Genomic DNA, 69518 nt, shown 5'->3' with positions numbered 1-69518 from the left:
TGGCTCAGTCTGACGGCGTCCGTTTGCAAAGAGAGCCATCAGCCGGTCCTTAGTTTCTGCTTGGTAAAGGCAAGTCAGTGGGGTCCATCCATCAGAAAAAGAGTCCCAGGACTTCTTGCTGGGCGCCAGGGTCCAAAATCGGCGCATTCCATCCTGGAAAGGGCTGTGTTTGGAATGTCCCTCCAGTGCGCGTTGAAGGGAAGAATCTGCGTGCCTGGGAAGCTGCGTCCCGCCAGAGACGCTTGAGAAGCCAAAGGGGCCGTGGGTGAGTTTGTGATGAGGTGAGTGTGAAGTGTGGAAGGGGGAGGGTGGCAAGAGGAGGTTTTGAGAGGAAAAAAGGTGCTGCTGAGCTGGTAGGTGAGGGCAAGGTCCCAGGCGGGTGTTGTGTGAGGAGCTGTGTAGGCCCGAAAAGGCGTCCTGCTGGGCAAGGGCAGGTGAGGAGGGCCAGGGTTTTTCCCAGGGCTGTTGCTGCGGCCAAAGCCTTTGGGAAGCAGAAGAGGGCCAGGGGTGCTGTTGCCTGCTGGGGCCCATGCGACGGTGTAGGTGTACGCTGACCATAGCTGGTCTGTGGGAGCTGGGGCCGCTCCCCGTGCCCCTTTCCTCGTTAGTATAGTGGTGAGTATCCCCGCCTGTCACGCGGGAGACTGGGGTTCGATTCCCCGACGGGGAGGGTGACCCCTTTTGAAGGGGGGAACAAAGAAATCCCTGGCCTGCCCACCCCATGCCTTCCATTCTCCTTCTACGGCCACTTCCCTTCACACCCCGCACTGATGACTTTCACCTCCAGAGAGACAATTACCTCGCAAGGACATGCTGGCCCTAGCCAAAGCCTCTCCCTGGCCTTCCGCCCCCGGGCCCAGCTTCGGGGCCTGCACGTGTGGCACGTTTCAGAGCGGCAAAGGGAAATAGGCTGGCCAGGGCCATGAGGAAAATGGCCCAGACAAACGGGGAGGGACCTGGTCCAGGGCTGGAGGAAGACAGAAAAAGGGACAGGCATGGGATTGGCTTCCTGTCTTTTTTCCTTTGCTCAGCATTTGACCTGTGACTGTAATGGGGAGACTTGAGAAAGACCTGTGGCCGCCGACGAGGTAGGTGGCCGTCCCGAGAGCACAGAGCTGAGCATTTTCCAGTGTGCTGCTTCCTGTACCCCCAGTGCCTGGCCGTGATCGTATAGTGGTTAGTACTCTGCGCCGTGGCCGCAGCAACCTCGGTTCGAATCCGGGTCACGGCATTGCTTTTTGGTGGGGAGGGGCTATCCTGCAACGCGCCTCGTGGTTTTTCCATCCTGGTGTTACAGAGATAGTGTACTTTCTTTCTTTCCTTTAATAAAATCCTTTTCTTTTTAGAACCTGATTGATTTCTTCCCTTGTTTGGATTTTCAGGGGAAGAGGAGGGGGAAAAGTGAATCCCTCTTTGTTTGATTCAAGGAGTTTGAATCAAGGTATCTTTCCCAACAAGTAGGAGAGGGGGAAGAAGGTGGGGGAATGGTTTATTTCCCTTAGGGTTACGAGTCAAGGAGTTTGGATCTGTGTTCCCCAGGGAAGGTTTGGGGGAACAGGGCGTGGGCTAGACACTGGAACTTCTAGAGGGTGGCAGCTTTACCAGATCTAAACTAGTATTTAAGTTGAGAGGGGCCCATGCAGGTCCCCATCTTGTGGATGCTAAAGTTCGAAGTGGGAAATAAACATATGACGGGGCGATGCCCGCATTCTCCCAGCCTGTCGACTAAGGGCTCCTGATGAGCGTGGTGGACGGGAAATTCGGCCATCTGACTTTTGGCCTTGCTGCCTGTAGCGGTCAGGCCGAAAAATCAAAAGCCATCCTCCCCAGGCCCACAGCCACCCAGGGGCTCCTCTGCACCATCTGGCCTCCACGAGTGCCGCACTCTGACCAGCTGAACCAGGCAAGCCACGGGAAACTTCTCAAGGTCTTCCCCTGGTGTGGGCTTGGATGCGAAAAGCACCTGGCCGTTCATCAGCTGTTGCAAGAAGTGTGCAGAGTAGGAGTAGCGATGGGGCTGTAGCTTTCCACAGCATCTCAATTTGGGCAGCTTTCCATTCCCCTTTTCTGTGTAATGTCCCTCCCACGGGTTTCACTTGCGGAGCTGTACGACTCTGGCAGGGTGGCCATTTAGAAATCTTTTCCTTGCTTTTCTTTTTCGCCTGGCCCCAGCGTTAGGACCGTTTGGGTGTTTCAGTGGGTGTGTTTTCCCATTTGGAGGCATTTGGAAGTTTGGAAGGGGAGCCGAAAGAGGAGTCTTTTTCACAAGCAAGTTGGCTTTCTGCACAGGTAGGGCCCTTGGCCGTAAAGCTTAGCTCCGTCAGTGCGTCTGTATGGGGTTCCTCCAGTGCCTCAAGAGCCCGTGCTAAACTCTCGGTGTGGGGCGTTTGGCTTGCGCCAGTCAGAGTGCGGTGCCCTGTGTCTTCCCAGGGCTGGCTCCCGTGAGGCGCGCATAACTTGGGAGGAAAGGGGTAGAAGAGAAAGCAAGTGAAGCTGACTTCGAGTGGTGGTGCCCCTGGGCGGAGTGGTCCTCCTGCTCCTTCCTGTCGGAGGGGTGGGCTTGGGGGGTCTGGCTGTGGGCGGTGGGAGGATGGTGTCCAGGGAAGTCCCAAAGGTCACCCTGCGCCGGCGGAGTGTGAAGCCTCTCCCCTAGGTTGGGGTGCCGAGTATTAAGCCTTCCTCTGTGGCTTGGGCTGGGGAGCGTGATCCGGCGTCGGGTACATTTGGGTGGAGCTGGCGGCCGGCAAGAATTCGGGCCATCAGGTCAAACCTCTGTGGACACTGGGGGCGAGCCGGCAGGCCTACGATTTTGGCTTCGCGGGCGGGCAGCTCAAGCCTGGCCTCCTATGAGCCTGGAAGGCAGCCGGCCGGGCTCACCCGTCTCCAACTTCCTTTCAGGGAGCAGGTGGAGCGAGGAGCCCAGAGAGGGGAGCCCAAGGAGGTGTCAGGAGCTTAGTCCTGCCCTGCGCCTGCGCCCAGCAGGGCTCTTGCCCGCTCCCAGCCCACCTGGTTTTGGCCTCTGCCACCCCTAGCAGTCAGCCAAAAGAGCAGAAGCCACCCTCTCCCTCCTGGAATGGCCAGCATGGGGCTTGAACCCATGACCTTGGCGTTATTAGCACCATGCTCTAACCAACTGAGCTAGCCAGCTGACAGCAAGCCTTGCCTTGCCTGACCCTTTTGGAAGGAGTCACTGGCTGGCGCGGGGAACGATGTGGCCTCCGTTATCGAATTGATGGATCGAGACCCCACCTACCAAGGTAGGGGAATTAGCTCAAGTGGTAGAGCGCTCGCTTTGCACGCGAGAGGCAGCGGAATCAATACCCGCATTCTCCAGCAACAAGGCAGCCCCAGGACCTTCTTTTAGAAGCCGGCTCAGCTCCTCCAGTGGCCTCCATCCCTCTCCCCGCTTGGCCTCCCAAAAAGCCAGCCCTTGCGGAGCACAAAGCTCTTCCTCCCCGGCCTTTCTCCCCCTTGCGCTGACTGGGAGGCTGGAGACAGCTGGGGGAAGTTAGCTCAAATGGAAGAGTATGGGAGAAGTAGTCAGACCCAGACACACATTCTCCAGCCTGCTCTGCTCTGCTTTGCTCTGCTGGGCTGGGCTCTAGTGGGGGACCTGCACCTTTCTTTCTGAGCTCTCACTGGAGCACAATCCCTTTCCTCCTCCCTCCCTGCTAGTCTACGCCAAGCTCATTGGCCGGGAGGGAGAGCCACTCAAATACAGAATTACTCACATCCCAGGGGTCCATGAAGGGAATGAGGAGATGGGCGGGGTGGCACGCCATACCAGCTCAGCTGAGACCGTGAGACCTCGCAGCCTTCTGATCTCAGGCAGCATGGCAGCCGTGGAGCAGAGCAGAGCATGCAGACAGCTTGGAGACAGCCAAAGCAGGGAAGGGCTGTGTTGGTCTGGAAGAGGGAGTCGGTGGCTGTCTATCCTGGCGGAGGCAGGGTCGTTTTGCTGTATGCTGGGCCGGGGGCCAGGGAGTCTGCTAGAGTTGCTGAGCTGGGCCTGCTTCTCGCTTTGCTTGGGTTAGAGGAAAGTGGTGAAGATAGGAATGGCCCTCCTGGGTGAGACCAATGGTCCATCTAGGCCACTATCCCGTCTTCTGACAGTAACCGATGCCAGGCGCTTCAGAGGCAATAGCCAGAGCAGGCAATCGTCAAGTGATCTATCCCTGCGTTGTCTTCTGAAGTTTGGTGCTTGTTTCAGGGGCTAACTCTCAGCCCAGACAAACTCCAGGGAGGGAGCGTTGGTGTTTGTGCCGAGGAGCGTGGCTGGGACTCGGACCCCCTTCCCCAGCTCTGGGTAGCGCCCCGCCCCCGTTTCAGGCTGTGTTCTGCTTAAGGCCACAGAGCCCTTGCCTTTTTTTGCCCGGTGCCTGAGAGTCAGGCCAGCTGCGGGGAATTAGCTCAAGCGGCAGAGCGCTCGCTTTGCATGCGAGAGGTAGTGGGGGACGCTGCCCGCATTCTCCGAGCCTGTCGACTAAGGGCTCCTGATGAGCGTGTTGGACGGGAGAGTCGGCCATCTGACGTTTGGCCTTGCTGCCCGTAGCAGAACCCCCGAAAAATCAAAAGCCTCCCCAGGCCCACAGCCACCCAGGGGCTCCTCTGCACCATCTTGCCTGAGCGGGTGGAAGTGGAGCCTGGAACTGAGCTGATGCGCTGAGGGTTATTTTCACTGTGCGCTTCACATGGAGGTAAAAACACGGGGCACAGAACTTTGAGCACAACCCTCGTCGTGAGGAATGGCGGGGTGGTGCATCAAGAGAGACCGGCTCTCCCTGGCGGGGCTGCAGCGGCTCTTCACAGGGGCAGTCCCACTGCCAATTGGTACCAGAGTTTTGAAAGCCTCCTTTCCTGGGCTGGCTCCCCTCTCCCTAGGGGGAACTGGTGGCCCCAAACTTCCCAGATACCATCATAGTGATGCCAACCTGAGCACAGACACCTGCTCAGCACCCCGGGGTGCAGCCCTGAACTCTGGCAATCAGCTACGCTCAGCTGCCCACCCAACAAGCGTTACACGCAGGAGCCTTCGTGCCCCGCGTGTTGAGGTCCCTCCCAGCGCCAGCTTTAAACTCCGCTGCTCAGTTCTAAGCTTTGGCCACACGGGGGCAGCCTGGAGCTCAGCCAACACCTCCCGGTGCTGGTTGCGTTTCCCGCTCCTCGTGGCAGGTTCACACCCCGCAGGCAGATCTCTGAATCGGAACCGAACCGTTCCCCAAATCCAGCGCTTTAGCAGCAGCTTTGCTAGGACAGCGCTGACGTCCCCAAGTAAAGTAAGAGCCAGAGCGCTGTGTCCAGGATCTTCTATTGGGCCCCTCACCGTGGTGTCTGTCAGGCGCAAGGAGAAACCAGGGAAATGTTTTCATGGCGTTTAAGGGCAGAAGGGGCCATTAGCTCAGCTAGTCTGACCCCCAAATAACACAGAATTACACCATGACACGTACTGATCCCACAGACCTTAGATAGATCAAAGCGTTTCAGCCCTCAGGAAGGAGGCTAAACTGGGTGCCAGAGGCAGTGAACCAGGGCCCCCCAAGGCAATGGCAGGGAACTGACGAGGTGAAATATGCCCCGATGATCCCAGCAGGCGACCCACCCCCATGCTGCAGAGGTGGGAGTCCCTGTTCCTCCTGCCCTTAAGAATCTCTGGTGGTAAGTGGGTCCCCCCAGTTCCCCAGATAAGAATCCTCCATGTGGTTTCCCTGGCTTCAGCTCCAAATAAGAACATTGTGTGGAGGGAGTGGGAGGAAGGTTGTCTGGCAGATCTGTAAAGGGGAACTGTGTCTCCCTGTCTGGCCCAGGCTCCTGGGAGGACGTGATCTCAGTGTGTCTGGCTGTCTCCATTCCTCCCACCCATAAGAATCACTGGTGTGTGGGTGCACCCTAGACCATTAAGGATCTCTGGGGGGTGGGTGTCTCTCTCCCCTAGTCAGGATCTCTGGGGCGTGCCTGTATAAAAAGAGACTTTGACTCACCCAGGCTGGGCTGCCATCATGGAACAGACCAGGTCCTTCTGTGGAGGGTTTGCGTTCCTCCAAGGACGTGATCTCAGTGTGTGTGGGTGTGTCCCTGTCCCTTCAACCCTTAACAATCCCTGGTGTGTGGGTGCGCTGGGCCCCATTACAATCCCCTCTGTCTTACTCCCCATGAGGGATCTGGTGGATGTCGGTGTTCCCCATGTTACTGGGGGTGTCTGGTGCCCCTGTCCCTCCTGGTTAATAGTGGAGTGTGTGGGTGACCCCCCGCCCGTTAAGGATCCGTGTTGTGTGGATGCCCCCGTTCTTCTCATTAAGAATGGTGCAACGGAGCATAAGGGTGTGTCCCCCACCCCATGAACTAGCTCCCGTGTGTGGTTCCCCTGACCCCATCCAGGATCTGTGGTGTGTGGGTGTCGCTGTTTCTATTTTCAAGATCTGTGTTGCAGGGGGCGTCCCTCCCCCCAAGTCAGAATCCCCATCCTGTGGGTGCTCCCATCCCCCCAGCCAGGCTCTGCGGGGTAGGGGTGTCTATGCATCCGAAGAAGTGAGCTGCAGCTCACGAAAGCTCATGCTAAAATAAATTTGTTAGTCTTTAAGGTGCCACAAGTACTCCTGTTCTTTTTGCGGATACAGACTAACATGGCTGCTACTCTGAAACCTGTAAAAAGAGACCGTGTCTCACTGTCTTGCCCAGGCTATGCTGCAGGGGCTATTCATAGGTGGAATCCCACTACTGATCAGGACAGGAGATTTGACCTGCTCCGTTTCCGACCTGGGCCGGTTCACCCCTCCTTAGGCAACCTGGGGACCCCAAGCTTCCCCGGGATCACCATATTGATGCTGAACTTAGTGCGGACACCTGATCAGCACAGCTCCTTACAGCCCAGAACTCCTGAGCTCAAGCAATCCGCCGGCCTCAGCCTCCCCAGGCGCTGGGATCACAGGCACCAGCCACAGAGCCCGGCTTGTTTTGTGGCCTGGCAGCTGGAGCTTTAAACTCTGCTTGTGAGCTCTGTGCCTTGGCCAGACGGGGACAGCCTGGGACTGGGAAATGCTCCTGCTTCCCCCGCCCCCGTCTCATGTCGAGCTGCAGGTGCCGCTGTCCTGCCAGGTAAGATCCCGGCTGTTTCGGTGCCCCCTTCCCCCACCCATGTGTCCGGGTACCTCTGCCCCCCATACAGAATCCTGGCTGTGTGGGTGTCCGTCCCTCTGCAGAGGATCCCGGAGTGTGGATGCCCTTGTCCCCCCCCACAACATCCTGGGTGTGTGGGTGCCACTCTCCCCCCCAGTAGATCTCTGGTGGGTGGGTCCCCAGGGTGTGAGTGCTCCCATCCCCCGATACAGGCTGGGGGGGGATATAACTGGCTCTCCCTGTCCTGCCCAGGCGGTGCTACAGCAGCTGTTCACAGGATCAGCAACCCCACTGTCAACCTGCAGCTTTAACCTGCTCCAGGGGTGACCTGCTTCCCCCTCCTGTGGGAGGCCGGGGACCCCGAACTGCCCAGAATCACCTGATTGATGCCGAGCTTAGCACAGACACCGGCTCAGCCTGGCAGGGAGCTGCCCTGAGCCCTGACAATCAGCTTCCCTCCGCCTCCTACCGCACAGCGAGGGTCCCACGCGAGAGGCTTTGGGTCCAGTTTGTTCAGGCGCATCCCAGGCTCCAGCTGTAAACTCTGCTGGTCAGTTCTGAACTTTGGCCACACGGGGGCGGCACTAACGGTCCCATCTAAACGCTGTTTGCGTTCGACCCTTCAGCTCGCAGATTCTAACCCGCGGGCAGATCTCTGAGTGCAGCCAAATCCCTCCCCAAACTGAACATTGAAGCAGCTGCTCCCATTGGAAAGATCAGGATTTTTGCCTTTAAAAACAAGGGAAATGTCTCCAGCGAGAGACTGAAGAAGCTCAACTGATTTCATTGACTCCATAAATGTTCCTCTGTGTCCCCCTAGGAGTCATGCCCCACATTTTGGGAACCACTGAACCCTACTTGCTAAGCAGGGGCTAGTGATGCCAAAGCCCAGGGAAAGGGAGAACAAGTGCGGGGCCCCCAGCACTGGAGCCATGTGAAGGGGCTGCAGGAGAGGGGCAATGGCTGGTGGCCCAGGGAGTTAAGGGCAAAGGGGGCACAGGAGGGGCAGGAGTTAGGGGTGAAGGAGGTGCAAGGGTTGGGAGTGCAGGAGCTAGCGGTAAAGGGGGAGTGGGGATCGTCCAGGGGCAATGGGGAAGTGCCAAAGTACAAGCTTTGCCCAGGGCACCATTTCCCCTAATGCTGGTCTGAGTGAACAATTGGAAATGGCCCTTCAGTGAGACCAGAACCATCGTGTAGAAAAGCCCCTTTGTTAAGTGGTGGTGGCTTATAGGTGGTGGCTATAACCCCTTTTTGCAAAAAAAACTTACTACATGACCCTAGAAAGATGCACCAAGCCCCTCTACACTGAGCAGAGGCAGAGGAGACAAAGCCTGAGCCCTGCCCCAGTTAGGGGAGGGCAAAACCAGAGCTTGAGGGATTCAGCCCTGGGTGGTGGGGCTCAGACTTTTGGTTTCAGCCCCAGGCACCAACAAGTCTAATGGCAGCCCTGGCGACCCCATTAAAACAGGGTCACATCCCACTTTGGGGTTCTGACTCTCAGTTTGAGAACCACTGCTCTATGCTGATGGGAAAGAGTTTTCCTGTGGGTGCAGTTAATCCACTTCCCCAAGAGGTGGCAGCGATGTCAGTGGGAGAAGCTATATCGGTGGGTGTGCAACCTGTGGTGTTTACCACATTTAAGAAGTTTAATCAAACCCCATTTTTAAAACCACCTGTGGTCTGGGAATGGCAAAGGAGCTCGATGAATCTGGGTTTGTCCTTCAAAGTCCTGGACATCACGATTCCATACTCCTGTTGTAATGGGGATATTGCTCAGTGTTACAGTGCTTGACTGCAGTTTATGTAGTCTTCAGTTTAAACCCCCATGTTCTCTTATAACCCTCTTTCTTTTTTTTAAAAAAAGGAAAACATTTTCATTTCCATTCTCCATTATGTTCAGGGGCTCCTCTATACAGGGGTGCTTGATATCAATGTAAACACTCAACATTTCACTGTCCAAATGCATAAAAACCTAGCAAAGCTGTCCATCCGCTGAAATCAGTTCCAATCCTCTAAGTGTCTAGTTTATGTTTTCATCAGTTAAACAAAGGTATCATAGGAATGTACATTTGCAGATCCCTCTTCTCCAGGAGCTGTGCTGTGCAGAAGAACAAGGGCCACATCCAGCTGCAGTTCAGGAGTCTGATGACCAAAGAACCACAAAGTGTTCTGAGGGCGGGAGAAAAATGCCTTCTAGGGAGCTATTGAACGAGCTCAACCTGTTTAGCTTATCGAAAGAAGATTGAAAGGTGACTTCATTGAAGGGTTCAAGGGCCTTAATGGAGACAAAAGATTGGGTATTAAACGGCTTTTTAATCAAGCAGAGAAAGGCATAAAAAGACCCAATGGCTGGAAGGTGAAAAGAGACAAATTCATATTAGGAATAAGACACAAATATTCAACAGCGAGGATGATTCACCACAGGAACAAGCTACCAAGGAAAATGGTGGATTCTCCATCTCCTGGTGTCATCTAATGGAGACTAGCTGCCTTTCTGGAATGTGTTTGCCCCAAAAGTAGCTCTGGTGTCATACAGGAGGCCTGTGATATGCAGGGGGTCAGATTAGATGCTCTAATGGTCTCTTCTGGCCATAAAGTCGACTAATTTCTGAAAAACTGAGTGTAGCATTGGGAGCAGCGTCTGATGTTTTCCTGTCTATCCGGCTTGTTTCCTAGAACGAACGCTCCTTGAGTGGGGTGATCCACAGGGAGAAGCTCAAACCTCCACAGTGCCTGGGCAGGGGCAGGACATTAGCACAGCAAGGGAGGGGTGTGGCAGTGACATCACAAAGGCCTTTTGCAGGACCTCAGACTATTGGTCAAAGGTGGTGGGGAGGTGGTGACCTAACAGAGAGATTCTGACATCAGGCAGGCAGGACAGGGGCGAGGGGTCAGGGAAACCTCAGAGACCCCTGTGGCTTTGCTTCAGCAAGTCTCCTTCTCCAGGTCTCTCTTTGAGGACTGAGAGAGTATTCGGGTTCACGTACGTGGGCGCCAGGAGGAACCTCTTTCGAGTTTTCTCCCTCCCTTTTAGTGAGTTTACTAGAGACCAGCCGTCCCTGTTTAGAAGGTAAGAGTCTCCTCGAGGTTTGAAACCTGTTCAGTCTGATCCATCTGGTGACCGTTGAATTCTAGGCATGGAAAACATGAGCTTAAGGAGGCAGAATTTTATTGCGCACCTGGGATTTTGTCCCTTAGAATCACTGGGGTCATTAGGGTTTGTCCTTTTGGTTTCACCTTTTCCTCCATCCGTCTCTCCCTCCTTTCTCTTTGTCTCTTGCTTCTTTTGTCCTTTCTCCTGTTCCCCTCCCAACACCAGGAGGGGTGTGCGTATGTGTCTCAGGTGAGTGCTCTGCAGCTCCCACTGTGGGATGTCCACCCAAAAATGTGGGGCTGAAATAGTGCTCAGGCAGTGATCCCCACCGGTGACCTGGGCCATCCTTTGGGCGAGAGCCCTCAGCCTGCCGTCCTCAGTCTCTACCCTGATTGGCTGAGCAGGGGGTTATTGACAGGGAGGAGACTCAGGTCCTTGTTGTTCTCTTTTAAGCCCAAGGAAATAAGTCAGAACCTGTTATATGTTTGATGAATATTGCTGCTCCTCTGCATTAATGGTCTCTGAGCAGTTCATGATTCTCTCTAACATTGCAGTTCTCCTCAAATACTTGCTGAATATTTATTGTGCACTGTTGTTGGTCTGGAGCTCATCTGAGAGCACTTGGTTCAGGTCATTCAGTGTCTGAAATTCAAGATCCGATGGTTAGTTTAAAAATCAGGGCTCTTGGGTCCTATTCCCAACCCTGCCACTGGCTGGCTGTGTGACCTAAGACAAGTCAATTCTCCTTTCTCAGCCTTAGCTTCTCCCTCTTTCAAGTAGGGATAATAATGATCTGCTCCTACCTACCTCATGGTGGGTGGGGATCCATTGGCGAGTGTCACTAGGAGTAGTGTGTAATATGCGGTGTCCTATCACATTTACTCAGAGCAGATTATGACATAATAGAATAGCTGAAATAGTCTATTTCATTTGTATTTTTTTATTTTGAAATTGTTAAGAGCAGCAACTACTTAGCTCAGACTGAAGCATCTTATATAATGTTTGAGATCTAAGTGTCTCCTCTTTGTGTGCGATGAGACAATTTAACACACTGTGACAAACAGGAGATGCTTTTGTTTTGCAACAAAATATTTGTGCAAAGAACTTTCATCCCACTTGTTTTGATTTCGAGAAACAAACTGGTTTAGTCTGAAGGGGATTTTCTGACAGAAATGGTTTCAATGAAATTTCCCCACCATCTCGATTCCTGGGCTCTAGCCCTTTCTCTGGGTTTTTTTTGGTCCATTAGAACAGGAGTCAGGACTGTTGGCTTCTCTTTCTGGCTCTGCCACCACCTTGCTGTATAGGCCCTTGGGAAGGTCACGTCCCTTCTTTGTACTTCAGGCTTCTCCCCATCTGTCCAATGAGAACAGGGACAGTTCTCGAACTCTGGGCAGTCATTTTCAGCCGGGCCCCGGCAGGGATAACTAAAAATTTATATAGATTTATGTATGTATATATAAAAAAGACTTTCATTCCTTAGGAACCGGTTCCCTATAAAAAGTTCTGATTTAAGGGATGTGCCACAGTATGTATTTTTTGTACCAATAGCGTTACCATGCGTCCGTATTTTCCCAGGAGTAATTTTTAAATTTTTAAACTTTAAAAGTTCCTCCCAGACAGTGATTTAAGAACCAAAAATCCTGACATGTCCAGGAAAATACGGGTGTATGTTAACCCTACCTAAAGTTCTTTTTTAAAAAGATGGGCCTGAACTAGAAACGAGCTCCGTTTTACATGTGTGGGTCCCTGCCACTCCCTGGGGGTGTGCTAGGGTGACCAGATGTCCTGATTTTATAGGGACAGTCCCAATTTTTGGGACTTTTTCTTATATAGGATCCTAATAACCCCCACCCCCATCCCGATTTTTCACACTTGCTGTCTGGTCACCCTACAGTGTGCACATGTGTGGGTTCCAGCCCTGCCCCCCTCATTGAAGCAGGTGTGCAGGGTTACTGCCCTGGGAACTGCAGGGCACCAGTGGACATGGGGCTGGCTGGAGGCAGGGCAGGGGCTGACTGGAGGTAGGGTATGGCTGCAGGAAGGACAAGGGGTGCGGGGCTGGCTGGAGACGGGGTGTGCGGGACTGGCTGGCTTCAGGCAGGGGGGTGCAGCAGGGGTTGGCTGGAGACAGGGCAGGAGGTGCGGGGCCGGTGGTGTAGGGCTGGTGCGGGCATGGGGGTGTGGGGAGCTGGCTGGCTTCAGGCAGAGCCGCAGGGGGTACGACAGGGGTTGGCTGGAGACAGGGCACGGAGCAGGGCTGGCTGCAGGGGGTGCGGGGCTGGTGCAGGCAGGGTGTGCAGCAGGGGCTGGCTGTGAGCAGGAGATGCAGGGCTGGCTGGAGATGGGCTGGTGCAGGCAGGGCAGGGGGTGCAGGGCTGGCTGGAGATGGGCTGGCTGCAGGCAGGGGGTGTGGGGCTGGTTGGAGGCAGGGGCTGGTGCAGGCAGGGCAGGGGGTGAGGGGCTGGAGGCAGGGCAGGGGGTGCAGCAGGGGCTGGCTGTGAGCAGGAGGTGCAGGGCTGGCTGGAGACAGGGGCTGGCTGCGGGCAGGACAGGGGGTGCAGGGCTGGCTGGAGATGGGCTGGCTGTGGGCAGGAGGTGTGGGGCTGGCTGTGGGCAGGGGCTGGTGCAGGCAGGGCAGGGGGTCAGGGGTTGGAGGCAAGGCAGGCGGTGCAGCAGGGACTGGCTGCGAGCAAGAGATGCAGGGCTGGCTGGAGATGGGCTGGTGCAGGCAGGGGGTGTGAGGCTGGCTGGAGATGGGCTGGTGCAGGCAGGGCAGGGGGTGCAGGGCTGGCTGGAGATGGGCTGGCTGCAGGCAGGGGGTGTGGGGCTGGTTGGAGGCAGGGGCTGGTGCAGGCAGGGCAGGGGGTGAGGGGCTGGAGGCAGGGCAGGGTGTGCAGCAGCGGCTGGCTGTGAGCAGGAGGTGCAGGACTGGCTGGAGACAGGGGCTGGCTGCGGGCAGGGCAGGGGGTGCAGGGCTGGCTGGAGATGGGCTGGCTGTGGGCAGGAGGTGTGGGGCTGGCTGTGGGCAGGGGCTGGTGCAGGCAGGGCAGGGGGTGAGGGGCTGGAGGCAGGGCAGGGGGTGCATGGCTGGCTGGAGATGGGCTGGTGCAGGCTGAGGGTGTGGGGCTGGCTGGAGGCAGGGGCTGGTGCAGGCAGGGCAGGGGGTGAGGGGTTGGAGGCAAGGCAGGGGGTGCAGCAGGGACTGGCTGCGAGCAAGAGATGCAGGGCTGGCTGGAGATGGGCTGGTGCAGGCAGGGGGTGTGAGGCTGGCTGGAGATGGGCTGGTGCAGGCAGGGCAGGGGGTGCAGGGCTGGCTGGAGGTGGGCTGGCTGCAGGCAGGGGGTGTGGGGCTGGTTGGAGGCAGGGGCTGGTGCAGGCAGGGCAGGGGGTGAGGGGCTGGAGGCAGGGCAGGGGGTGCAGCAGGGGCTGGCTGTGAGCAGGAGGTGCAGGGCTGGCTGGAGACAGGGGCTGGCTGCGGGCAGGGCAGGGGGTGCAGGGCTGGCTGGAGATGGGCTGGCTGCAGGCAGGGGGTGTGGGGCTGGCTGTGGGCAGGGGCTGGTGCAGGCAGGGCAGGGGGTGAGGGGCTGGAGGCAGGGCAGGGGGTGCAGCAGGGGCTGGCTGCAGGCAGGGGGTGCAGGTACAGAGGGTACAGCCCACCCTGTACGGTAAGTGCTCCCTCTTCCCTCCCTCAGCACCAGGGTAGCAGCAGCAACCCGGGGCTTGGGGGCTATTTAAATGGCCCGGGGCTCCCCTGTTTCCACCGCCCCGGCCCTGTAAATAGCTGTGGGAGTCCTGGGGAAGCGGCGCGGCTCTGGGGGCTATATAAAGGGCCGGGGCGGTAGAAGCAATGGGAACCCTGGACTTTTTAAATAGCCCCCAGCGCCCCGCAGCCCTACCCCAGCCCTATCCCAGACCCTGCTGGGAGCCCCAGGCCCTTTAAATTGCCCCCTGAGGAAGCCGGGCCACCCCAGTGCGGCGAACCGGCTCTTGCTGGTACACGGTACCGGGGCTTGGGCACGGGGCCCTCTTAGGCGTGGGGCCCAATTCAGGGGAATCGGGAGAATCGGCCTAAAACTGGTCCTGTGTGAGGGTGGGGTGGAGTCGGGTGGGGCAGGACTTGGTCCCATTCTGGGCACCACCAAAAATTATCCAAACCTGCCGCCCCTGTCCAGCCCAACCTTCTGCTGATGCACCTCAGCCCCCACCCCTGCAGGGTTTGAAGCTTCCATTGCTTAAACTCCAGGACACTGGGGGATTTCAGCTCCCCTTTGCCCACAGGGAGCTTTCACCCCACTCCCAGCCAGGTTCTTGTCCATGGGATCACTGTAGGGGGGCTGGGTCCCGCTGGGTCTTTTCTCTCTCTGTGACAGGCCAGGGTGCAAAAACTGGGTCATCTGAGCACCCAGGACCTTCTGTGGGGCTGTCATTCCCCTGCCACTTCTGTGGTCTCGTCAGTCACTGACTCCAGCCTTTTTTCTGTCCATCGTCAGCACCATCCCAAGCAAGCTGCACTCGCCTCAAAAAGACAGTGTCCCCTGGTGGGTGTAAATCACCGACCTCTCTCCTCTCTGAGCACTGACTGCCCCGGGGTTTCCTTGCCTCTCAGTCTGTGCAGATGGGACCTTTCCCTCCAGTGCTGGAGGATTCACCCTTCTCATCTACCCTTGTCCCAAGCAGCACAGTGGGTGGGAATCTTACATGTACAGAGGTGACTTAGGAGCAGAAACCCCCCCAAGACCTTCCATGCAATTGGCACTTGCCCCTCACTGAGCAGGATTGAAACTCCTGCAGGGAGACTGCTGGGCCACATCCCCTCTGGGCATGAGCAAAGCAGCAGGGTGAAAAAGGAACCTGGAGATTGAACTGAGGGCCTTATACATGCAAAGCGAGCGCTATACCACTTGAGCTAATTCTCCTACCTTGGCAGGTGATGTCTCGATCCATCCATTCGATAATGGAGGCCACATCGTTCCCCGCGCCAGCCACTGACTCCTTCCAAAAGGGTCAGGCAAGGGAGGGCTTGCCGTCGGCCGGCTAGCTCAGTTGGTTAGAGCGTGATGCTAATAACTCCAAGGTCATGGGTTCAAGCCCCATGCTGGCCACTTCGGGAGGGAGAGGGTGGCTTCTGCTCTTTTGGCTGACTGCTAAGGGTGGCAGAGGCCAAAACCAGGTGGGCCAGGAGCGGGCAAGAGCCCTGCTGGGCGCAGGCGCCGGGGCAGGACCAAGCTCCTGACACCTCCTTGGGCTCCCCTCCCTGGGCTCCTCGCTCCACCTGCTGCCTGAAAGGAACTTGGAGACTCCGTCCACACTTGCAAGGCACATCCAGTGCTGTAACTCCCTGGCTGCAATGCTGGCTGTGCACCCGTTCGGGTTGGGGTATAAGGAATGCAGCGCTGGTGATCCAGCGCTGCTCATCAGGTGTGGACACACACCAGCGCTTTAATTGGCCTCCAGGGAATAAGGAGGTATCCCAGAATTCCTGTTCAGCCACTCTGCTCATCAGTTTGCACTCTACTGCTCTGGCCTCAGGTGACCCGCCCTTTAAGTGCCCCGGGAATTTTAAAAATCCCCTTCCTGTTTGCTGCAGCCAGGTGTGGAGTGCAATCAGTTAATCTTTCCAGGTGACCATGCCTCCACGCGGCAAACAAGCCCCAGCATGGAGCAATGGCGAGTTGCTGGACCTCATTAGTGTTTGTGGGGAGGAAGCTGTGCAGTCCCAGCTGCGCTCCAGCTGTAGGAATTATGATATCTTTGAGCAGGTATCAAGGTCCATGCTGGATAGGGGCCATGATCGGGACGCGCTGCAATGCAGGGTTAAAGTAAAGGAGCTGCGGAGTGCCTATTACAAAGCCCGCGAGGGGAACCGCCGATCTGGCGCTGCCCCCACGACCTGCCGTTTTTACAGGGAGATGGACGCGATACTTGGGGTGACCCCACTGCCAATCCGAGGACCACGATGGACACTTCTGAGCAGGGTGGGGGACAGGAGCAGCAGGAGGAGGCGGGGGTGTGGAAACCACGAGTGAAGCTACTGGGATGGGGGAAGACACCCCAGAGTCCCAGGAGGCATGCAGCCAGGAGCTCTTCTCAAGCCAGGAGGAAGGAAGCCAATCGCAGCAGCCAGCAGTTGCTGAAGGACAAACAGAGGAGCGAGTTACCAGTAAGCGTCTTTTATTTTCAGGGTGGAAATGTTTCAGGAGAGGAGGGGGGGTTAGGGCTGCATACATGCATGCCTAGATGTGGAATAGCCCATTGATGTAGTCTATCACGTCGCGGTAATCGGCTGCAGTAATCTCCTCTAAAGTTTCAGCCAGATCGTGGGCAATGTGCCTACGCAGGTTTATAGGGAGAGCCACTGTGGTCCTTGTCCCAGTCAGGCTAACTCGTCCACGCCACTGTGCCGCGAGGGGTGGGGGGACGATTGCTGCACACAGGCAAGCTGCATAGGGGCCAGGGCAGAATCCGCATTGCTGTAGAAGACCTTCCCGCTCTTCCCTAGTGACCCGCAGCAGGGAGATATCTTCCAGGAGTAACTCCTGTGGAAAATGTTGGGAGACTGTTTAGTGCAGATCCCCCATGCAGCTGTTTGCTGTCCCCAATGCACAGAAACCCCTGCACAGCCCTGAAGCAATCTCAGTACCCCTTACTCACCATTTCCTGTCTCCTGTTGTGTTATGTGTGGTCTTATTTGGTATGGGAAAAGAATGCTAAAGTGAACACTGAAAACTCCTTCAGTGTGTGGGAATTACTGTTTGGATGAGATAATTAACAATGCTACCCTGTTAAATGTTGCCATTTTTGCCTTCAAGAAGTGACCTTGACTGCTGGACGGCCCAGATCTACCACAGCACAGAGACTACAGAATCTGAGGAAAAAGCCTCGAAAAACCAGGGAAGACAGGCTGAAAACAGTTATTGATCACTCTGCTTGAGAGAGTAAACAGCTGCAGGAGTAGAGAGAAAGGGAAAGCAGGATCCACCAGAGGGACAGCAGGATCCGCCAGAGACATTGGTGGAGAAACACTGTGGCAAAGAGGAAAAGCACAGGCCAGCTGCTAGGCATCCTGGCACGCCAAGCGGACTCTCTCCAGGCACTCGTAGCCATGCAGGCAGAGCAGTCCCGTGCTGCCCCACAGCCCCCCCCGTCCCAAATTTTATTCTTTTCTGCCCCAATGTTAGCTCCAAACCCCCTTCCACAGCATCCAGGTTCTTACCACCACCAGCTGCCTCCAACACCTGTACGTTCACCAACCAGCCCTGAGAACTATGACCTCTGCACTCAACCCCCATCACCATGCAGTATATGCACCCTGAAGTGCAGCAGCCATTGCACAGCACTGCAGACAGGACATATGCAAACTTGTGACTGTAGAAGCAGCAAAGAATCCTGTGGCACCTTATAGACTAACAGACGTTTTGCAGCATGAGCTTTCGTGGGTGAATACCCACTTCTTCGGATGCAAGCAGTGGAAATGTCCAGGGGCAGGTGTGTATATATAAGCAAGCAAGAAGCAAGCTGGAGATAACGAGGTTAGATCAATCAGGGAGGATGAGGCCCTGTTCCAGCAGCTGAGGTGTGAAAACCAAGGGAGGAGAAACTGGTTCTGTAATTGGCAAGCCATTCACAGTCTTTGTTTAGTCCTAAGCTGATGGTGTTAAATTTGCAGATGAACTGGAGCTCAGCAGTTTCTCTTTGAAGTCTGGTCCTAAAGTTTTTTTGCTGTAGGATGGCCACCTTAAAATCTGCTATTGTGTGGCCAGGGAGGTTGAAGTGTTCTCCTACAGGTTTTTGTATATTGCCATTCCTAATGTCTGATTTGTGTCCATTTATCCTTTTCCTTAGAGACTGTCCAGTTTGGCCGATGTACATAGCAGAGGGGCATTGCTGGCATATGATGGCATATATTACATTGGTGGACGTGCAGGTGAATGAACCGGTGATGGTGTGGCTGATCTGGTTAGGTCCTGTGATGGTGTTGCTGGTGTAGATATGTGGGCAGAGTTGGCATCGAGGTTTGTTGCATGGGTTGGTTCCTGAGCTAGAGTTACTATGGTGCGGTGTGCAGTTGTTGGTGAGAATATGCTTCAGGTTGGCAGGTTGTCTGTGGGCGAGGACTGGCCTGCCACCCAAGGCCTGTGAAAGTGTGGGATCATTGTCCAGGATGGGTTGTAGATCCCTGATGATGCGTTGGAGGGGTTTGAGCTGGGGACTGTATGTGATGGCCAGTGGAGTCCTGTTGGTTTCTTTCTTGGGTTTGTCTTGCAGTAGGAGGCTTCTGGGTACACATCTGGCTCTGTTGATCTGTTACCTTATTTCCTTGTGTGGGTACTGTAGTCTTGAGAATGCTTGGTGGAGATTTTCTAGGTGTTGGTCTCTGTCTGCGGGGTTAGAGCAGATACGGTTGTACCTCAGTGCTTGGCTGTGGACAATGGATCTTGTGGTGTGCCCGCGATGGAAGCTGGAGGCATGAAGGTAGGCATAGCGGTCGGTAGGTTTTCGGTATAGGGTGGTGTTAATGTGACCACCACTTATTTGCACCGTGGTGTCTAGGAAGTGGACCTCCCGTGTAGGTAGGTCCAGGCTGAGGTTGATGGAGGGGTGGAAGCTGTTGAAATCATGGTGGAATTTTTCCAGAGTCTCCTTCCCATGGGTCCAGATGATGAAGATGTCATCAATGTAGCATAGGTAGAGAAGGGGCGTGAGTGGACGGGAGCTGAGGAAGCGTTGTTCCAGGTCGGCCATAAAAATATTGGCATATTGTGGGGCCATGCGGGTGCCCATAGCGGTGCCACTGATCTGGAGATATATATTGTCATTAAATTTGAAATAGTTGTGTGTGAGGATAAAGGCACAGAGCTCAGCAACCAGTTGTGCTGTGGCATCATCAGGGATACTGTTCCTGATAGCTTGTATTCCATCAGTGTGTGGGATGTTTGTGTAGAGAGCCTCTACATCCATGGTGGCTAGGATGGTGTTTTCTGGAAGGTCACCAATGCACTGTAGTTTCCTTAGGAAATCAGTGGTGTCACGGAGATAGCTGGGAGTGCTGGTAACATAGGGTCTGAGTAGAGAGTCCACATATCCAGACAGTCCTTCAGTGAGAGTTCCAATGCCAGAGATGATGGGGCGTCCAGGATTTCCGGGTTTGTGGATCTTGGGTAGTAGATAGAATAACCCTGGTCGGGGCTCTAAGGGTATGTTGATTTGTTCCGGTGCTAGTGTAGGGAGTGTCCTGAGTAGATGGTGCAGTTTCTTAGTGTATTCCTCAGTGGGATCTGAGGGAAGTAGCCTGTAAAATTTGGTGTTGGAGAGTTGTCTGGCGGCCTCCTTTTGGTAGTCAGACCTGTTCATGATGACAACAGCACCTCCTTTATCAGCCTCTTTGATTATAATGTCAGGATGGTTTCTGAGGCTGTGGATGGCATTGCGTTCTGCACGACTTAGGTTGTGAGGCAAGCGATGTTGTTTTTCCACAATTTCTGCCTGTGCACGTCGGCGGAAGCATTCAATGTATAGGTCCAGACTGTCATTTCGACCCTCAGGAGGAGTCCATGTGGAGTTCTTCTTCTTGTGCTGTTGGTGGGAGGGTAACTGTGTATCAGTGCGCTGTTCAGTGTTGTCCTGGAAGTATTCTTTGAGTCGGAGACGGCGAAAGTAGGCTTCCAGATCGCCGCAGAACTGTATCATGTTGGTGGGGGTGGCAGGGCAGAAAGAGAGTCCCCGAGATAGGACAGACTGTTCTTCTGGGCTGAGTGTGTGGCTGGATAGATTGACGATATTGCTGGGTGGGTTAGGGGTATCACGGTTGTGGCCCCATGTGGCAGGTAGGAGTTTAGACAGCTTACAGTCCTTTTTCCTTTTTAGAGAGGTGAAGTGGGTAATGTAGATCTCCTGTCTTTCAATAGAGTTACTGAAAGTTTGGGTGTTAAGAGCTGATAGGTCAGTGGTCCAGTCCCCTCAATACGGTTTCACCATTTCCACTCGCTAAACTCCCTCCCACCCTTCTGGGCTCCTGGAGCAGGGGACAGAGCCTGAGCCCAGACACGGACACTGCAACTTTACTCCAGACCAAGCTGCGTCATCCTGATTAATCCGACACGGGCCAGCCGAGAGTGTTTCATTGCACTGGAGATGTAGCCTAATGTTACGTCTACACTGTGATTAACACACCCAGGGCACCTGTCCCAAAGCCCGGGTCAGCTGACTCAGGGTTATGGAGCTGGGGCTGCAAGACTATAAAATTACAATGCAGACAAATGGGCTTGAGCCCAACCTCTGAGGCCCCATGAGGGGTGAGGGTTTCTGAACCCAGGCTTCAGTGTGAACACAAATATCTGCACCACAGTTTTTAGCCCCTCAGCTTTACGTCCAGGAGCCCAAGTCAGATGACCCAGGCCAGCCCTGCTGCCATCTTTATCCCAGGAGAGATGGACTCTAAGAGTACGTCTCCACTGCAATGTAAGCCCAGGTGTGGCACGCTGTGCTCAAAGCAGCACCTGGAAGCCCCATATTCACCACTCTCATATAATGATGCCATGGTTTGTACAAAGTCTGCCTGGTGAAGTATCATTTCAAAAGTCTTGATCTGTTGAACATTAATATCATGTTGGCTTGTGTGTGCTCGCATTGGTTGGGAAGTTATGAAGTTTTGCTCTGTGTGCGTTACTGAAATATGTTATGAGGTTGGGAAATACTCCCCACCAGCCTTTCAGGTGCGACAAGGGAGGCGCCAGACTCGCTGCTGGCCCATTGAAGGGATCCACACTCCAAAGGACTATCCCAGGAACCGTGTACAATGCAGGCTTCTCCGAGATAGCACAGAGACAATGGACACTGCTTGACTCACATCATAGCAAAGGAGCTTCCTAGCAAATTGGAAGAAACTATGAAAGAGAGGAAGAGACATCATGACTTGGCCTCTCTCCCCCACAACTCAGCAGCTGGAAACACACCTGGAGGACAAAGACTGAACTGAACTGACTCAGAAATCAGAAGAGAATAATAACAATAATACTTGCAAACCAAAGTCCCCAAACAGACTAGTATTGGTTTTTCAGCAGAAAATTTGCAGTTTGGGGAATTTTGTTTTCTCAGTCAGACTTTGCCAAGGGAAGCAGGGAGAAAATGTTTGAGTTGCCTCCTTCAGAGCAGCTTGGCCTAGACACTAGCTCTGGTTCACTGCTCTGGCCTTGCTTGGGGTGAGGGTATTTTAATAATTTGGGCAGGTCCCAGGGTGTTTGGGGGAGATGATGAGGATGTTCCCTTTTGAGATAAAAACTAAGAAATACAGCACTAGAGAATTTTTTTTTAAAGAAATCTGGGATTTAGACATTTTATTTTAAGCAAGGGAGTTCTGGGTTTCTGTTTGCAAGAAGCAACATTGTTTCATCTGTCATTGTACCCACGGGGGAGATGGTTGTCTACAAAGGAGGGGGTGATGACTAAATGCATCCGATGAGGATGGGATTCGAACCCATGCGTGCAGAGCACAATGGATTAGCAGTCCATCACCTTAACCACTCAGCCACCTCATCTGAGCTATCAAGCAAAAGACAGGAATAGAAATCTAAGGCCAGCAGAGCTAGGGACAATAAGGAGATTTTAAATACTAAGCGGAAGCAGAAGCTGAATGAGCTCCCCCCTCACACCTAGTGAGGAGCTGGGGGAAAGACTTCAGGAACAGACCGTGTTTGCACAGACACACGTACTCTGCCTAGGTATGCAGCATGATGGGGCCACTTTCCCAAAATTACCAGTTTTGGTGGTGTTGGGTTACAAATCACTTTAGGATTGAGTGGAATGAAATGTTATTATCCTTCCTGCATGAGTGAGGGGCAGCAGAACATACCTAGTTGGTCCTGATGGAGGGGTAGGTGGGTGAGGAATAGCTTTTATTGGACTTTGTAGAAGTGATTGAGAACATCACCCTAAACCAGTGGTCCCCAAATATTTCACACTGTGCCCTCTTAGCCATGGCTGTGGCCCCGCGGAAGCTGCAGTCAAGAACCGAGGCTGGGAGTGGGGCTGTTGCTTGCTGGGGAGAAGGGTGCAGACAGGGGTTAGGGGGTCGAGGCCGAGCAGGGAGTCAGACCCCCAGGCTGAGGGTGGGGTTGGGGAAGAGCTGGGGCAGAGTGGAGCTGAGTGCTGCTCCCTCCATGGGGGCTGGCTCGGACCCTGAGGTGCCCCCATGAATGTTCCTCTGTGTCCCCCTAGGAGTCATTCCCCACATTTTGGGGACCACTGAACCCTACTCGCTAATCAGGGGCTAGTGATGCCAAAGCCCAGGGAAAGGGAGAACAAGTGTGGGGGCTCCAGCACTGGAACCATGTGAATGGGCTGCCTGAGAGGGGCAATGGCTGGTGGCCCAGGGAGTTAAGGGCAAAGGGGGCACAGGAGGGGGCAGGAGTTAGGGAGGTGCAAGGGCTGGGAGTGCAGATGCTAGCGGTAAAGGGGGAGTGGAGATCGTCCAGGGGCAACGGGGAAGTGCCAAAGTACAAGCTTTGCCCAGGGCACCATTTTCCCTAATGCTGGTCTGAGCAAACAATTGGCAATGACCCTTCAGTGAGACCAGAACCATCGTGTAGAAAAGCCACTTTGTTAAGTGGTGGTGGCTGAGGGCTTAGGGAGATGGGTTAGGAAACAGCAGGCATCTTTCTGTGGAGGTTGGATTCTTGCCTGCTAGGCAAGGCTGGTGTGTGGTGTCTCCATGGCTGCACGTTCAGTGTCTGATCTGCCACAGGGAGCCAAGTCTAGACATATTCAGAGGCTCTATGCCAGGGTTTCTCCAACTTCTTTTCACTGCAACCCCCTTCTGCTAAAAAAAACCTTACTACATGGCCCTGGAAAGAGGGACCAAGCCCCTCCACACTGGGCAGAGGCAGGGGACACAAAGCCTGAGCCCTGCCCCATTTGGGGGAGGGCAAAACCAGAGCTTGAGGGATTCAGCCCTGGGTGGTGGGGCTCAGACTTCTGGCTTCAGCCCCAGGCCCCAACAAGTCTAATGCCAGCCCTGGTGACCCCATTAAAACAGGCTCACATCCCACTTTAGGGTCCTGACACACAGTTTGAGAACCACTGCTCTATGCTGAGGGGAGAGAGTTTTCCTGGGGGTGCAGTTAATCCACTTCCCAAAGAGGTGGCAGCGATGTCAGTGGGAGAAGCTATATCGGTGGGTGTGCAAGCTGTGGTGTTTACCACATTTAAGAAGTTTAATTAATCAACCCCATTTTTAAAACCACCTGTGGTTTGGGAATGGCAAAGGACCTCGATGAAGCAGGGTCTGTCCTTCAAAGTGCTGGACATCACAGTTCCATACTCCTGTTGTCATGGGGATATTGCTCAGTGTTACAGTGCTTGACTGCAGTTTATGTAGTCTTCAGTTCAAACCCCCATGTTCTCTTATAACCCTCTTTCTTTTTTTTTTAAAAAGGAAAAAATTTCCATTTCCATTCTCCATTATGTTCAGGAGCTCCACTATACGGGGGTGCTTGATATCAATGTAAACACTCAACATTTCACTGTCCAAATGCATAAAAACCTAGCAAAGCTGTTCATCAGCTGAAATCAGTTCCAGTCCTCTAAGTGTCTAGTTTATGTTTTCATCAGTTAAACAAAGGGATCATATGAATGTACATTTGCAGATCCCTCTTCTCCTGGAGCTGTGCTGTGCAGAAGAACAAGAGCCACATCCAGCTGCAGTTCAGGAATCTGATGACCAAAGAGCCACGAAGTGTTCTGAGGGCTGGAGAAAAATGCCTTCTAGTGAGCTATTGAACGAGCTCAACCTGTTTAGCTTATCAAAAGAAGATTGAAAGGTGACTTCATTGAAGTGTTGAAGGGCCTTAATGGAGACAAAAGATTGGGTATTAAAGGGCTTTTTAATCGAGGAGAGAAAGGCATAACAAGACCCAATGGCTGGAAGGTGAAAAGAGACAAATTCATATTAGGAATAAGACACAAATATTCAACAGCGAGGATGATTCACCGCAGGAACAAGCTACCAAGGAAAGTGGTGGATTCACCATCTCCTGATGTCATCTAAAGGAGACTGTTATGTCCTAGGGGCAGCTGGTGTAGGAAGCAATCACTTGAGGCCAGAGAGCAGACAGCTAACCAAAACCTCCATTTTATTTACAGACACAGAGAGCTCACTCAGCCGGTTGAAACCAGCTGAGCTATCCCTTAATAGTCTAACTCAGTTGCCATAGTAACAAAACCCATGACAACCAAATACACAACATATTCCTCCCCCCCTAATAAGAACATCCCCAAAATAAAACACACACTAAACTAGAGAAGGAGGGTAGACTGCCTCCATTCCCGGCTAAACCCTGGGGATTATTTTGCCCCATAACCGTGGGTTCGCCCTAACTAAAGATCCAGCCGATGAGGAGGCCTTCTCTCTCTAGGTGGATTACGGCGAACTTCTGGTGTTGTTGCACCCGAAAGTACTAGGGGCTCAGGGTCCGCAGCACGAATAGGTGAGGAGGTGGTATCAGCTCGTGCTGGGCAAAGGGGTATCTCAGCTGCCGGCGGTAATGGAGGAGAACAGTCAGGAACAGGTGACTCATGATTCGGTGTCTCACCAGGAGGGGTGAAGTCAGACCCCTCAACTGCAGATGCGTCCTGAAGACTGGCATGACCTGGCAACAGCTGATCTACATGTCGCCGCCAGGTAAGATTCTCTGCAGTCCGGACTGTATAGGAAACAGGTCCTGTTTGAGTGATGACTGTGGCCGGGACCCATTTAGCTCTGGAAGTATAATTCCGAGCCAAAACTGGCTGTCCTGGGCTAAAGGTTCGGTCTTTTGCTCTGGGTGCCTGTCTGATGACTTGATATTGCTGCTGATGTTGCACAGTTTGTCTGGGTTCAGAAGGTTTCAGCAGATCAAAGCAAGTGCGCAGCTGTCGTCCCATCATTAGAAAGGCTGGGGAAGCCTGGGCCGTAGCATGAGGTGTGTTTCTATAGGAAAGTAAGAAGGTATCCAGACGCTTTTGAATGGAGTGTTGTCCCTTTGCTGATTTCAAAGCGTTTTTCATTGTCTGCACAAATCTTTCAGCTAATCCGTTGGTGGACGGATGATATGGTGCTGACGTGATGTGGTGTATCCCATTTGCCTTCATAAAATTTTGAAACTCCTGAGAGACGAACTGCGGTCCGTTGTCGCTCACAAGTTGTTCTGGCAGACCAAAACGACTAAAGAGTCCTCGTAGTTTTTGAATAGTACTCTCTGCAGTAGTGGACTGCATTATAGAGACTTCTGGCCATTTAGAATGGGCATCTATTGCCACCAAGAACATGCTTCCTTCAAGGGGGCCAGCAAAGTCAATGTGAATACGTTGCCACGGGTTTTCAGGCCAGTCCCATGGGTGTAGGGGTGCCAACTGGGGTGCATTTCTTACACCCTGACATGACATACAAGCTTTTGCCTTCTCTTCAATAGCACTGTCCAATCTAGGCCACCAAAAATAGCTTCGTGCAATTTTCTTCATGCGCACTATTCCACAGTGACCGGAATGTAGCTGTTCTAACATCTGTGATCTCAGGGGTGGTGGAATAATGACACGCCTCCCCCACAACAAACAACCAGATTGGACCGATAACTCCGTCCGCCTGGACATGTAGGGAACAAGGTCGGGTGAGACCGGAGAGGTTTGTCGAGATTTTCCATGCATCACCAGGTCCATAACTTGGGATAATACTGGGTCAACGCGGGTTGCCTTCTTTATCTGAGTAGCAGTGATGGGTGTATTCTCTACCTGTTCAAAGTAGAAGATTTCCTTTTGGGCACTATCTTGATGTTTGACCGGTAAAGGCAACCTTGAGAGGCCATCTGCATTGCCGTGCAGAGTGGATTTCCGATATTTGATTTCATATGTGTGTGCAGAAAGTATCAATGCCCAACGTTGCATACGACTAGCAGCTAATGGGGGAATGCCTGTGTAGGGTCCAAAAATTGATGTCAGAGGTCGATGGTCTGTAAGAAGAGTAAACTTTCGCCCAAACAGGTACTGATGAAACTTCCTAATTCCAAAAACAATTCCTAATGCCTCACGTTCGATTTGGGCGTAGTTAGTTTCTGCTTTGCTTAGAGTGCGTGAAGCAAAAGCAATAGGTCTTTCTTCTCCCGAAGGCATAATGTGTGACACGACCGCTCCCACTCCATAAGGGGAAGCATCGCAGGCCAATTGCAGGGGTAAGGATGGATCAAAGTGCGTTAGAACTTCAGAATTTAACAATGCATCCTTAGCTTTGTTAAATGCAACATCACAGGCTTCAGTCCACTTCCAGGCCTTGTTCTGCCCAAGGAGCTCATGAAGTGGTTTTAGCAGTGTGGCTAACTGTGAGATGAACTTTCCATAATAGTTCAGTAGTCCTAGAAATGAGCGCAGCTGGCTTACATTTCGAGGTGGGGGAGCCTCCACAATAGCTTTAACTTTTGCAGGGGCCTTATGAAGACCTGCAGAATCGATGATGTGTCCCAAATATTCAACAGAGGGCTTGAAGAATTCACACTTGTCTTTGCGAACTCGTAGGCCATACTCTTCCAGTCTTTGTAGGGTAGCCTCTAAATTCTTTAAGTGATCCTCTTCATTTCTTCCAGTGACCAGGATATCATCCAGATAGCACTGAACTCCTGACAAGCCACACAAGATCTGGTCCATAGCCCTCTGGAACAGGGCGGGAGCCGATGTGATTCCGAAGGGTAGGCGACAGTATCGATAAAGCCCCTTATGAGTCACAATAGTCAACAGTTCTTGGGACTTTTCATCGACGTGCATCTGTAAATATGCTTGACTCAGATCAATCTTACTGAACTTTTGTCCCCCAGCCAGGCCTGCGAAGAGGTCATCGATGCGGGGAAGCGGGTATTGCTCTGCACACAACACTGGGTTGACAGTGACTTTAAAATCACCGCAAATCCGGAGAGAGCCATCTTTCTTCACTATTGGAACGATAGGAGTGGCCCATGAGCTATGGGTAACTGGTATTAGGACTCCATTGGTGACCAGGCGCTCCAGGTCTGCTTCAACGTTTGGCCTGATGGCATATGGCACAGTTCGGGCTTTCAGATATTTTGGTGGACTGCCAGGTTTAATGTTCAATGTCACAGTGATTCCCTTCATACTTCCCAAATCATCTCCAAAAACAGCAGCATGTTTCCTTAGTATAGGGGTTAGACTGGTTTCTTCTTTAGTCATCCGGTGCACTTCTGCCCAGTTCAGCTGAATCTTCCCAAGCCAAGACCTACCCATTAAGGCTGGGTAGTTACCTCTCACCACAAACAGTGGCAATTTAGCCGCCCGTCCATTGAGCTCCACCTTAACATCAATAGTGCCCAACATGGGCACAGCTTCACCTGTATACGTCTTCAGAACAGTTTTTGTTGCCTTAAGCGGAAGATGCTGTAGCTTTTCCTTATAAACAGTCTCAGGAACCAGCGAGACAGCTGCACCGGTGTCTAGTTCCATGCGTATAGGTTTGCCCTCCAATAAGGGGGTTACCCAGTATTCATGTGAGCCTGCTGCCAAAGACAAAACATGCAGTGGCACTTCCTCTTGTGAGGAGGTGTCACCTTGATCATCCTGGGTCTGCTCTAGGGTATGCAAGGTTCCTCTTTTTGTCGGCCAGACCACAGGCCTCTTTTTCTTTTGTTTACAGGCACACTCAATGTGTCCCTTTTTGCCACAGTGTCGACACACCAGGTCCTTACACCAGCATTCTGATGCCTGGTGACCCAGCTTACCACAGCGGTAACATTCTTGACTCTGCACAGTTTTGTGGGTCGGTTCTTGTGACACCTTTTGCACCCTAGGGGGTGCACCGATGTATTGTGCCTCCCTTGTAGCCAGTTCCATGGAGACAGCAATATCAACAGCCTTCTGTAATGTAAGCTGAGCCTCTGTCAGTAGGCGCTTCCGTATAGCTTCACTGCAGAGGCCACACACTAACCTGTCACGCAGGGCATCATTTAACATCTCTTTAAATTCACAGTGTTCTGCTAGCTTTTTTAAAATGGCTACAAATTGTACAACTGTTTCATCTTCCTTTTGGTCTCTTTTGTGGAACCTATATCTTTCAGCAATTACCAGTGGTTTTGGGGAGAAATGAGACCCCAGGATTTCCACAATATCACTGTAAGATTTAGTCTCAGGCTTAACAGGGTGTAGTAAGCTTTGTAGCAGAGAGTAGGTTTTAGCCCCTACAACAGTTAAGAATATTGGCACCTTCTTCGCTTCTGTAATGTCATTTGCAATACCAAAAAGCTCAAAATGCTCAGTATACACATGCCACTGCTCTGTATTCTCATCAAAAGGCTCCAGGGGCCTGGTCAGAGTAGCCATGATTTTTAGTTTCACTTTCACAGTCACTGCAAACAAGCAGCTTTTTTTCTTTGTTTGGTCTTTACCTTGACTTCTACTTCCTTCTGTTACTGGAGCAGCACCAGGATCCCATCCTCGTCACCAGTGTTATGTCCTAGGGGCAGCCGGTGTAGGAAGCAATCACTTGAGGCCAGAGAGCAGACAGTTAACCAAAACCTCCATTTTATTTACAGACACAGAGAGCTCACTCAGCCGGTTGAAACCAGCTGAGCTATCCCTTAATAGTCTAACTCAGTTGCCATAGTAACAAAACCCATGACAACCAAATACACAACAGAGACTAGATGCCTTTCTGGAATGTGTTTGCCCCAAAAGTAGCTCTGGTGTCATACAGGAGGCCTATGATATGCAGGGGGTCAGATTAGATGCTCTAATGGTCTCTTCTGGCCATAAAGTCGACTAATTTCTGAAAAACTGAGTGTAGCATTGGGAGCAGTGTTCAATGTTTTCCTGTCTAGCTGGCTTGCTTCCTAGAACAAACACTCCTTGAGTGGGGTGATCCACAGGGAGTAGCTCAAACCTCCAAAGTGCCTGGGCAGGGGCAGGACATTAGCACAGCAAGGGACGGGTGTGGCAGTGACATCACAAAGGCTTTTTGCAGGACCTCAGACTGTTGGTCAAAGGTGGGGGGGAGGTGGTGACCTCACAGAGAGATGCTGACATCAGCCAGGCAGGACAGGGGCGAGGGGCCAGGGAAACCTCAGAGACCCCTGTGGCTTTGCTTCAGCAAGTCTCCTTCTCCAGGTCTCTCTTTGAGGACTGAGGGAGTATTCGGGTTCACGGACGTGAGCGCCAGGAGGAACCTCTTTCGAGTTTTCTCCTTCCCTTTAGTGATTTTACTAGAAAACAGCCGTCCCTGTTTAGAAGGTAAGAGCCTCCTTGAGGTTTGAAACCTGTTCAGTCTGATCCATCTGGTGACAGTTGAATTCTAGGCATGGAAAACACGAGCTTAAGGAGGCAGAATTTTATTGTGCACCTGGGATTTTGTCCTTAGAATCACTGGGGACATTAGGGTTTGTCCTTTTGGTTTCACCTTTTCCTCCATCCATCCCTCCCTCCTTTCTCTTTGTCTCTTGCTTCTTTTGTCCTTTCTCCTGTTCCCCTCCCAACACCAGGAGGGGTGTGCGTATGTGTCTCAGGGGAATGCTCTGCAGCTCCCACTGTGGGAGGTCCACCTGAAAATGTGGGGCTGAAATAGTGCTCGGGCAGTGATCCCCACCGGTGACCTGGGCCATCCTTTGGGCGAGAACCCTCAGCCTCCCGTCCTCAGTCTCTACCCTGATTGGCTGAGCAGGAGGTTATTGACAGGGAGGAGACTCAGGTCCTTGTTGTTCTCTTTTAAGCCCAAGGAAATAAGTCATAACCAGTCATATGTTTGATGAATTTTGCTGCTCCTCTGCATTAATTGTCTCTGAGCAGTTCATGATTCTCTCTAACATTGCAGTTCTCCTCAAATACTTGTGGAATATTTATTGTGCACTGTTGTTGGTCTGGAGCTCATCTGAGAGCACTTTATTCAGGTCATTCAGTGTCTGAAATTCAAGATCCGATGGTTAGTTTGAAAATCAGGGCTCTTGGGTCCTATTCCCAACTCTGCCACTGGCTGGCTGTGTGACTTAAGACAAGTCAATTCTCCTTTCTCAGCCTTAGCTTCTTCCTCTTTCAAGTAGGGATAATAATGATCCGCTCCTACCTACCTCACGGTGGGTGGGGATCCATTGGAGAGTGTCACTAGGAGTAGTGCATAATATGCGGTGTCCTATCACATTTACTCAGAGCAGATTATGACATAATAGAATAGCTGAAATAGTCTATTTGATTTGTATTTTTTTATTTTGAAATTGTTAAGAGCAGCAATTACTTAGCTCAGACTGAAGCATCTTATCTAATGTTTGAGATCTAAGTGTCTCCTCTTTGTGTGCGATGAGACAATTTAACACACTGTGACAAACAGGAGATGCTTTTGTTTTGCAACAAAATCTTTTTGCAAAGAACTTTCATCTCACTTGTTTTGATTTCGAGAAACAAACTGCCTTAGTCTGAAGGGGATTTTCTGACAGAAATGGTTTCAATGAAATTTCCCCACCATCTCGATTCCTGGGCTCTATCCCTTTCTCTGGGTTTTTTGTCCATTAGAACAGGAGTCAGGACTGTTGGCTTCTCTTTCTGGCTCTGCCACCAGCTTGCTGTGTAGGCCCTTGGGTAGGTCACTTCCCTTCTCTGTACTTCAGGCTTCTCCCCATCTGTCCAATGAGAACAGGGACAGTTCTCGAACTCTGGGCAGTCATTTTCAGCCGGGCCCCGGCAGGGATAACTAAAAATGTGTATATATATATATATATATATATATATATATATATATATAAAAAGACTTTCATTCCTTAGGAACCGGTTCCCTATAAAAAGTTCTGATTTAAGGGATGTGCCACAGTATGTATTTTTTGTACCAATAGCGTTACCATGCGTCCATATTTTCCCAGGAGTAATTTTTAAATTTTTAAACTTTAAAAGTTCCTCCCAGACAGTGATTTAAGAACCAAAAAGCCTGACATGTCCAGGAAAATACGGGTGTATGTTAACCCTACCTAAAGTTCTTTTTTAAAAAGATGGGCCTGAACTAGAAACGAATTCCGTTTTACATGTGTGGGTCCCTGCCACTCCCTGGGGGTGTGCTAGGGTGACCAGATGTCCTGATTTTATAGGAACAGTCCCAATTTTTGGGACTTTTTCTTATATAGGATCCTAATAACCCCCACCCCCATCCTGATTTTTCACACTTGCTGTCTGGTCACCCTACAGTGTGCACATGTGTGGGTTCCAGCTGCTCCCTGCCCCCCTCATTGAAGCAGGTGTGCAGGGTTACTGCCCTGGGAACTGCAGGGCACCAGTGGACATGGGGCTGGCTGGAGGCAGGGCAGGGGCTGACTGGAAGTAGGGTCTGGCTGCAGGCAGGGCAAGGGGTGTAGGGCTGGCTGGAGATGGGGTGTGCAGGACTGGCTGGCTTCAGGCAGGGGGGTGCAGCAGGGGTTGGCTGGAGACAGGGCAGGAGGTGCAGGGCCGGTGGTGTAGGGCTGGTGCAGGCAGGGGTGTGTGGGGCTGGCTGGCTTCAGGCAGGGCCGCAGGGGCATGCGGCAGGGATTGTCAGGGCTGGAGACAGGAGTGCGGGACTGGCTGGCTTCAGGCAGGGGGGTGCAGCAGGGGTTGGCTGGAGACAGGGCAGGAGGTGCGGGGCCGGTGGTGTAGGGCTGGTGCGGGCAGGGGGTGTGTGGGGAGCTGGCTGGCTTCAGGCAGAGCCGCACGGGGTACGACAGGGGTTGGCTGGAGACAGGGCACGGGGTTCAGGGCTGGCTGCAGGGGGTGCAGGGCTGGTGCAGGCAGAGTGTGCAGCAGGGGCTGGCTGTGAGCAGGAGGTGCAGGGCTGGCTGCGGGCAGGGCACGGGGTGCAGGGCTGGCTGGAGACAGGCTGGCTGTGGGCAGGAGGTGTGGGGCTGGCTGTGGGCAGGGGCTGGTGCAGGCAGGGCAGGAGGTGAGGGGCTGGAGGCAGGGCAGAGGGTGCAGGGCTGGCTGGAGATGGGCTGGCTGCAGGCAGGGGGTGTGGGGCTGGCTGCAGGCAGGGGCTGGTGCAGGCAGGGCAGGGGGTGAGAGGCTGGAGGCAAGGCAGGGGGTGCAGCAGGGACTGGCTGCGAGCAGGAGATGCAGGGCTGGCTGGAGATGGGCTGGCTGCAGGCAGGGCAGGGGGTGCAGGGCTGGCTGGAGATGGGCTGGCTGCAGGCAGGGCAGGAGGTGTGGGGCTGGCTGGAGATGGGCTGGCTGCAGGCAGCGGGTGTGGGGCTGGCTGGAGGCAGGGGCTGGTGCAGGCAGGGCAGGGGGTGAGGGGCTGGAGGCAGGGCAGGGGGTGCAGCAGGGGCTGGCTGCAGGCAGGGGGTGCAGGTACAGAGGGTACAGCCCACCCTGTACGGTAAGTGCCCCCTCCTCCCTCCCTCAGCACCGGGGTAGCAGCAGCAGCCCGGGGCTTGAGGGCTATTTAAATGGCCTGGGGCTCCCCTGCTTCCACTGCCCCGGCCCTGTAAATAGCTGAGGGAGCCCTGGGGAAGCAGCGGGGCTCTGGGGGCTATTTAAAGGGCCGGGGCGGTAGAAGCAATGGGAACCCTGGACTTTTTAAATAGCGCCCTGCAGCCCTACCCCAGCCCTATCCCAGCCCCTGCTGGGAGCCCCAGGCCCTTTAAATTGCCCCCTGGGGAAGCCGGGCCACCCTGGTACAGCGCACCAGCTCTTGCCAGTACGCAGTACCAGGGCTTGGGCACGGGGCCCTCTTAGGGGTGGGGCCCGATTCAGGGGAATCAGGAGAATCGGCCTAAAGCTGGTCCTGTGTGAGGGTGGGGTGGGGTGGGGTGGGGTGGGGTGGGGCAGGACTTGGTCCCATTCTGGGCACCACCAAAAATTATCCAAACCTGCCGCCCCCTGTCCAGCCCAACCTTCTGCTGATGCACCTCAGCCCACACCCCTGCAGGGTTTGAAGCTTCCATTGCTTAAATTCCAGGACACTGAGGGATTTCAGCTCCCCTTTGCCCAGAGGGAACCTTCACCCCACTCCCAGCCAGGTTCCTGTCCATGGGATCACTGTAGGGGGGCTGGGTCCCGCTGGGTCTTTTCTCTCTCTGTGACAGGCCAGGGTGCAATAACTGGGTCATCTGAGCACCCAGGACCTTCTGTGGGGCTGCCATTCCCCTTCCCCTTCTGTGGTCTCGTCTGTCATTGACTCCAGACTTTTTTCTATCCATTGTCAGCACCATCCCAAGCCAGCTGCACTCGCCTCAGAAAGACAGTGTCCCCTAGTGGGTGTAAATCACTGACCTCTCTCCTCTTTGAGCACTGACTGCCCCTCTGTTTCTTTGCCTCTCAGTCTGTGCAGATGGGAGCTTTCCCTCCAGTGCTGGAGGATTCGCCCTTCTCATCTACCCTTGTCCCAAGCAGCACAGCGGGTGGGAATCTTACATGTACTGAGGTGATTTAGGAGCAGAAACCCCCCCCAGACCTTCCATGCAATTGGCACTTGCCGCTCACTCCGCAGGATTAAAACTCCTGCAGGGAGACTGATGGGCCACATCCCAGCTGGGCATGAGCAAAGCAGCAGGGTGAGAAAAAAAAAGCTTGGAGATGCTGGGGATTGAACCCATGGCCTCACACATGCAAAGCATGTGCTCTACCACTGAGCTACATCCCCAGCTGGGCTGCAAGTTACACTCAGAGCTGTCCTATTCCCAGAGCATCCAGTGGCCTAACAGCAGCATGGGGGACATATTCCCTGCTCTGAGGGCCAAACCTGCTGTCCTTGAGGCTGCTGGTTCTTAGGGGCACTTTGCAGCAGGGCCAGATTCGATGTGTGGATTAGAGAGAGTGGGTGCCCTGGACTCAGGGTGCAGTGATGCACTCAGCCCTCTCCCCTGCATTGGGTGGGGGGTGCTGCCACCTCCTGCTGGAAGGGAATGGGAGGGGAGGGGCGCTGTGAGTCGCTCAACACCTGACCCTGGTGGCAGCAGTGCTGTGTGAAACTCCAGGTCTTTCTAGGATCTGCTCTTTCCACCTGCCTGTGAAGTCCAGCTTTCCCCAGCACATTCACTGCGGTGCAATTGGGTCACTGTTTCCAAGGCTGAACAGCAAAGAATCACTCCCAGTTTCCCTTCTATCTGCAGCAGGATTAGCCTGTGTTGGTGGTTAATGAGGTGGATCTTGTGGTAGATTGTTATTCATTCCCCACCTTGACAATACACACAGTCCCTTTCCTACTCTAATCCCCAGCACCTCAGTGATCCTGGTAGCAGGGGTTGGGTCCTGAGATTTTCAGGGTCCTTTTTCCCCTCCACCTGGAGTGAACTCAGCTTTTCCCCCATCCCAGACAATCCATGAAATAACAACAGGGGCATAAAGAAAGAGGGGAGGGAACATCTCACGGCCAGGGCTGGATGTGCCCAGAGCCCCCTGCTTGTCCATTGTTTCCCTGGAATTTGGCCCCCTGCTTTGCACAAGGGACAGAGAAGGATCTTGCTGTTCCTGTGTCTGTGCAAGGAAAATTGTGCTTCCCTAGGAAAGAGAGGCGGGAAATGGCCCCCTGGTGGGACAATATCCTCAGGATTAAGACCTAAGGGCTCAGGCTGAGAACTGATAGAACTGCACTCATCTGGGATTTGACAAATTGTCTTCCCTGGAGCAGGGCCAGTTCCAGCGTTTTTGCCACCCCAAGCGGAAAAATAAATAAATAAAAAAGCTGCAATCAATGGCAGCTCTACCTCTGCTGCTTTTGGTGGCAAGTTCCTTCCCTCTGAGAGGGCCAAATTGCCCCTGAAGCCTCCTCTTTCCATTGGCCACCTCAGGAACCTGCTTGCAGTGCTGGTGTCTGGAGCCAGCCCTGCCATGGAGACACTGGGAAGATGCAGGAAATAACAATGGATTTCTTTACATTACAAGTGAAGAATAACTAAAGGTTATTTTGGTTCAAAGTCACTTTTCCCTGACTGGGAATTGAACCCCTGCTTTAGCAATGAAAGTGCCAAATCCTAACCACTAGACCACCAGGGAGGTGATGATGGTGCTGTTCTTCTCACATATGCTACACTTTCTTAGGCTACTTTCTATCCACTTTCTGAAACCATTCCATTGTCCACTCCCTGAGGGGCTAAGAGCAGAGAGTGCAGGAACCCCTGTGCTCAGGGTCACAACCTCAGCCCAACCCAAGTCACTAAAACAAACTCAAATCATGCTTCCTCCTGCAGGATCACAGAGACACACAAAAAAAACCCCATGAGGAACAATCCTCCTCTGCCTTCATTTACCCCATTGCAACCCTCTCAGCAGCCCGCTCTTGCGGGAAGGACTGAGCTGATAGGAACTCTGGCATAGAGATCAAGGGAGGGGTGTTGTTCCCCCTGGGTGTGAGCTGATCACAGTCTGACTCTGTGTAACGGGGCTCTGAGCTTTGCCATCTTGTGAGTTCTGAGTGCTGAGCCCCCCGGACCCTTCTGCTGGGATCATGGGGATTGCACAACAGCTGCAAGCCCTTTTCCCGTCTCCTTGTCCTCCTCGGCTTCCCCTCAAATGGGGACCTGCAGGTTTCCCTCACCCACCTCTTAAGGCAAACAGTGATTCCTTTCTCTGACACTCCTGGGCCTGGGCTTCTTTTGAGTTTTTTCCCAGGGGACCTGATTCCCTGTGAAAATGTGTGTGTGGCATGTGGGGAACTCAGACTCAGACTCTCCCCCACTAGATGAGTCCAACAGCACCTCCCCTTGGTGGGAGAATCCTAAATTCCACCCTCCCACCCTGGTTACTCTGACCAGCTGATGGCGGCAGCATGCTAAATCAACCCCAGCTCTCTGGGCTAGAGAGCAGCATCTAACCAGCCTTGTGGCAGGTCCGGTTTGCTCGCTGGAGACATAACGGACCAGGAAAGATGGCAGATGTCAGACAGGGAACCTCAGCTCACAAATAAACACACTCAGGCTCCTTCTACACTGCAACTGGGCAGTTGACTGACTTTAAATCTAGCTAGCTCAGTTGGTAGAGCATGATGGTCTTTCAGGGTGTGAAAAACCCCAAAACCACTGTAATTAAGCTGACCTAAGCCATGGTTAGATAGTGCTAAATGAAAGGAAAGATTGTTCTGTCAATGTAGCTATTACAGGGATGGAAAACCCCTCCAGTCACTGTAGCAGGTGTCTACTCCACAGTGCTAGAGCAGTGTCACAGCAGCATTTTAAGTAGAGCCAGCCTCACAGTGAGACCAGATCCGGCTCTAATTTGACTCTGTGGACACTCAGGTACTAACAACATGCTAATGCCTCCATAGTTGGCAGGATTCAGACCTGTGTGGGGAGACCCCAATGGATTTCTAGTCTATCGCCTTAACCACTCAGCCACAAGTACTTAATGTACAGTTACTTCACTACACCATGATTCTGTTCTCACAGAATTGTCACTTCAAATTGCTCAGACCAGCTCCCCCAGCACACTCCTGGCTGTGCATTAGTGTAAGTGTGTCCATGGCTGAACAGCGAGAATTCCTGCCCATTTCCCTTCCAGCTGGAGCATGATGAGAGTGTGTTTGTGGTTAATGACATTGCTATAGATTGTTGTTCATTCCCCACACTGACAATTCAGACAGTTCCTTTCCTATTCGAATCTCCACCATATCATTCCAACAGCCGGGGTCAGGATTTCTCTGGGCACTGAAATGTTTCAGGGGGTTGAACTCAGCCTTGCATTCCATCCCTGATGTTTCATGGACTAACAGCGGCAGCATAAAGAAAGAGCTGAGCCAATATCTCACTGTCAGAGGTGAAGGTGGCCACGTCCCCTCTGTCTGACCATCGTCATTGCAGGAGAGAAGGTTTCAATGGAATCGAATGCCCTGGCTCAGACAAGAGACACAGGGAGGTTTTGCTGTTCATGGATCTGTGCAAAGGAAATTGTGTCTCTGTGTGAAATTGAGGAGGGAAATGAAATGTTCACATGGTGACCCAATGACCTAACAAATGTGGGTGAAGGAGTCGGGCTGGAAAATGATTTTACAGGAGTTCGTATCAATTTATTGCCCTGATTAAAATCCATGGCTAAAAGGCAGCCACTGTTGTTAGTACTTGAACCTGTGTAGGGACACCCCAGTGGGTATCAAGTCCATTGCCTTAACCAGGGATAGTTGATTATTTTATCAAGATCTAAATTTCTTGGTCAAGATATAGTCAATGTCTAGACTCCAGAGAAAATAATACACTGATGATAATAAGAAGAATTTAGAAATAATTTGCAGTCACTATGGGCATAACTATGATGATTGTCTCGTGTTTCACTCTTCATATCTGGCACCACTGCCTTGCCCTTTAGTCTTGTAGTTTACCAAGGGTAAAACTAAACATCTCTTCAGATACGAGGGAGTGTTTGCGTTCATTCCTGTGAGCTACACAGGGGCTTGATGTAGCTGCTTTCAATCCTCTGGCTCTGCCCTGATAAGTAACATTTCAGGGTGTCACTGAACTGAAGGAGGGAGATCATTTTTTGACAGATTACGCTGCCTCTTAAAGGTGTTTGTCTGGCTGGCAGCCCTGGTTCCCAGGACCCTCCTGAGGGAAGAAAGTTTCTGTGCAAAATACTAAAACTTTTAACAGAGAAGAGGGAAAGGCGATGGCCACATGATGGGGCCAGTATGTACGACAACATGGTTCTTTTATATGGGATGACTCTGAACACTGACTGATCTCCACTCCCTTGTGTTTGAAGAGATGTTTAGTTGTACACTTAGGAACCTATAAGGCTGAAGCAATGTTATGGATGGTCACACTACGATTGAAGGGTTATTTAATGTTGTAGAAATTGTTAAAAACACTTAGCTTAAACTGGAACTGCCTGTTGTTAAAGGCTGGTTTCCCCACGTCAGTTCCATAAGCTCTGCTAGAAACACCCTGGGTTCTCTCCTGCCTCGGTGGGAACTGGAGGGAATCGTCCCCTGCTGCCCTTGGCTCCAGGCTGGTTTTTCTGGGGAGGGGGCATGGAATTGATTTGTTCGCTGTTGAGAAGGGAGCCGGGCCAGTTCTCAGGGAACGAGAACTCCCAGCATCTTCCCAGCCCAGCCCAGGCTGCTGCCCTGTCCCAGCCTCTGTTCCTCTGGGAGTCCTGTGTGTTTGACTCTAGAGGAGGCCGGGAGCAGCAGCTGAGGCAGAGGACAGCCTGGGCCGGGCAGATAAGTAGGAGTTTAGCCAGCAAAAAAGGTAAAATGGCAGTGGAGTATTAGCCTGGACTCAACAGCATTTCTCCATTGGTCTGTCTGCTTTGGGGCAGGGACAATAACACGTCCTGCTGCTTTCGTTATTTCAAAGGGTGGTTTAGGATTTTCATTCTCACACATGGTGCACAAAGCAGGACTCAACCTTTGGCGTAAACTAAACAAGCTACTCACAGATTCTGGCAGCCACAATGAGCATTTGGGTGAGAGCTCAGACCTGCCCCTGTCCCAGAGGGAGACAGGGGTCATCTGTGTGGGGACTGGACCACTGACCTACCCGCTCCTAACTCCCAAACGTTCAGTAACTCTATTATCAGTGCCAGTGAGTGTTATTTAAACCATAAGAAAAACCACACTGGGCCAGACCAAAGGCCCATCTACCTCTGAAACTTGTCTTCTGATAGTAGACAATAACAGGTGCCCCAACAGCCAGTCAACAAGGCACTACTGGGAGTTGAACCTAGGCTCTTCTTTTTATGAAACAGAAGCTTTAGCCAACTAAGCCATGGTGCCTGGGGGTAGCTATAACAGACTGTCTGCCCACACCTGACTCCTTGCCATCGCCACCAGGGCCTGACAAGCTTTGCTTGTGTTTGGATTCTGCAAAGCAGAGGAGCAGGTGAGGTTTTCCTAGCAAGCTGTGTGTGAGTGAATCTTTGGCCAGGTCTGCACTACAAAGTTGTTTCAGCAGAATTATATTGCTCAGGTGTGTGAAAAACACACAACGCTCTCTCGGTCGGTAGCTTGTGGCTGGTGTACACACTGCAATGCTATGTCTGGTGACAAAAGTGCCCTGTTTTGCTGACAAAATAAAATGACTTCGATGAGAGGTCTAGAGCTTTTTGCAGCAAACTTAAAGTAACAGAGTAAACGCTGCTGTTCATTATATCACCATAACTGGCCTTCCCCAGTATCCCACAATGCCCGCTGTGAACTCATCTGCCCTGCATTCCTCCTACAGAGCCATGGGCCCCTCCCCTTTCATCACTCTGGGAAGTTCTGACAGCTGAGCCTGCTGCTCTGCTCCGGCAGCCAGGAGCAAATCATTGCCGTGGATGCTGCTCTCTCCCGCCCTGCGAACACAGAGCAGGGTGGCGGGAACTTCCTTACATTGTGGGGGGGGCACCGGCATCCGAACTGTGACACCCCCAGGACACCCCTTCCATCAAGGAGGCTCTTACCTTCTAAACAGGGACGGCTGTTTTCTAGTAAAATCAGGAAAAGGGAAGGAGAAAACTCGAAAGAGGTTCCTCCTGGCACTCACGTGCCTGAACCCGAATACTCTCTCAGTCCTCAAAGAGAGACCTGGAGAAGGAGACTTGCTGAAGCAAAGCCACAGGGGTCTCTAAGGTTTCCCTGGCCCCTCGCCCCTGTCCTGCCTGCCTGATGTCAGCATCTCTCTGTGAGGTCACCACCTCCCCACCACCTTGGACCAATAGTCTGAGGTCCTGCAAAAGGCCTTTGTGATGTCACTGCCACACCCCTCCCTTGCTGTGCTAATGTCCTGCCCCTGCCCAGGCACTTTGGAGGTTTGAGCTACTCCCTGTGGATCACCCCACTCAAGGAGCGTTCGTTCTAGGCAGCAAGCCAGCTAGACAGGGAAACATCAGACGCTGCTCCCAATGCTACACTCAGTTTTTCAGAAATTAGTCGACTTTATGGCCAGAAGAGACCATTAGAGCATCTAATCTGACCCCCTGCATATCACAGGCCTCCTGTATGACACAATAGCTACTTTTGGGCAAACACATTCCAGAAAGGCATCTAGTCTCCATTAAATGATATCAAGAGATGGAGAATCCACCACTTTCCCTAGAAGACATTTTTCTCCAGCCCTCAGAACATTTGGTGGCTCTTTGCTATTGAACGAACTCAACCTGTTTAGCTTATCAAAAGAAGATTGAAAGGTGATTTCACTGAAGTGTTGAAGGGCCTTAATGGAGAGAAAAGATTGGGTATGAAAGGGCTCTTTAATCGAGCAGAGAAAGGCATAACAAGACCCAATGGCTGGAAGGTGAAAAGAGACAAATTCATATTACAACTAAGGCACAAATATTCAACAGCGAGGATGATTCACGACAGGAACAAGCTCCCAAGGAAAGTGGTGGATTCTAATTCTAATTCCTTATGAATATTCTGTGTGTTTGTGTGTGCAGGGGAGGAACATGCTCTATGCCCAGAGGACTTTATTCCTCCAGCCTGCAAGGACAGAGGGGATGTCAAGGAGTTGCTCCTTCAATCCCCCCCACAGAAAGGCCCTTCTTAGGAAAGGCAAAATCCTGGAGAGAAAGAGTAACACTGAACAAGACTCCAGAAAGACAGTTTTTTATAATCACAGTGAAAAGTTTTTACCTGACCAGGGACTTGAACCCTGGACCCTCAGATTAAAAGTCTGATGCTCTGCCAACTGAGCTAACCAGGCTCATATGTGGAAAGTACAAGTTGGTGCCGAGGTGAAGCTAGTCAAGAAAAAGCGAGACGGCCACAATAGGGGAAACCTGCTGCTCTCTCTCTCTTCCCAGCCCTGGCCTGGATGGGTATTAGTGCTGGTTAAAAAGACGGGAAAATATCGGCATCTACCAGCCATTCATAGCTGTACAAGACTCAGGCACAATACAGAGGTGCCCATCTGTAAGTGCCAAATGGTTGGATTGGTTAATGCAGCCTGTAGACGTCCAGGGCACTCTGGGATATACAGCCAAGTGTCCATCACCATCATTATTTCAAAGGGATAATGATAATGGTAGCAAGGTTCACAACTGACTCAGCAGTTGCATACAAAGGTGCACGTTTGGCAGTTACATTGGCTCAGGTTGGCCACCCCGGTCTAGATGTAGAAGTTACAACATTTAAACTTGAACGAGGGGCCAATTTCCCCATTATTTCCCACCTTTACATCCAAACACGATGAAGGTAGCAGATAGAGCCAGAGCAGGTTGTCTATGGGACCAAGTATATGCAGAGTATCCTCGACAGAGGTTTGTTCAACCTGTTCTTAAAAACCTCTGAGGACAGAGACACCACAGACGCCTTTGGGAGCCTATTCGAGAGCTTAACTACACTCAGAGTCTGACATTGGTGAAGTAGGAGGCTGAGAAAAACAACACTGGCTGCCAGAGAACAACAGTCCTCCCTGGTGCTTTAAGCAGTAGGTTCTGCTGTTTTAACAGCCATGGCCTGGGTTCAATTCCTCCTAAAAACCAGAAGTTTTTCAATGAAAATCTCCATTCATTTTGCATTTGAAATGGAAAGGAAAAGAGGGCTTCTTGTCCTTATCAACAAGGCAAAGAATGGCTTTTTTCTCAGTAAATATTTTTAAAAGGCGCTGACTCGACCTGAAGATCTCATTTCATTTGTATTTACAATGGAATGATTCTCTCCAGGACAGACAGAAATTCTTCAGCTAGACTCGGATTCCACGGGAATACGAGAAGCGATTGTATCTAACACCTGCCTTTTTTCGGACAACAGTGATGTCTAGGTTTTCCATGGACATTTCCCTTCCAGCACCTCAGGCTCCATCCAGCAATACAAGAAACTGAAATGCACAGAAAGTTTCTCACCATAGGATTCACTGACCAGGCCGGGGAAAAGTTTTGCCAGAACACTTGGTTATAATATCCCTCCCTGACCTTAAATGGAAAGCAAGGGGCTAACTCTCAGAGCACATAACCACAGCTTATGAGTCTCACATTCTACACTGTCAATGTACCCTTCTCCCTCCCCCTCTATATTGACCAGCCAAGCCTGCCCTCCTCAAGCCAGGCCAAGACTCTTCTGGGTCAGGAGCTTGGAATTTACCCAGCGAGGGGCTCTACATGCACCACTTTTGAAGATGTTTGAATTCCCTCCAACTTCTCTCATACAAATGCTAAACAGTTGGTGGTGTAAGGTTACAGGAGAGGTTGAAATTAGGCTATTTCGTCAGATAGAAGACAGTGATTGTGTCAGGAGTGGGATGTGAATGGAGCCTAGAGCAACAAATGACAGGGTTAGGGGGCTTATTCCTTCACCCTCTTACTTCCCTGGTCCTTCTCGCATGAACAGAGAGCAACAGTACCAGAAGTCCAAAGGCGCAAACAATTCGATGTTTATTGGGGTGAACGTCCAGCAAGCAATGATTCCAGTTTCCTTCCTTAGTGTCCCCCTTCTCAGCTCTGACACCACAGAGCCTTGTCTGTGTCCCTGTTTCTGTTCCCATCCCCTGTTCCCATTTCCCTCTGTAGCAAAACATGATCCCAATTCCCCCATCCCCAGTCCCTGTTCCCATTTCCTCCCCCCCCGCCTTCCTAATTGACTGCAGACCTGAGTTTTGTTTAGCTATTCCTTAACCAATCATTTTACTGAAATTTAACCAATCCTAATATACTGTAACATGGTTATTTAACCAATTATATTCCACCACCTTCATTGGTTTATGCCCAACAAAATTAATTATAGAGCAGACAGAAACAATCACAGAACCAGACAGAGACCATGCAAATAAACATACAAAACAATACCGAAGGGAGGATTTCACAACTACATCTATACAGACATAAGGGGTTTCCAGCTGTGTCTATTGATAAGTGAGTTCTTGCCAGACAGGATGCTACCAAACTAAGTTTCCCTTTCTCTGGAGGTGATAGGAATATCAGGACAGGATTGTATTCCTAACAGCCCAATACCACCTTATTTCAATGTGACTAGTTGGGAATGTGAGGATGTGACCATACACTTCCCAGCTTATGGCTGCCTTTGCTGCTTAGCCGAAGAACCAGGCCTCAGACTGTCACAGTGAGAGAAGGCCATTACACAGACAGACTGATTTTTTATTCTTTCTTTTATATCTTTATAACTAGCTAAGTGATAAAAATACACCTAAATTCTTAAAGTACAGGCCTGAATCTCTGTATCCTAACAGTCCTTGGGGTCAGGCAGCCTCTGGGTAAGGGGGTGGGGACTCAGATCCTTCCACTGGCCAATTCCACCAGGGTCGTGTATAATGCAGGCAAGTTCCCTACAATAGCCAGACTAGATGCACCCTTTACACTTGTGCTCTGTTCTCATTGCTTCTCTGTCTCTCTTCCCCTCATCTCTGCTGCTCCCCCTCTGGGCTTTCTCAGCACCTGGCCCCACAGCACTTCCTGGCAGCCAGAGACTGCGTGTTCTAGGCCTGCTCCTGTGGATGTGGCCTCTCTCCTGATTGCTAAGGAAAGGAACCTTTCCAGGAAATGGCCACAGCTTCTGGGAATCCCTGTGTGGCTGTAAACAGAGTTTGGCTCCTGGCACACAAGGCAACTTAAAAGCTGGGTGACTAGACAGGGGCTTGAACCCTGGGCCCTCAGATTAAGAGCCTGATGCTCTACCCACTGAGCTACCTGGGCTTCTCAGGAAACATCTTCACCATTCACCACAAGAGTGAGCAGGCAGGCAAACGAGAGGCAAAAAAAGTCCCTGGAACCCCTCCTCTTTTTCTGCACAGCCACTGCCTGTCAGCAGGATTCCTCCTCCTCCTCAGGGAGACTAAATCTCTGCACCTAGACAGCCAGTCCGTCCGCTGCACCCCAATCCCCCATGCCTGAGCCTCCCTGCCAAAGCCCTGCACCTGGCTCCAGAGAATTAAGTCTCACGTCTCGTTGAGAACTCGACTTCTTGTGCCCAGAGAGTCTCAGCCCCCCTCAGCAGATGACCTGAGAAACACAGTGTCTGGCTTTTCCAAAGAAGAGCTTAGACCCCCTCATCATGTGGCCTAAAGGATAAGGCATCTCCCTGTGGATCAGATGATTCAGGATTTGAGTCCCCTCATGGTTGTGCTCACTTTGTGCTGCAAGTCCTGCTCCCTTCACAGCTGGAACCTCTTCTTGGCGACTCAGGCCAATGCTCTGGCTTCAGCTAGAGCCCCAGGAAGGAGTTGGGCATCACAAAGGCTGGGGCATGAGCCCCAGGTGCTTCCAGTGTCACCTTTGCCATTCCTGACTTGCCAAAGAACATTGGCGGCTGCCCAGGCTAGCGTGTGGAGCAGTTTCCCTCTTCCAAATGTACCCCTGTCTCTGGCTCTAGGAGATGTGAGTCACCCAGCAGGAGGGGAAAGATTTGCTCTTGCACAGCTGGAGACAGGGAAGTTGAGTGCTGTGAGCTCCAGGACTTTACCACAAGCCAACACAAGGTCACACTGAGATTTGAACTCAGATTGCAGGATTTAGAGTCCTGAGTGCTGTCCCTTACACCATGGGACAAGCTCGTGCTGCTTTTTCTGCACATTGGTGACCCCCATGGGACTGGCTCATGTAAGGGACTGTTGGCCCCTTACTAAAACTTAGTGGGGTTTTTGGTTGGCTAGTTCCCAGTCCCAATAGAAGGGGCAAGGGCCAATGGGAAATCAGGACCCTGAGACTGACAGTCCCCAGGGGCAACGGGGAGAGGCCAAAGCTCCAAGTTAGCCGCACTGACAGGCCAGGCAGTGTAATGAGAGAGTCACCAGGCCAGGGGGTCCCATCCTCCGTGGGAGCTGGAACTGCCTGGGCCAGAGTGGAGCAGAGCTAAGGAGAGAGCAGGAGCCCGAGAAGAGCCGGGGAGCAGAGCTGCGCAGGTGTAGTGCCAGAAACTGCTCCCTGTAGGACTTTGCTACCTGCAGCACTTACTGAGACCTGAGGTTGTTCTTATTTGCTGCCTTGTCCTAATTGGCTAAAACTTGACAGTGGTTTCTCTAGCAAAGGCCAGTCCCTGGCCCCTTGGTCCAGACATCCTCATTCACACCAGGCTGGGGTGACCAGATGTCAAAGATGAAATATTGGGATGCGGGGGGCGGAGCAAAAAAAAAAAAAAAAGCTGGCGGCAGAGCCAAAAAAAAAAGCCGGAGGCTCCCCCCCCCCGGCCAGGCAGCAGTGGCACAGCCCCGTCTCCACCCAACTCTCGGTCCAATCCCTAATACACCCCCACCTCCCCCATCCCCTCGCTCCTGGGCCCAGCCTGGGCTCCGAGCTCTGCAGCCGAGCCGCGTCCCAGGTCCCTCCTGCAGCTCCCGGGCAAGGGGCGAACCAGGCAGCCGGGCCCAGGCCCTCCCGGCAGGAGCGTGTCTGCCCCACGTGTGTCTCCGCCCCCCACCCACATGGGTCCTGCCCGCTCTGCACTGCCCCCAGCCCCACTGCGCTGCCCTGCAGGCTCCGGGGCTGGAGCAGCCTCCGCGCTGCGCTCCCGGCCATGGCCATGGCCCGTGTGCAAACCTGGGAGGGAGGAGGAATGCCGCCTGCTTGGGGAAGAGGCAGGGCCAGGGCGGGGATTCGGGGAGGGATCCAATGGGGCAGTGAGGGGGTGGGGCTGGGGGAAGCACCAGGGCGGGGATTTCGGGAGGGATCCAATGGGGGAAGGAGGGGGCGGAGTCAGGGGGGCGAGTGTCCCTACGGGCTCTGCCTGTGTGCCGGAGCAGAGGGCAAAATTGTTTGTTTGTCCAGTGTCCCGACCAAACATCGGTCGGGATGCGGGACAAACAAGCAAATATTGAGACAGTCCTGATAAAATCGGGACGTCTGGTCACCCTACATCAGGCTTCAAGTTGAGAATCATTTCCCCTTCCCGCTCTGTGGGAGGGGAGACTTTTAAACGCGCTCTCTGTGCGACTGCACATGGCTAAGCAAAGAGAACAAACCCCCAATCCCCCCTGTGCTTTGGGAGCCAGGTTTGCAGTGGGAATTCTGTAGTTCAGATGACTTCATGCCTGGGCATTGTGATTCTTTACCAGTTTCTCTGGCATTGGGGAAGATTTGTGCTCACAGCTGTGATGGCCGAGTGGTTAAGGCGTTGGAGTCGAAATCCAATAGGGTTCCCCTGTTCAGGTTTAAATCCTGCTCACAGCGAGGTCTGTGTTTTAGCCAGTCTCTCACCCGGGCAACACCTCTGTACAACCCCCTGAGACACTCTCAATTCTCTCCCCACCCCAAGTAAATTCTCTTCTGCTCCTTTCATAGAGATGCCTGGGACACCACCTCACACTGTGTCCCTGAGGGGTCAGGCAAACTCTCAGCACCTGAAGCCTCTGCCACTCACCTAGTGCCCCATGGATCAGCCATAGCCCTGGTTCTGCTCCTCTCTCTAGAGTGTGAAAGGATCTGAGTCAGCGACTCCATGGGAGCTACGGGGCTGCAGAACCAACAGAGAAAAAATAGGTGCTCAGCACCCACTGGCAGCCAGCTCCCCCCCCCACAACAGGCCTTGCTGACAAGCTCCTCCTCTTCCCCTTCAGCCCCTCCCACTTGCCAGTGATCAGCTGTTCAGTGGGGTGCAGGAGGCACTGGGCGGGGAGGGGGAGGAGCAGAGATGGAAAGAGGTGGGGGAGGGAGAGGAATGGGGCAGGAAGGTGCAGGGCGGGAAGAGATGGGACAGGGGTGGAGTGGAGGCAGGGCCTGGGGAGGAAAGGGGGGGAGTTGTTCGGGGATGGCCCTGAAGGGAAGCACTGACTATCACAGTGACAATATAACTGACCAGCCTTGCGGGGGAGGCTGAGGGAGATCCGCACTCACCAGGTCTCTTCTCTCCCCCACGGTGAGCCAGACACTGCTCTCTCCTGGCTCTCACTCTAGCAGCTGGACGCCAAGGAGCCATTTCCCCACAGGAAGCGCATTGAGTGCCCCTGTGGTGCTGGGGGGCTGGTGCTGCTGCTGCCTGTGGGGCTGGCAGGGGGGCTGATGTCTGCACAGACTCTCAGCTGCCAGGCCGGAGGGGGCACTTGGGACCTTACCAGACTGGCTCAGTGAAGACGGGGGGTTGACAGAGCAATACAGACGCTCTCCAGAGCACGGAGCAGCAGCCGCCCATGCAGCCAGGCAATGAGCATTTCCCACAGCCTGGAGCCGAGGGGGAGGTGGCAGCTGCTGTTCCGGGTCCTCGGGGACAGGCCCTGTCAGCCAACAGCCACTTCTTACTCCCCACAGCTAAGGGCGCCGGGTTCCTCCGGTGGGGGTGTGGAGCAGCCGTTCATTTTCCTGTCCTTTTTCTGTGCAACTGCTGACAAAAACATCCCAGACAGAGAACCAACAGGCCAAAATATTACCATGTATCTGCCAAAGTATTTCAGTTGGGCAAGTGTTAGACTGAAGATCTAAAGGTCCCTGGTTCAATCCCGGGCTTTGGCAGGGCCTGTCATCTCTCTTTGTGCAGGGGTGACTTGTTCTCTGGGAACACAGCAGTATCTGCACCCAAGGTGAGTCCCTGAGCTTGGGCTCTGCAAGAGGAAAACATAGAATGGGCTTCTGCCCCTAGTTGGCCCACCTGACCTTTAACAAGGAGAGATGGGAGCTGTCTTTCCCAACATGGCAGGGAGAGAGCAAGGCAGGGTGACTGTCAGGAATGGTGCCAGAGGGCTGCTGGGCAGCAGTGACAGGCAGGGACTGGGGATGGAAGCTCCTCTGTGCAGCTGAGCAAGGGCAGTACCAGGGAAGGGGCATCTGTAAAAGTGACCCAGCAACACCTCTCCTCCTCTGGGCACCTAGAGCAGAGGTGGCTGGTGCTGACAGCTCCAAGGGAAGGCCTAAAAGCCACAGAGCAACTGAGGTCAGGACTAGAGGAGGCAGGACCATGCCTATGTGTGGCCTTCAGACAGGCACAAAAACACCCAGCCAGGCTGCTCCCTGCCATGCCAACCACCCACTGAAGGTCACCAGCATGTGGGGTGGCTGCTGATGCTCTGTGGCCAACATCAGAAGATGGTAGGAAAGCAGGGCCAGCCCCCATGGTGGGGCCTCTGACCGTTCCCATTCACGGTGCTCACTTTTGCAATGGGGCAGGAGATTTTACCCCAAGAGGCTTTTCCCCAGCTGGCGAGAAGCAGAGAAACACCCAGGCTCCCAAGGTGCTATGTAGCAACCCCCTCAAGCACAGGGACAGGCGCACACTTGGAAGAGGGAAACTGCTCCACACGCTAGCCCGGGCAGCCGTCCACTTTCTTTGGCAAGTCAGGAAGGGCAAAGGTGAGACTAGAAGCACCTGGGGCTCATGTCCCAGCCTTTGTGATGCCCACCCCCCAACTCCTTCCCAGGGCTCTAGCTGAAGCCAGAGCATTGGCCGGAGCCGCCAAGAAGAGGTTCCAGACCTGAAGGGAGCAGGACTTTAAGCACAACAGTAAAACTGCAGAAACACAACCACCAAGGGACTTAAACCCTCAATCTTCTGATCCACACTCAGACACCTTATCCATTAGGCCACATGGTAACATGAGAAAAACCCCTCCAAGCACTTCTTTGGAAAAGGCGACATTGTGTTTCTCAGGTCATCTGCTGAGGGGGCCGAGACTCTCTGGCCACAAGAAGTCGAGTTCCCAGTGACACGTGAGAATCATAGAATCATAGAATCTCAGGGTTGGAAGGGACCTCAGGAGGTCATCTAGTCCAACCCCCTGCTCAAAGCAGGACCAAACCCAACTAAATCATCCCAGCCAGGGCTTTGTCAAGCCTGACCTTAAAAACCTCTAAGGAAGGAGATTCCACTACCTCCCTAGGTAACCCATTCCAGTTCTTCACCACCCTACTAGTGAAAAAGTTTTTCCTAATATCCAGCCTAAACCTCCCCCTCTGAAACTTGAGACCATTACTCCTTGTTCTGTCATCTTCTACCACTGAGAACAGTCTAGATCCATCCTCTTTGGAACCCCGTTTCAGGTAGTTGAAAGCAGCTATCAAATCCCCCCTCATTCTCCTCTTCTGCAGGCTAAACAATCCCAGTTCCCTCAGCCTCTCCTCATAAATCATGTGCTCCAGCCCCCTAATCATTTTTGTTGCCCTAACAGACTTAACTCTATGGGGCCAGGTGCAGGGTTTTGGCAGGGAGGCTCAGGCATGGGGGACTGGGGTGCAGCGGACGGACCGGCTGTCTAGCTGTGGAGATTTAGTCGCACTGAGGCACAGGAGGGAGGAGGAGGAGGAGGAATCCTGCTGACAGGCAGTGGCTGTGCAGAAAAAGAGGAGGGGTTCTGGGGACTTTTTGTGCCTCTCTTTTGCCTGCCTGCTCACTCATGTGGTGAACGGTGAAGAAAGTCTCACCAAGCCCAGGTAGCTCAGTTGATAGAACATCAGGCTCTTAATCTGAGGGTCCAGGGTTCAATCCCCTGTCTGGGCGCTCAGCTTTTAAGTTGCCTTGTGTGCCAGGAGCCAAATGATTCCTGGTGCTGCCCACCAGCCACATGCGGATTCCCAGAAACTGTGGCCATTGCCTGGAAAGGTTCCTTTCCTCAGCAATCAGGAGAGAGGCCACAACTGCAGCAGCAGGCCTAGAACACACAGTCTCTGGCTGGCAGGAAGCGCTGTGGGGCCAGGTGCTGAGAAAGCCCAGAGGGGGAGCAGCAGAGATAAGGGGAAGAGAGACAGAGAAGCAATGAGGACAGAGCACAAGTGTACAGGGGGTTCAGGTCTGGCTATTGTGGGGAACTTCCCTGGTTTATACACAACCCTGGTGCAATTGGCCGGTGGAAGGATCTGAGTCCCCACCCCCTTACCCAGAGGCTGCCTGACCCCAAGGACGCTCTTTCTACTCTCCTGTGTGGCAGAGACCTCGTAACCCCGACAAGGCTGGGCCCAGGAATCCTGGGGGGTTTGATGACCCCCAATCTTGTCATGATCACTTGAACAGGGCTACAGTGTCCCCACTCTGGGCACTTCCCTGACCCACTCCTCATTGCATGTGCTTCAAGCAAACACCATTTATTACCCAGCAATCAATGTAAAACATAAGGAAAGATGGGAAAGGAAAACACGTCACCCTGTTCTGTGGCGCAGGGAGATCACAACCAGCGTCTCTGGAGGGTCAGGGCAGGTCACAGTCTCTCCCTCACATGTCCCAGGCCTCCTCCCCAGGCCCTGGCTGTGCTGCAGGGACACCGCGGGCTGGACACTTGCTCTGGCAGTGGCCACGTGCTCTAGGTGACAGGCCCCTTGTTCCCAGTGTCAGCCCCCATGTAGGGGATATGATCCCCCCACCCCCAAAAGTCTGGCCTGCAAGATCTCTTGACGGGTGGCATCTCCTTGCACTGGGCCTTCTGCCCAGGGTCCCCCTCGCTCTCCCACGCTGCTCACTGCACCTACCTCCAGCCCCAGTGCTGCTGCGGCTCTGCCTCCAGCTCCCTGGGCTGCTCCTCTGGCCTCTCTGGCTCCACTTGCTGCAGCTCTTCTCCCAGCACAGATCTGCTCCCTGGGCAGCTGCTGCGGCTCGGCTCCCAACACGGATCTGCTCTGGTTCTCCCCGGCTGGTGCAGCTCTGCTCCCCGGCTCTTCTCGGGCTCCTGCTCTCTCCTTAGCTCCGCCCCACTCTGGCCCAGGCAGTTCCAGCTCCCACGGAGGATGGGACCCCCTGGCCTGGTGACTCCCTCATTGCACTGCCTGGCCTGTCAGTGCGGCTAACTTGGAGCTTGGAGAACTGTCAGTCTCAGGGGCCTGATTTCCCATTGGCCCTTCCCCCTTCTATTGGTGCTGGGAACTAGCCAACCAAACCCCCCACTAACTTTTAGTAAGGGGCCAACAGTCCCTTACATGAGCCAACCCCGTAAGGGTCACCGATGTGCAGAGAAGGCAGCACGAGCTAGTCCCATGGTGTAACGGGCAGCACTCAGGACTCTGAATCCTGCAATCTGAGTTCAAATGTCAGTGGGACCTGAGGTAAAGCCCTGGAGCTTCCAGTGCTCAACTTCCCTGTCTCCAGTTGTGCAAAAGCAAATCTTTCCCCTCCTGCTGGGTGACTTGCCCACTGGAGCCGGGTTGTGACAGCTGTGGGTGTTGTGTTTGTGGCTGTGCAAGTGTGTGTGTGTTCATGTGGCTGGATTTGTGCATGTGTTTGCATCTGTTAGCAGTTGTGTTGATGTTGGCTGGATTTGTGCGGGTGTTTGTGTATGTTTGCAAGTGTGTATGTGTGTGTGTGTGTGTGTGCTCTGCTGCCCTCTTCTGGCGCAACAACGGTTTCTCTGTATGTCATCGACCCCGGTGGTGATTTCCCCATGTTACAAGGACTGGCTGCCTTGACACACCTCCCGTCTGCGGAGTGTGGCAGGGGCTGCAGCTCACCCCCTGTGGGGCAGGAGGGCCCAGGTGCAGGCACTGGGCTCCGATGCACCTGGAGAGCAGCTCAGGTGGGGCGGGGCAGGGCCTGTGGTGTCCGTTCTGCATTGCCTGGTGCTGGGCCTTGCACAATCCCCAGCCACGCAGCACAGCGCACCCTGAGAGGGAGCAGGGGGCCAAGCAGACGATCCAGCACGAGGAGGGAGAGGATGTGTGGTTGTGGGGAGGAAAAGCCTTGGGCTGCACTGTGGGAGTGCAGAGCAGGGGTGACACCCCAAAAACCTGCAGCAAAGGGATGGACAGGTGGGGTGGGTGGATAGAAGAGGCAGCAGGACTAAAATCGGCATGTGGGGTCTAATGGTCAGAGCCATGGGGGTGGGGGCTGGTGGTCAGAATTCCTGAGTTCTATCTCCAGCCCTGGGAGGGGAGTGGGAGCCAGTGGTTAAGGTGTGTGTCAGGGGCAGGGCCAGGACTCCTGGGTTCTCTCCCTGGCTCTGACTCTCTCTTGTGCAATCCCTCGGCAGTTACTCAACTCACCAGCGTGTGGGAGCGAGGGGCTTGGGCCGGGTTGTGACAGAGCCCAGTCCGGTACTGCCCTTTTGTTACCCAACCCGGGGCAGGGTGGGGGATGGCCTGGGAGACCCGCTAAGAAAGGTGCTTCTGGTGGGTTTGTGTGTGGGTCACGCTGCCCCCTGCTGGATAGACCCCTCTAGGTCAGAACCAGTCTCAGCTCGGGTCAGACCCTGGGAGCCCAGCCCCCTCTGTCACCACGGCCATGTCTATTGGTCTCCTGGAAAGGTCCATTCTCATTGGTAGCTGTCCAGTGGCAGTGAGTTCCACAGGCCTCGGCACACGCTGTGTGGGGCAGGAGGTCCTTGTGTTGGGAGGAGTGGGAGTGAACTGTGTGCGGTTGTGCCTCAGCACAATTGCAAATATTCTGGTGTGTGTGTGTAATTGTGAGTGTGGCTGAGGGTATGATTGTTTCTCTCATTGGGGGTTGGGCTAGCATGCCCCTCTGGGTGTGTTGTGTGTGCGTGTTCTTGGGACTGAGAGTCCCTTTGTGCGTCAGTGTGTGTGTGTGTGTGTGTGTGTCACTTGCTGCAGGATACAAAATCCTGCAAAGCCACCACACACACACACACAGAGCCGGGCTCAGCCCCACCAGCAGGGGGCAGGACGGACACACAGGTCTCTCCTGGGCCAGCTTGGACAATTTCCCATCACGACCTGGCACAGTGCTGGTGCCCCCACACGGGGGTGGGCAGTGACCGGGCGGGGGGGGCAGATGTGCTGGATTCAGAAGGAAGCACTTTGGGAAAATCAGTCACGGCCCTTAGCAGAGCTGGGACACAGACCCAGTGACCCTGCACCACCCTGGGAGGGGAGTGGGGTCGAGTGGTCAGAGCAGGAGGGGGCTGGGCACCAGGACCCCTGGGTTCTATCCCTGGCCCAAGGAGTGGAGGGGGTCTAGAGCAGGGGGACTGGGAGCCAGGACTCCTGGGTTCCATAGGGGAGACTGGTTTTTTTTTTTTTTCTTCTTCCCTGTGCTCCCCTCCCTAGAGATCCCAGCCCAGCCCCCTAGTGGAGAGTGAGTGGGAGAAGTTGCTCTCCCACTTCAGAAACATGATTCAACCTCCCTTCCACCATGGGCTGTGACATCATGAACCTCCCCCAGGGAGACAGTAGAAGGCCCGTCCTCCCCCAGAGAAGGGGGGGGGTCCAGTTGCACCCACAACAATCCCACTCATGGTTGCAAAGAAACTCCACCCCCACAAACCACCGCTAGGACAGGATCTGCTGCTTTCTTTTCACCAGGAGCTGCTCCCCGCCAGGCACCACACTCCATTCACACGCCTTTGGTCACTATGCAGCTCAGTAGCAATCACTGCCCCGAAGTGACTCCGGTGCAGGCACCCACAGCACGAACTCCCCACACCGGATTCTGTCCACACGCAGAGAATTCTCTCCGCCGGGCTCCTTCGGTTCCTGTCGCTGCTCTCCGCACTGCCGCCAGACACTGCTCATCTGCATAGCCCCGCCCATGGACACGTGACACCTTCTGTCGTTTTGGTCTCCAGTGAATGAGTTGCCTGCAGAGAGTGAACACGTCAGCGCACGTCACAACCCCAGCGCACGTCACAGCCGCCGAGCGGGGATTGTCTGTGAGCCCCGCGCTGGGGGCGGGGCTTCAGGGAGAGACCCAGCCCCATAGACAGCCTGGGGCAGGGAGATATTGGGGGAAGGGATGAGGGGATGGGGGGAGAAGGGGGGAGGGAGAGACCCAGCCCCATAGACCTGCAGGGGCAGGGAGATATTGGGGTCAGGAAGGGAGAAGGGGGATTGGCAGAGACCCAGCCTGGGGTGCAGGAGAAATGGGGTGGGGTGGAGGGAGACATGTCGGGTGGGGGTGGGGTGTGTGAAATGTTGGTCCAGGGAAACTGAGTCACTCCCAGGACATCGTGTGCAGGGGAGAGCACAGGGGCAGGGAGAGAGCCCCAGCCCCACAGAGCCCCAGAGGGATATTGGAGGCAGGGGAGGGGATGGAGGGGGGAGAGACCCAGCCCCATAGACCCCTAGAGGCAGCGGGATATGGGGGGGGGTAGGAGAGGGGATGGCAGAGGAAAGGCCCATCTCCATTGACCCCCCCAGAGGCAGGAAATGAGGGGAGAAGGGGGGAGGGAGGGATCCAGCCCTATAGACCTGTAGGAGCAGGGAGATATTGGGGGCAGGAGGGGAGAAGGGGGGTTGGCAGAGACCCAGCCTGGGGTGCAGGGAAATGGGCTGGTTTGGAAGGAGCTGGGGAGGAGAAGAGAGACAGAACAGGACACATGTTGGGACAGGGAAACTGACTCACTCCGAATACATGCGGAGCAGGGCAGGGCGGAGGCAGATCATGCTGGTCCCAGGGTAATTTCGGGGGGTTCTGATGCCCCACTCAGCCGGGGGGCTCACCTCTGGGCTGAGGAGCCCTGGGGTGGGGCGGGTGCAGGGGCTGGGTGTGTGTGTCAGGCTGGGGGAGCTGCCTGGGCAGAGGGGCTGGAACTGGGGGGGCTGCAGCAGCCCCTGGCTTGACGTGGTTTCCATCACACCCAGGGGTTACAGTTGGTTGGGGGGCCCACCCCCCCCCCCCCCCCCCCGCACTATACAGATTGTTCTGGCACCACTGGCCTAGGGTCACCGTCTAGTGCTCAGGGCCTACCTGGCTCTCCTAGAGCAGGGCGAGCGCCCAGCTCTCCTGGGGCAGGGCTGGCGAGAGCTCTGGAGAGATAACAGCGCAGGGGAGCCTGGATGAATATTAGTGGGACAGAGAAGCCTGGAGCAGTTTTATCAGAGAGCAGAAATGAATCCCGCACACAGCGCTGGAGCTGCAGTGCTCAGTGCGTGGGCCTAGGTCTCCTGCACAGTCTCCCTGCACCCCCTCATGGCATAACAAGTTCCCTGCAGAGAAGCAGAGGTGCGGGACCGAGGGCTGCGGCGGGTGCTGCAGCACCCCCATGTCTCACTGTGAAAAGCTCCAGGTGCTGTGGGAACAAAGCCAGCATTATTGTGTGATTCCAGAGAACCCCGGAGCTGTGCTGTCCCTGTGCAGTGTGAGCGGGAATTGCACGTTTTCACACTGCTTGAGAACACACCTGGGTACAGTTCACAGGCTTTCAGCACCCCTGACAGGCTGATTAGAACACCTGCAGCCAATCAAGGCAGAGCTAATCAGGATAAAAAGGAGCTCATTCCAGTTTGTGGTGTGCGTGTGAGGAGCTGGGAGCAAGAGGTGCAAGGAGCTGACAGTGACAGTGACAGTGACAGGGTGAGGGTGTAGCTGCTGGAGGACTGAGGAGTACAAGTATTATCAGACACCAGGAGGAAGGTCCTGTGGTGAGGATAAAGAAGGTGTTTGGAGGAGGCCATGGGGAAGTAGTCCAGAGAGTTGTAGCTGTCATGCAGCTGTTACAGGAGGCACTATAGACAGCTGCGATCCACAGGGCCCTGGGCTGGAACCCGGAGTAGAGGGCAGGCCTGGGTTCCCCCCAAACCTCCCAACTCCTGATCAGACACAGGAGGAGTTGACCCAGACTGTGGGTTCCACCAGAGGGGAAGATCACTGAGGTGAGCAAATCTGCCAATAAGCGCAGGACCCACCAAGGTAGAGGAGGAACTTTGTCGCAGCCTCTAATTGCAGCATTTTTAAACGATCTGCATGCTGCTTGCGGGCTCCTAACACTTGCCACAGCAGCTCCTTTTAACTTCCATTCAACCATCTGTACTTATGCCGATAGGTCGACTTTAGGTCTTTAACTTTGATTGGTAGCTGAGAACATGGTAAATTGGAGAGAAATCCGTTCTTCATTTGCTTGTTATTTCCTGACTTCTTTATTCATCGCCTTTTCCTTATTTCCCTACAGATTGACTAGATCTGGGTGCTAGCAGGGGGCCCTGACGGGCTCCTTATTTTCTGATTTCTTTCGGAAGCATTGAACTTGCCAGGGCACAGTCAGATTCTGGATGCTCATGGAAATGTAACACCTCAGGCTCAGCTTTAGTTCTGTTTCTCAGCTCTTTTGGAAAATCGATCTTTAGTCTGACATGTAGCATCCTTGCATTAGGAGATGGCTAATTAATAAAACCATAAACCTTGGCAATCAAATGGAACCTGAAGTCCACAGAAGAGCCCGAAAGGCCCTTGGGGAGTGGAGTGCAAGTTGAGGAAGACTTCCCTGCACATCTTCTCTCTCAATTCTCGTTTTCCTGGATTGAGCGCAAAAGTCGGGAATCAGCTCAGGGTAGGGTTATACCATGCGTGTGCAGTGGTTAGACAAGAAACTGGACTGGTATGGAGCAAAACACTTGTGTGTACGTTTGAGAAGGAGCAGAAAAGAGCATTGGGGCTGCGGTATAGCGCTTGCATAGGCTTTCTTTGGCCTGTTTTGCGTAAGAGTTAACAGTGAGAGATTGTTAGTCACAGGTCAGTGGGTGCGTTTATGCAAATTAGGAGCATATAGGGAAACCAGCAAGAGGAAGGAGGGTGAAAGACTTCTCTGTCTTTGAACAGAATTGTGTGTTAAGGGCTCTTGCTTTGAATTCTTCCAGTGGAGTCACTTCGGGGAAGTGATCATCACTTCGAGTTACCTAGTTATCAAGTGTCGTGAATGGTGTTTGGTGCGTGTCTGGGAGCTCCTCGTGCTGAAGTAGAAAGCAGTGGGGGAAGAGCGGCTGCCTAGCATCCGAAACTCTCAGCATTGCTTCTCTGCTCCTTGGAGCTAAGATCAAAAGCGTAGTGTCTGTTCTTATCACTTTAATCTCTTTTAATATGAGATACATACTGAGGGGACCTTATAATGTCTCATAAGATAGACCCTGTGGCTCCTGCACCACAGCTCAGGGAGCCAACCCCTGTCCAGGAGCACTCTGCTGCCCTGCACAGGCTCCCGGCTATAGTAGCCCTTAGGGTCCCAGGGACATGCCGAGCCAGGAAGTCCGGAGACCGAGGTGCTACAGCAATCAGCTCCCGTATCCCAAGACCGACAGCGCGAGACCCCACCACGCGGGGGAGCAGGCGTCACACTCCCCAGCTACCAGTGGACTGCCCTGCTACCCGCCTGCCGCCAGACAAACTCCCGGATACTCACGCTACGGGAGTTCGGGATGCCGGAGACCTTCCTTCGCCTGATCCGGGAACTCTATGAGGGCTGCAGCACCACCATCCGCTCGGTGGAAGGAGAGACCACCGAGATTCCTATCCGCAGCGGCGTGAAGCAGGGCTGCCCCCTCAGCCCCATCGTCTTCAACCTCACCATGGAGCCGCTCCTGCGGGCGATCTCCGACGGCACTGACGGCTTCGACCTACATGGCGAGAGAGAGTGAGCGTCTTGGCCTACGCGGACGACCTGGTCCTGATCGCGGATGACCCCGAGAGACTCCAGGGCATGCTCGACACCATTGGGAGAGCCGCAGACTGGACGGGACTCCGCTTCAACGCCAAGAAGTGCGCGTCCCTCCGTGTTGACGGGAACAAGAGGGACTCAGTGCTGACGACGGAGTTCCTTATCCAGGGCGAGTCCGTTGTCCCCATGGCGGAGGGGCAGGCGTACCAGCACCTCGGCACGCCGACGGGCTTCCGCGTCCGGCAGACCCCCGAGGACACCATCCGGGAGATCCTGCAGGACGCCGCCAAGATCGACGCATCCCTGCTGGCGCCATGGCAGAAAATCAATGCCCTCAACACCTTCCTGATCCCCCGCATCGCCTTCGTCCTGAGAGGATCCGCCGTAGCAAAGGTGCCCCTCAACAAGGCGGACAACAACATCCGGCAGCTGGTGAAGAAGTGGCTGTCCCTACCCCAGAACGCCAGCAATGAGCTCGTATACATTGCTCACCGTCACGGGGGCGCCAACGTCCCCCGCATGGGAGACCTCTGCGACATCGCGGTAATCACGCATGCCTTCCGCCTCCTGATGTGCCCGGACGCCACAGTTAAGAACATCGCGACGACCGCCCTGCGCGCCGCCACCGCGAGGCGAATCGGCAGACCCCCCTCCGACCAAGACATGGCCACCTTCCTGAGCGGCTCCCTGGATGGAGAATTCGGCCCGTTCAGGGGCGACGTCGCCTCGCTGTGGACCCGCGCCCGCAACGCCACCCGCCGACTGGGAAAGCGACTGGGCTGCCGCTGGGTATGGAGCGAAGATCGGCGGGAGCTAGGAGTCCTGATACCGCAGATCGGGACGGAGGACAACACCATCATCAGCCCTGGAGCCAGAGGCATGCTGGAGAGGTCGCTGAAGGCTGCCACCCGCGCGCTCTACGTGGACACCCTGAAGAAAAAGCCGGACCAGGGCAAGGCTTTTGAGGTCACCAGCAAGTGGGACTCCAGCAACCACTTCCTCCCCTCAGGCAGCTTCATCCGTTTCGCCGACTGGCGGTTCATACACCACGCCCGACTGAACTGTGTCCCCCTCAACGGAGCCATCCGCCACGGGAACCCGGACGAACGCTGCCGGAGGTGCGGGTACGCCATGGAGACCTTGCCCCACGTCCTGTGCAGCTGCAGACCCCACGGCAGAGCCTGGCAGCTGCGCCACAACGCCGTCCAGGACCGCCTGGTGAAGGCCATCGCCCCGCACCTGGGAGAGATCGCTGTCAATCGTGCCATCCCCGGCACTGACAGCCCACTGCGCCCGGACATCGTCGTCACGGATGAGGACCGGAAAAAGATCATCCTTGTCGACGTGACGATCCCGTTCGAGAATAGGACCACGGCCTTCCGCCAAGCCCGAGCCCGCAAACTCAAAAAGTACGCTCCCCTGGCTGACACCCTGCGAGCAAAGGGCTACGAGGTCTACACCGACGCTCTGATCGTTGGGGCCTTGGGCGCCTGGGACCCCCTTAATGAGCGCGTGCTGCGGACCTGTGGGGTGGGCCGTCGATACGCGCGGCTCATGAGATGCCTAATGGTCTCGGATGCTATTCGGTGGTCCAGAGACATTTACACAGAGCACGTCACCGGCCACCGTCAATACCAAGAGTGAGCCGGCGTGACTCCACGCACCCGCAAGGGGGAAGAGACCTGTAAACTTCCTCTGTTGGACTTTATCCCCTGAGCCCTGAACCAACCAAACTGAACTCTGCCCTGTGAGGGGCACCCTATCACCATTACCCAGTCCGCTCATTTACTCACGCCCACGACTATCCATAACCTGTTTGTATGAGTGATGTGCCCTCACTGCTTGCTGGCTGTACCTTGAACTCTCCCACCGTATACCCCGCATTGGGGACATGACAGACTGTGTATATGTATATGCTGCCTAACACCAAAATGCTAACATCCCCCCACAACCTGTATGTTACCCCCAATGACACAATAACTGACGCTTCAAACACTTTGTATAGTTTATTTTAAATATTCTCTAATAAAATTTAAATCTGTTCTTATCAGCTTAATATCTGATAAGTCCTTTATTTAAGAACTGTATATTAAATTGATTTTTGAAACAAGGGGATGGAATAGGAGCTTGCTCTGACCACCCCATGCATTGACCTGGTATTGCACTATTTCCAGGACCAGTGCCTCTCCTTTTGGGGAGAATTGTGTGGTTAAAAAAGCAGAATAAGATTCACTCTAAAGATGCTGATTTGAGAAGATTTTTTTTAAAATAGTTGGAAAATCAGGTTTCTTTAGCACTTAAGTTCTTCATAACAACATATTGTTAAAATTCCTTGGGAGTGTTTTCTGAGTCTACAGCTGTGAGTTTCTTTGTCTTGCTGGAAAATTGTTTTAAAAGCTGAGATTCTTCTGTTTGCTGTGAGTTTTTTCAACAACATGAGGGATGAATGCTTTCCAGACTGAGGGTCTGTTTGGGAGATGGTTGGTTGGGGGGGTTGTGTGGGGGGGGGACACAGATTGGCAATATTCGAGGTCACATGTATATCAATAACTGGATGAGTTACACAGACTTCTCCCCACCCAGCCTACGTTCCATGTATCTTGACTGAGCCTGGTGCCCACCATCCCAGAGCAGAAGCCTGAAGCCTGAGCCCCACCGCACGTGGGGAGGAGGGGAACTCCTGCTTGTTGCCTGCTCCTGCAGTGTTTATGACTCCGGAAGCGGGTAGGGACCAGCCCCTGCAGGCAGTTGGGGGGAAGAGCCGCTGCTTTGCTGCCCCCGACTCCCCCTCAATTACAGCCCAGGAGGCTGTGGCCACAATAAAAGCCCCTGGTGGCCACATTTGAGAAATGCTGGAGCCTCACAGTAAACAAATCCCAGCAGGTTTGTCACACCCTGTCCCCCACCCTGGGGATTTCCTGCCCTCTCCCACCCAGACCAACCTCCCTGGAAGTTCCCACCCCCTATGTATTTACTGCCCTTTCTCCCTGCAAAGGGAACCCGCCAGCAACTCCCTGATAATCCCTCCCTCAACTGGCTCCACCGCAGCCATTTCCCTTCCCCGGCCCCTGGGAGGACGGAATGAGCTGGAGCAAAACATGGATGTTGCGCTGCAGCCTGTTAGGGTAAAAAGGGCAACTGGGAACATGTCAGAACAGGAAATAATTTCCCAGCACAATTCTCCCCAGGCTCTTTCCCTGCACACGGATATTCCAGCTTGTCCTGCATGTGACAGAAAAATTCAAATCTAAGGCTGTCAATTAATCGCAGTTAACTTACGCTATTAACTTTAAAAAAATCATAATTAATCTGTTTTAATCACACCATTAAACAATAGAATACTAATTTAATTTTTTTGTTTTTCTACATTTTCAAATATATTGATTTCAACTACAACACAGAATACGAAGTGTACAGTGCTCACTATATATAGTTTTATTACAAATATTTACACTGTAAAATATAAAGTACTGTAGTGCAATCTCTTTATCATTAAAGTGCAACTTGTATATGTAGATTTTTTTTGCTGTTGCAGAAGTGCACTCAAAAAGAAAACAATGTAAAACTTTAGAGTCCAGTCAGTCCTACTTCTTGTTCAGCCAATCGCTAAGACAAACAAGTTTGTTTACATTTACTGGAGATAATGCTGCCCGTGTCTTATATACGTCACCTAAAAGTGAGAACAGGCTCTCTCATGGCACTTTTGTAGCCAGCGTTGCAAGGTATTAACGTGCCAGAGATGCTAACATCCATATGCCTTCATACTTCAACCACCATTGCAGAGGACATGCTTCCATGCTGATAACGCTCGTTAAAAAAATAATGCATTAATTTGTGACTGAAGACCTTGATGAAGAACTGTATGTCTCCTGCTCCATGGTTTTATCCGCATTCTGCCGTATATTTCGTTTTATGGCAGTCTTGGGTGATGCCCCAGCACATGTTGTTCACTTTAAGAACACTTTCACTGCAAATTTGACAAAACACAAAGAAAGTATAACGTGAGATTTCTAGAGATAGCTACAGCGCTTGAGCCAAGGTTTAAGAATCTGAAGAGCCTTCCAAAATCCAAGAGGGACGAGGTGTGAAACATGTTGTCAGAAGTCCTCAAAGAGCAACACTCTGATGCAGACACTGCAGAACCTGAACCACTAGACAGGAGAATCAATCTTCGGTGGGTGGCATCTGACTCAGATGAGGAATATGAATGTACTTTGGCTCGTTATCGAGCAGTACCTGCCATCAGCATGGAAGCATGTCCCTGGCCTCTGATTGCTAGAAGCTGGGAGGGGAGAACAGGGGCTGGAGCTCTCCATGGCTGCCTGGTCTGGTCACTCCCTCTGAAGCCCATAGCCAGGGCAGCCTTAGGGGTGGGTGCCACCAGGGAATTGCCCAGGGGCACCGTGGTCAAGAGTGGTGCTGTACGGTGGCAGAGAGGCGTGTGCTGCTGGTGTAAAGTCAGAAACTGCTCCCGGCTGGCAGGGGAGGGCTGCTTGGGGTGGTGCCCAAATTTCTCCCTGCTCCCTCCCGGCATAGGAACATGAGGGGAGGGAGGGGAAGAGAAGGGGGAGAGAGCGGTGATGAGCGGATACTGCTCCCCCCAATGTTCCTCCGTGCCCCCCTAGGGGGCTGTGAGGGGGGAGCAAGGAGCGACATCAGGGCTCCCTGCCTCCAGGTCACCTTCCCCACCTGGGCTGCATAAGGGGAGGACAGAGAGCAGCAGCCCAGGTGGGGAAGGTGACCTGGAGGCAGGGAGCCCTGATGTCGCTCCTTGCTCCCCCCTCACAGCCCCCTAGCGATGTGCGGAGGAGCAGTGTTCAGGGGCGGCGGGGGGAGCGAGCAGCAATGCCAGCTACTCCGTGCATCCAGGTCAGTTTCCCCAAGTGGGAACAGGAGGGGGTGCAGGGGTTAGGGGAAAAGGGGGCACAGTGCAGGGATTACAGGTGTGGGCGGAGGCAGGGGTTAGGGGCGCAGAGCTTGGGGTCAGAGCTTTGGGGCACCAGAGGGTGTGCAGGGTTAGGGGGACAGGAGGGGGCACAGGGGTTAGGGGTGCAGAGGTTAGGAGGCAGGGTGAGGGGTGCAGGAGGGAGGTGCAGGGTTGGGGTGTAGGGGTGCCAGATGTCACAGGTTTAGGGTTTGGGGGAGCACAGGGTTAGGGGTGTAGGGGGCACAGGGTTAGGGGTGAGGGACGTAAGGGTGCTGGAGGGGATGCAGGGTTGGGGATGTAGGGGTTAGGGGTGCTGGAGGGAGCACAGGGTTAGGGGTGCAGGGTTAGGGGTGCCAGAGGTTTGGGATGTAGGGGTTGGGGTGCTGAAGGGAGTGCAGGGGGAGCACAGGGTTAGGGGTGCAGAGGTTAGGGGTGCCAGAGGGGGGCACAGGGTTAGGGACGTGGGGGAGGACGCAGGGTGAACAGTGCAGGGTTAGAAGCACAGGAAGGGGCAAGGGGCTCTCCTGTGGCCCAACCCCACAGGAGATTGACCCCATGTTTAAAGAACAAACCTCTATCCTAAGGGCTGCAATATCCACTGGGGTGAGACAAACTGCATCAGCCCCTTGCTGCCCAGCCTGTGAGAGCTCTGACCGTGCGTCTATAAAGGGAACAGCGAATGGAAGTTAAGTTGCTCCGGGACGCGCTCTGTTAGAGCCCCACCGGGAACAGGGAGCAGAAGTTAAGTTGCCTCCTGTTTTATAACTGATGGGTGATGGGGCAGCAGTGATTAGGGGCATGGAGAACGGGGGCGCCTGACAGGTGTTGGGCTGCGGGGTTCCCTGCTGCAGCTCCGCAGACTGGAGCCTGCTCCTCCTGTGCAGGGCCAGCTCCAGCTTTTCTGCCGCCCCAAGCAGGAGGAAAAAAAAAAAAGGACAAGCTGTGGCTCTTCGGCGGCAGCTCAACCACACTGCTGCTTCTGTGGCAGTTCGGCGGCGAGTCCTCCCCCCCTTCCTCTTTGGCAGCAATTCGGCAGCAGCTCAAAGACTAAGACAGGGAATGAGGGACCCGCCGCCGAATTTCCGCCCAAGACCCAGCCGTGCTGCCCCGATACCGGACGGGCCGCCCCTTTGAATTGGCTGCTCCAAGCGCCTGCTTGCTACCCTGGTGCCTGGAGCCAGCCCTGCTCCCGTGACAAGCAGGGGCTGGTGCAGAGTGTGGCAGGGCAGGGAGATGACATCTCCCCTAAGGGTGGGGCCTTTTCACAGCAAGGGCAGCACCTCCCCGCAGGAGCACAGACCCCACCTGCTCCTCCTGCTTTCTCCTGACACCAGCACCACCCTTCCCAGCACCGCCTCATGGCAGCATCTGCTTCCGGACTCGCACCAGAAATGGGAAGTCTGGGCCGGGCCTGGCAGCGGCTGTCAGGAAATGGAAGCAGGAGACACAACCACTCCCATGGTGCTGTAGGGCCCATCCTGGCTGGTGGGAGATGGAGGCAGTGGACACGACCACTCCCATGGTGCCATAGGGTTTTCAGGTGGGGTGCTCCCCCGCCAGGGTTGGGCTCCAGGGGAGGTTTGGCAGCTTAAGGGACTGGGTAGGGGGGTTGCTTGGAAGAGGTTTGAGGACCAACAGCGAAGGGGAAGTTGGACAGTGGCCAGAATACCAGGGAGACAAGGCAGGTGAGGTGATACCAGTTACTGGACCAGCTTTGGAGCCACACAGGGTCTTCTTCATGCAGGGGAAAGGTGCTCAGAGCATCACAGTTCAATAGAAGGTGGAACGCTCTGCCCCGAACACCAGACATTCCCCTACTTCCTGGAACGGGGGGGGGCCTGTCCCCATTGTCCTGTAAACAGCCCCACCATGTACCCCAGAGGTGGCTGCATCTTAGCACCAAGACACCAGTGGTCACTGCTCCTGAGGAGATGGTACATACAGGCCACTGCTCTACGTGGCCCCACAAGTTACTGCCCCAAGAGGTGAGGTACACACAGGCTACTACTCAAACTGGGCACCTGGGGTCACTGCAGCAATGGTTGGGGGGGGATACATGCAGGGCACTGCCGCACATGGCCACCAGGGGGCACTGCTGCAGTGGTGGTGTGGGGGGATGATAAACAGGCCACTGCCTGAAGTGGCCACTACCACAATGGTGTGGGGAGAGGGGGAAGGAGATACCAATAGGGCACTGCCACACCAGGGCACCACAGGGAGGTCACTGCTCCAATTAGTAGAGATACACATTGGGTAGTGCCCCAACTGGGGGCCCTACCCCAGAGAGAGAGGGGGCTGGGGAGAGAAGAGGAAATCAAAGGCCACTGCCTCACTTAGCCACCAGGGGTCACTACCTAAATAGGGGGGACAAACACACAGGGCACTGCCCCACCTGACCAGCAGGGGTCACTGCCCCAATTGGGGGATATACAGAGGGTATTGCCCCACGGGGATGCCAGGGATCAGTGCCTGCCATACCTGGCACAGGGGTAGAGGGGATAGGGTGACCAGATGTCCCAATTTAATAGGGACAGTCCCAATATTCGGGGCTTTTTCTTATGTAGGTGCCTATTACCCTCCACCCCGTCCCGATTCTTCACACTTTCTATCTGGTCACCCTGCAGGGGGCAGGTGGGAAGAGAGAGGGGGCTACACACAGGGCACTGCCATACTTGGCCACCAGTGCACATCCCTAGTGGGGGAGTGACACACACCAGGACCAGGGCTCACTGCCACAAAGGGGTTGGAAGATACCCAGGGCACTGCCTGACACGGCCACCCTGGCACCCTGACACCTTGGGGGAGGTGAAGAACACACCTCAGGCACTGACTCCTCTGGCTACCAGTGGTCACTGGCCCAATGCAGGGGTTGGGGGGAGTAAATACACACAGGGGACTGCCCCACCTGGGCAACACGAGTCACCGAGATGAGAGTGGGATACGCAGAGGGCACTGCCCCAATGGCTGATATACATACAGGGCCCTGCCTCACCTACCCACCAGCGCTCACAGGCGCAATGGCAGTGGTGGGGTCACATAGGCAACTGCCCTCAGTGGCCACCAGGGGTCGCTGCAGCAATGCTAGGGGGGATACATGCCAGGCATTGCTGCCCCTCGCCACCAGGAGTCACTGCTCCTACGAGAAGGCACCTACAGGACACTCCCGTGCCTGACCAGCAGGGGTCACTATCAGTGGGGAGGGGCTATGGGGAAGCAGAGAAAGAGCAACTAACTGCAGTGGGGAAAATCGTCATCTACAGGGGAGAAAGAATGGACTCCGCTAGGACATCGCACCAACTCCGGCCAGGCTGGATACCAGCAATTCGGGGCTGGAGCAGCTCCAGCTAGAGGCTGGGCAAAGTCAGGTGACCTCGGTCTCTGTGCTGAGCAGGCAGCGAGGAGGGACAGGGAACCCCCCGGCAGGGCCGCCCAGAGGATTCCGGGGGCCTGGGGTCTTCGGCGGCGGGGGGCCCTTCCGTTCCGGGACCCGCCACTGAAGTGCCCCAAAGACCCGCGGCGGACCCCCCCCCCCCCCGCCGCCGAATTACCGCCGAAGAAGTGCAGCCCGGTCTTCGGCGGTAATTCGGCGGACGGGGGCCCCCGCCCCAGGTCTTCAAGGCACTTCGGCGGTGGGTCCCGGAAGGGAAGGGCCCCCCGCCGCCGAATTACCGCCGAAGACCGAGCTGAACTTCGGCGGCGGGTCCCGCTCCGTCTTCGGCGGTAATTCGCCCGTGGGGGGTCCTTCCGCCCCGGAGCGGAAGGACCCCCCGCCGGCGAAGACCGGGAGCGGAGAAGCTCCTGCGCCCGGCCCCGCAAGAGTTTTCCGGGCCCCCCGGAGGGAGTGAAGGACCCCGCTCCGGGGGCCCCGAAAAACTCTGGTGGGGGCCCCTGTGGGGCTTGGGGCCTGGGGCAAATTGCCCCTCTTGCCCCCCCCTCTGGGCGGCCCTGCCCCCCGGCCAGGGTCTTGCTGCCCAAGGAGCGGGGAGATCTGTGGCAGCTTTGGAGTAGCTGGTTCAGCAGCCGTGAGCCGCATGCTTTTCCCTGCCTGAGCTCTCCAGGAGCACATAACACACAGGTGTGCACTGGATGTAGGCACCAGTGTAACGACAGGGCCAGACTCTGCTGAGTGCTGCCTGTGAGAGACAGGGGCAGAGTCAGATGGGCAGATGCGGGCAGGAGATGACAGCTGAACCCATCAAAAGTCCAGCCTGTGACCTCACCATCTGTCCCTGCAGCTCTCCATCTGTCCCGCTGTCCATCAAACTCTCAACCTCCCATCCATCCCCAATGTATACCACCCCCCCTTCACCCATCTGCCTCACACACTCATCTATTTCCTCATGCATCCTGCTGTCCCTCTGATTGGCCCTGCAGTGCCCAGCACAAGGAGGCATAGTGGACCCTGAGCGAGGCTTTTGGGTGATGCAGTAATGGAGCTAGCGGGTGATAAGGGGGGTTCTGGGCATCTCTAATCCTGTGCCCAAAGCCATGACTGCGAGCCCACTCCTCTCAGTCTCAGACCCCACAGCCCCAAAGACATGACTGGCCACTCACGCTGTGACCCAGTTACAGCAATGAGGTCTCCCTGAAGATAGGGGGTGGGAGGAGCAACCCCCTTATCCTGGCAGGCAGGACACATCCTTCCCAGTCTGGCAGAGACCTTGCCCGTGGGCAGATAGACCCAGCTGAGCCCACAGGAGACTGGGGGAGGGGGAGCAGAGGAAGAGGATGAAGGCAACTGAACATGACAGGTGTCCATGAAAGGAGAGAGAGAGTTTGAGTGTAAGTTGGCCAACACAGAGAGAGAAACCTTGGAGAAAGAAAGAAGCTCAGAACAGGGAGTCACCCTCATGGATCCAACTTTCTGCTAGGGAGCACACACCACTCCTGGCCAGAGAGATGATCAGCCCCCACAAATGGCAACATCATCTCCCTTGAAGCCACAGCTAGTCCAGAAACCCACACCCAGGTAACGGGACGTCCCTGCCTGGAGCCAGGGGGGCTGTGACCAGAGAACTTCCCACACCAGATACTTCTCTCACCAATAGAGACAGCTACTCTCATCCCAGCTGGGCAGGTCTTGCCTGGCATCAACAGCATTCACCCTGTCACTGCTCTCGCTCACTTGCCATCTCACCTCGGGGCTGGACTCCGTCCCCGCGACTTCTTTTCCCTTGGTATGAAACACAACACAAGAGGAAAAGAAAAAGCAATGGTGGTGAGGCTCCTCTTCTCGCTACTCCCGCACCCCAGGGCTCCAGCTTCAACCCTCCTCCCATTCTGCCATCACAGCTACAATCAGAAATCTGAGCCCGGGGCTCACACCTGGTTGTCTCCCCAATCCTTGGCGCTGTCCAGCATGTCTCCCTCCACAGAAGTCATCTGGCCTCATCTTAGACTCCATCTTCATATTGCTCTTCTCCTTCCCAGAGCTCCTGCTCTGCTCCTCAGACCTGTCTGTGCTCAGCTCTGCAGGCAGAGGGGAAGGGGCATGATGGGAACACACACGCCCCATTCCAGACACCACGCAGCATCCACAGGGCTACCAAACCACGTCACCTTCAGCCAAAACCACCCCCCACCCCGAGGGAGCAAAAAGCCTTTGTGAGCTCAGCACACACAAGACAGAAAAAGATTAACACCCACACCCAGCCCAGCCAAAGTGGGAGCTTCCCCACCTTCCCGGCCACAGGCCAACGGGGCTCATGGATGGAGGAGTTTGGGGGGCTGTGGGGGCCCCTGAAGGACTAGCTCAGCGTGTGAATGAGGGACTGGGATGTATGTGGGGCCGGACTGTGGGTTGGGGTGTCCAGGAGGACCCAAGGGAAGGGACTAGGGGGATTAGGGATAGAGGAGGGTGGGGTTACCAAGGTGCATTGTGGGAATGTGGGATTTAGAGAGCCCAGAGTGGATGGGTGGGGGCGGGTTGGAGGATCCCACAGTGGCTGAAAAGGGGAACCTGGCAGGTTTGGGGGTAGCAGAGATTGGAGATGAGGAACCTCACACCCTGGGGATGGACTGGGGGAGTGGGGGGATGGGAAAGTGGGGCCCAGCCATGGAGAAATGGGCTGGAATCAATTAGGGGCAGGGCACTGAGGACGGGGAGGGGCAGGAGGAAGGGGGGATGGGGCGCTGAGGACAGGGGGGAGGAGGAGGAGAAGGTCATCGGGGGCGCGGCGAGAGGAGGAGGTCGGCGTCGGGGCACTGATGATGGGGGGGAGGAGAAGGAGGTCAGGGGCAAAGGGAAAGGCCAGGCAGAGCGGGCAGGGTGGGGGAGCGGACGCTGGGGGCTGAGGGATCCCCACAGATGGGGGTGGGGCTGGCGAGAGGGTCACAACAGAAGGGGAGACACGGGGGGCAGGTTGGGGGGGCTCGAAGGGGCTGTCGGGGCCCTACAGAGGGGGAGGAGGGTAGGAGTGCTGAGGGGGGGAGGGGGGTGCTGAGGACAGGGATGGGGGGGAGGAGGAGCGGGGGGGGTCGGGGCACTGAGGGTGGGGGAGGAGAGTGGAGTGGTGAGGACAGGGATGGGGGGGAGGAGGATGTCGGGGGTGGGGCGGGAGGAGGAGGTCGGGGCGCTGAGGGGGAGGAGGCGGGGGGTCGGGGCGCTGAGGGGGAGGAGGCGGGGGGGCAGGGTGCTGAGGACAGGGAGGGGGGGAGGAGGAGGAAGGGGGGTGGAGTGCTGAGGACGGGGAGGGGGAGGAGGATGTCGGGGGTGGGGCGGGAGGAGAGGTCGGGGCGCTGAGGGGGAGGAGTTGGGGGGGCAGGGTGCTGAGGACAGGGATGGGGGGAGGAGGAGGAGGGGGGGGGGAGTGCTGAGGACGGGGAGGGGGAGGAGGATGTCGGGGGTGGGGCGGGAGGAGGAGGTCGGGGCACTGAGGGGGAGGAGGCGGGGGGGCAGGGTGCTGAGGACAGGGATGGGGGGAGGAGGAGGAAGGGGGGTGGAGTGCTGAGGACGGGGAGGGGGAGGAGGATGTCGGGGGTGGGGCGGGAGGAGAGGTCGGGGCGCTGAGGGGGAGGAGTTGGGGGGGGCAGGGTGCTGAGGACAGGGATGGGGGGAGGAGGAGGAGGGGGGGTGGAGTGCTGAGGACGGGGAGGGGGAGGAGGATGTCGGGGGTGGGGCGGGAGGAGGAGGTCGGGGCACTGAGGGGGAGGAGGCGGGGGGGCAGGGTGCTGAGGACAGGGATGGGGGGAGGAGGAGGTCGGGGCACTGAGGGGGAGGAGGAAGAGGGGGCAGGGTGCTGAGGACAGGGATGGGGGGGAGGAGGAGGTGGGGGTGCGAAGGGAAAGGCCGGGCAGAGCGGACAGGGTGGGGGAGGTGACGCCGGGGGCA

The 69518-nt window shown here is 54.4% G+C and overlaps 10 non-coding genes across 10 annotated transcripts; 5 read left to right on the top strand and 5 right to left on the bottom strand.

Annotated features, from left to right (window-relative positions):
- Positions 1-598: 598 nt before the first annotated feature.
- TRNAD-GUC lies at positions 599-670 on the top strand. The gene has a single exon. It is a non-coding gene; the product is annotated as a tRNA-Asp (tRNA).
- A 2404-nt stretch (positions 671-3074) lies between these two features.
- TRNAI-AAU lies at positions 3075-3148 on the bottom strand. Its single transcript has one exon. It is a non-coding gene; the product is annotated as a tRNA-Ile (tRNA).
- A 12090-nt stretch (positions 3149-15238) lies between these two features.
- Positions 15239-15312, top strand: TRNAI-AAU. Its single transcript has one exon. It is a non-coding gene; the product is annotated as a tRNA-Ile (tRNA).
- A 6350-nt stretch (positions 15313-21662) lies between these two features.
- Positions 21663-21744, bottom strand: TRNAS-GCU. Its single transcript has one exon. It is a non-coding gene; the product is annotated as a tRNA-Ser (tRNA).
- Positions 21745-33746: 12002 nt separating this feature from the next.
- TRNAA-UGC lies at positions 33747-33818 on the bottom strand. The gene has a single exon. It is a non-coding gene; the product is annotated as a tRNA-Ala (tRNA).
- A 6897-nt stretch (positions 33819-40715) lies between these two features.
- Positions 40716-40788, bottom strand: TRNAK-UUU. The gene has a single exon. It is a non-coding gene; the product is annotated as a tRNA-Lys (tRNA).
- A 2871-nt stretch (positions 40789-43659) lies between these two features.
- TRNAK-CUU lies at positions 43660-43732 on the bottom strand. The gene has a single exon. It is a non-coding gene; the product is annotated as a tRNA-Lys (tRNA).
- A 2387-nt stretch (positions 43733-46119) lies between these two features.
- On the top strand, positions 46120-46201 carry TRNAS-CGA. Its single transcript has one exon. It is a non-coding gene; the product is annotated as a tRNA-Ser (tRNA).
- Positions 46202-49381: 3180 nt separating this feature from the next.
- TRNAK-CUU lies at positions 49382-49454 on the top strand. The gene has a single exon. It is a non-coding gene; the product is annotated as a tRNA-Lys (tRNA).
- Positions 49455-59266: 9812 nt separating this feature from the next.
- Positions 59267-59451, top strand: LOC123360783. Its single transcript, XR_006576065.1, has one exon. It is a non-coding gene; the product is annotated as a U2 spliceosomal RNA (small nuclear RNA).
- The last annotated feature ends 10067 nt before the right edge of the window (positions 59452-69518 follow it).

The sequence above is a fragment of the Mauremys mutica genome, unplaced genomic scaffold, assembly GCF_020497125.1.
Source record: "Mauremys mutica isolate MM-2020 ecotype Southern unplaced genomic scaffold, ASM2049712v1 Super-Scaffold_100303, whole genome shotgun sequence".
Classification (NCBI taxonomy): domain Eukaryota; kingdom Metazoa; phylum Chordata; order Testudines; family Geoemydidae; genus Mauremys; species Mauremys mutica.
Note: the sequence above shows the minus strand (reverse complement) of the source record. Positions and strands in the feature narration are given on the sequence as shown.